The sequence below is a fragment of the Leuciscus leuciscus genome (genome assembly GCF_965113295.1).
Source record: "Leuciscus leuciscus genome assembly, chromosome: 4".
Classification (NCBI taxonomy): Eukaryota; Metazoa; Chordata; class Actinopteri; order Cypriniformes; family Leuciscidae; genus Leuciscus; species Leuciscus leuciscus.
The window spans coordinates 52,064,530-52,136,618 of NC_138728.1; the positions used below are offsets into that span (position 1 = coordinate 52,064,530).

Here is a 72,089-nt window from a genome sequence, read left to right on the forward strand (position 1 = left end):
GAAGATGGGCTTAACCCTCTGAGGTCGGAAAACGCGCCCACGCGTTTTGCTGGATTTTTTTCAGTTCAGTTCAAAAGAAATTAATTTTGCTCTGTTGACTTTGATATTACAAGCAAGTTTCATACATCAATCGATTCTGTTAAATGTGTATTATTTTTGTGTATACTCACAATAAAAACAAACTGTTGTGCTTTTTGCCAAATAAAGAAAAATAAACGTGATGCTAGTTCTGCCTTCTCTCTGTCAGTGAAGACCATTCTGAAACGCGTCCGAAAATGAACAATAACTCAGCGAATACTGAGTCAAACAGACATACAGGCATGAAGCTTGAATTCTCTTCTTTAAAATTAGGTAATTTATATAAAAAACAAATATTCTCATCTTGTGAAATCTGTATTAAAATAGAGCGATTCCAGTCGAGCTAATTAGAGCTCATTCAAATGTAATGTGACTCCGCCCACGGAGAGCGCGTGCTATTCAAACGCAAATTACTGAGGCAAACCTGTGAACGCCCCCATATCAGCTCGAGAAAACACAAGTTTATTCAGATCATTGTAACCTACGTGTTTACACCATCTGGCAGCGCTGTGAGGAATAATAATAACGGAAAATCTACCTCAGAGTGCGGGTATTGCAGGAGAGAGGATCCGAATATGTAGTAAGTTTTTTTTCCTTCTCAAGTTAATCGCGTTTCTGTGAATGAATGAACGGCAGCCGCAGAGATGCGCGCTGTTTACCACAGCTCGCAAAAAGACAGTTTAAATTTAAATTGTGTCTCTGTGTGAATGAATGATGATGTTTTAGCAAACTGTATTGCTATACTGAGCTGAGTAAAAATCGACAGAAATATGTTGAAATAAAATGTAGGCTATTTGTATAAGCAACGTATTAAACTGAAAATTAACATTTATATCCCCTAATATTTCATAAAAACAACGTTACAGTCAGGCGTTTCTGTTTGTGAATGAATGTTTCGGTTTTAGCAAACTGTATTGCTATACTGAGTAAAAATCGACTGAAATATGTTGAAATAAAATGTATTTGTATAAGCAACGTATTAAACTGCAAATTAACATTTATATTTCTTATAATAAAAATGAAAGACCTATGTTACAGACATATAAGACATAAAATATCTGCCAACTCAAATAAGCTTTTGTTTGCCAATATTTGCTCATGTTAAATATAGTATGTTTTGTCAAAAATAAAGTAATCAAATAATCAATCAAATCCTTAACTTTGAAATATGTATGATAAAATGTATACTTTAGTTTTTACAAAGAAAGATTACACTTGAATTGTTGTTGTAATTGTAACCTTTTTAATAAAAAAATATATTTACAAGGTAGATATAAACAAACTATTAAAAGGTAAATATAAGCCTTTTCTTTAAATAATTTTTATTGTGTTTTATTAGTGACAAATTTGGGGAGAGGATAAATATTCCAAAACTGAAAATACAGTATGAGAATTAACTGCACAATTACTAGACATGTTTTCCTTGGATATTATAGGCCAAATTGCAAGCACACTATGTGGAAAAATAAAAAAGAATTGAGATGCTTCCAACTGTTGCTCTTGCATTCTTGTGGCTCAGTGACTCACCTGAATGAATGGCTAATTAAGTATGCGGGCCCCATTGTCTCCTAAGGTGTGAACCACTAAATATGCATGATCTGTGACGCCCACTCCGCATATTGCCTTTCCAAACAGAAAGTGCTTTGCAAAATTCAAATCAATGTATTGTGTTATGTGAATGATAAGGGCAGGGTGATTTTCACATCATTTTGAAGAAAAAACACTAGGCAATGACATCTATTAGACAAAAGTCTTATTGGCACATATTTAGTATGTGTTTTATGGCCTTATTTCAGAAACTTTAGTTTTTAGTTTTTTCAATAACCACGCATAAACATTATTCTCTCAAAAATGCAGACATGTACATTCTTGTTGCTCACATATTATGGTAGCCCTGTTTGTGCTAAATAGTGTGTAATTTTTTTTTGCCATTAATATGTTTATAAGCAACTGAAAAAAGCACAAATGTCAGGGCATGTCAGAACATCTCAAGGACCCCAAAAACACCTTAGACCCCAGAGGGTTAACTACGAGGGATATTTCAGACTTGTGCCTTCTCACGTTTGCTGGATCCATTAAATATTATGACTTATACATGAGAGGGACATGAGCATTTGTCGGCCCAATTTAAATGACTTAAGATGATTAACCCTGTTTGATTCTCACAGTAAGTTCCCTTGGGGGTGCTTTTGCTAATTACTGGGAGGCTGGGCCAACCAAGTCTCCTCTAGTAATTCTTGGAGTGCAGTGTTCACTATGTGTATGACTGTTATCTCTGATAACGCCAATAAAATTAGCCTGTCAAATTAATAGTCTATATGCATGCTATTTGTCACCCAATTATTTGGTTGTTATCAGACAAAAGGCAGAATGGAGAGAAGGCCCTTCTTATAGTTTATATTGCATTCCTTCACAATATAGGTTACTTTTGCCTTCCCTTGCCAATAGATTTTGCTATCCCTTATATCTTGCCGATATACTCCTGCCAGCGTTTTGAGGATGCCTTTCAAGACAACCATTGGCATACACTTATTCCACTTTTGAATCATGAATGAATCATCTCATAGTAGGCCTATTCATGGGTTTCATCCGGTCCCTTTCCATAGGTGTATTAATCAAGCACAATGCAGTCTGCATTCATAATCTAGGTGCTTGATTTTATTCACCTGTGGAAAGGGACCTGATGAAACCCATGAATTACAAATTATCCACATTTGTCATCTGAAATGTAGCTTTCACTAAGATGGTATTGAAATTGCATTTCCAATATGCATGGAAACACTTCCAGAAATTTTAGCTTGTTACATGCATTTATTTTGAGTACGTGAATCATTAAAACATCAGATTATATTGATCAATAAAACATGAACACAATTTTTTGGCAAATCTTTTTGTTGAATTTATTAGACACATCAAGGCATTTTTGAAAGGTGTGCCATTGTAGTTCACTGCCTCATCCAATATAAGAGAAATGTCAGGCCACTGTTCTGTGAAGTGCTGTTCCACACTGGCTCGGTCCTCTGCTGATGTGATGGGATCACTGCCAAACATTGACCCAACTTCTTGGTGATACATATCTGCTGCAACAGAGGCATTTGGCAGAAACACTTCGTCAATCTTGGCTCTGCATCCACCCTCAGCCAGGTGATTTGGTACTCCTCTGCCTGAAATAACATGTGGGCAAAGTGGAGACATCATCTGTAAGCAGTCCCTGGTTGATTTAACAGTACTATAGCTACACATGCAGTAAGGGGTTGTAGTTGGGTTGTGGGTGTTGACATTTATAGGTTTAGTCAAATTGCACATAAAATGGGATTAACAAATAGAATTGTCTGATGATTAGCTCAATATATTTTGTTTTACTATGGAGTACTATGGATAGTTCACTTTGAAATTAAATTTTGCTACGGCAGTTCATTGGAACGAAACCGTAGCCAAGGCGACATCTAGTGTATATATCTATACCCGCCCGCGCTCTCAGATCACTTGGACGTGGCTGTGTACAAGAGGTAAAAACGATATAAATACTGTTCGTTTTCTCACACATACCGCTCGTTTCGTGTCTTAGGCCATCAATGTATACTTACGATGGGGAATTGTTTAATTTGGACGATGTGGAATTGTTTTAATTTGGACTCTGTGCATGCTCTTTGAGGTGATGACCATCGACCTGCATTATATGACTGACAGACAAGAACGGTTTGACCTAAAAATATCAAAATTGAAACTACTGCGGAAAAAAAGACACCTACATCTTGGATGCCCTTGAGGTAAGCTAAAACATACCAAAATTTAATTTAAAAGTGAACTATCCCTTTAATGGTATTGCCAGTTTTAATTGTTAAACGTGGGACAATAAAGAGGCAGTTTTCTGTGTGAGGGAGTGCTTTTGGGCTGGGCTCTGAAAAACAAAGGGGGCAATCTAAGAGACTATAATTATATAGCTATGACGCAGATTTGGTGAGTGTTCCCTCAGAGCATTTTTAAACACCTGGATCATTTACAGAAAAGGCAATGTAAGACAAAGACAATTATATTGCTTTCTGTACCAGCGATCCTGTGTCCTTTCCAAGCCTGTACGACACAGCTTACACCTATTTTACTGGTCTGGCAGGTCAAGTTGGAGACGCAATATTTCACAACGTCATCATTCATGTCCAGAATTTCCTGGTCCACCATCTGCACTAGAACTTCTGAGAGGGTAGTTAACCCTGTTGTTCATTTCGGGCCACATTCGTTCAACAGTATGCTTCTGTGGATGACAAAGGTTTGATATAAAGGCTTTCAAAGTTTGCATAAAAACAAGGTGGACATATGGTGTTTATATGACGACAAACTGCGGGAATGATCAAAGTATAATACTGAGGTTGATGGTGTTTGAAGGTCTATGGTCTCCTTTCTTGGTTGTGTCGGTGACCAGAGAGCATCTCTTGCATGAACAAGGTGAGGTAGAACTCCTTTCCGTGGTCCACCCTCACCTGATCCCACATGCCATTGCCCAGAACAGCTGATCTATAGAGATGTCACAGGGTCATTATGCATGCTTGATTAGGCTAAAACAAAGTTAATGCTTTTGCAATTTCCATTGAACTATAAAAGCAATAGAAACCAGTGATTGAGAACTTGGGATTTGTTACAAAAAGAAAAAATGTCTGATGTTAACACAATAAATATATTCTGCAGTTGAGGCTCTATTCTACTGACCTATACACTTGTTCATATATAGTCAGGTTGTTTTTGACTGGCATGGTAGCATGGCCAACAACCTTCTTGCTGAACTGCCAGGACATGCGTGACTCCAAACATGACCAGTTTTTCATTTTGGTCCATGTGCAATTTGTGGCCAGTGTATTCAGCTTCATATGGGACCGGGTTAAGGTTACGTGCTCCCTAAAGATGAAAAAGTATGTGTGAAAAAGGCTGTTAATATATTGAGCACCCCCATTTTGTCATAAGGTGCGCGTTCTAGTCGAGCCGAGCAGTGGTGCGCTGTTTGCATGTTCATAAACTAGTTGCCTAATGCCTACCATTGACAATTAATCAGCAGTTTATAATTGGAAACCCAGTTACTATAAGGTAAGGTATGACAAACCCGAAGTCTTCCTGCACTGTACGGCTGCCATGAAGTAGCCATGACCAATCATCACACTCGATGCTCTTCTGATTATTGGCGCCTAAAGTTTCTGTGCCCGCCGCTAGCAAAATTACGAATCCCACTATGGCCACGGCAAGACCCGCCCAATGAAGCAGCTCGATTGGTTGGGGTTAGGCATTTTACCTCGAGTGGTTAAGGTTAGGACAGCAGATTGGTCAGGGGATAGGACCTGAACAAATGGGGTTACGTTACCTTTTTTTAATATAAATTGTCGGTTAAAAATATATTATACATGTGTATCTCATTATAATGGCTAATGGTGCGTTCACACCGGACGCGAATTGCGCGTCAGGCGCGAGTGATTTCAATGTTAAGTCAATGCAAAGACGCGTTACGCGCGTAAAAAATTCCTGCGGCGCGAATGAGGCGTAGAGCGCGGCGCGGTAGACGCGAATCACTTTTGGAGGCTGGCTCCATTTATTATCAAAACAAAAATAAATGACAGATTAGGTGGGTGCGGGCGAGGGTGAACCTCGCGCCGGGCTGTACAGCGCGGGCTCGTCAGGCAGCGACCACTCGAGGCCGAGGCCTTATACGGCCTACGCTGTCCTCGTCAGCGTCCTCACCGTTAGGTCCACCAAACCTAGGTCCTGGAGCAAATTGTGAAACTCCTGAAACCCTCCGGAGAGTCTGGTGGACCCGAGTACAGCGACGATGTCCCCTACACAGCTGTTTCTGCTCTCCAGAGCATATACGAGCGGTGACTCTCTCGATTAATGCTAATGCTAATGCTCGATAAACATCTAAAAAAGATGGCCGTCAACGGGTTTCGAAACTTTCGCCTCTGACGCGCGTAAATTTCGCTTCAAACTTTTGTTTTTACGCGCGTCAATCTCGCTCTTGACACGCGAATGTACACATGTGGTCAAGCGTCAAACTAGACGCGGTAGACGCGAATTTGACGCGCTATTCGCGTCCGGTGTGAACGCACATTAAGGGAGCGTTTCAGGCGGAGTGAGGTACTGCATGTTGGCGACTGCAGAGCCATCACTGCATGTATTCAAATCCGTTTTTGACAAAAGCTATGGCTGTCGTCACGGAGGGTTTGTTCATTTATACAGTCCGATAAAACTAGCTTGAATAATGTTTCGAAGGGATAGGATCATGGATAAAGGCCATTTGACGTCAGCAAGCAGCACATAACTCACAAATGAAGACCGAAACATACCTTAAATGTATAGCAAAAGCTACATTTATTTGCACTGAAAAAACACAGCTGTGCAACCAATGTTAAAGCAGAGTTATGCATTTTAGAATAGACATTAGATAAACATGACAATAAAAACAAATGAGACTTCTTTTGGTCAAGTCTTTCAAACCACATGTAGTCTTAGCTGAATTTACTACATCAAAGATTCCATCAGAACAGTGTGCATGAAAAAAATGTTTTGTTAATGTAAGGTACAGTAGCATTAGGGAACAAACAATGCAGAACCATCAAATAAAATAAAATATGTGACCCTGGATCACAAAACCAGTCTTAAGTTGCAAGGGTATATTTGTGGCAATAGCCAACAAAACATTGTATGGGTCAAAATGATCGATTTTTCTTTTATGCCAAAAATTATTAGGACATTGAAGGTGCCATTGCATGGATTATTTTATTATTTTAGAATGTTTCCTGGGGTGCCCTTATAATGTTAGTATGTTTTTTAGATCAAAATTTGTTATAATTTAGAAATAAAAGGCATTTTTCCCAGCCTCATTTTAGCCTCTGATTTGAACACTCTGTTTGAAGGGGCGTGTCTGTGTGAGACTTCAGTGTAAACGCCCACTGCTGTGATTGGCTGCTGTGAGACTTCAGTGTAAGCCTGTTGATAACGTGAATGAAGATCGTATCATTGCAACGTAGTTTCTGCACTCTCACTAATGATTTCACCAATGCAAACATGATGTACGTACAGTAAGAGCTTCGTTGTGCAGTGTAACAGCGTCATTGATTTCATAACGAGTTTTGGCAAGTGTCCAGATAAACTCTCCTGTGTGATTGCGTGATTGACAGCTTGGGCGACTGTAAAGGGATTGTTCTTTGATCGCTATCAGTTTAAGTAAGATTATTTTCATCCTACTAAGAGAAACGACGTGAAGTTGATCGTTTAGTCACTGGCTTGATTTACTGATGCATAAACAGTATTGAACGACTTTGAGAGAAAGCTTATCTGTCTGAACTTGAACAATTACACATTAGAAATTCACATAACCCACTGGTTCTTCAGAGGCTCAGATGAAGGAACTAAATAATACCTTAGTGTTCATTTGTACATCCAAACACTGAGCAACTGCCATGCTTCGCTCGTTTGCAAGCCATGATGTCTCTCGAAGAAAAATGATTCGGACTATGATTCGGCTGCGCAGTTCCGCCTGGCCTTGAACATGGGCTGGCATATGCAAATTTTTGGAGGCGTACATATTAATGATCCCGTCTGTTGCGTCACAGTCGGTGTTATGTGGAGATTCGCCTATTTTTCAGGGGTGTTTTTCGAAAACGAGATTTAAATAAGGAGAAGAAAACAATGGTGTTTGAGACTCACTGTATGTCATGTCCATGTACTGAACTCTTGTTATTTAACTATGCCAAGATAAATTCAATTTCAAATTCTAGGGCACCTTTAAGTAAAGATCATGGTCCATGAAGATATTTAGTAAATTTCCCACCTTAAATATATATATAAAAAAATATATATATATACATACACACACACACACACACACACACACACACACTACCGGCCAAAAGTTTTAGATCGGTAAGATTTTTTATGTTTTAAAAAGAAGTATCTTCTGCTCACCAAGACTGCATTTATACCATAAACATACCATTTTGTTTTTGCAAATGGCTAAACAACACACTGATAATGGAGCATATACAGTATTTTCATTACCAGTAGTCCCCTCTGATTCCAACACTTGACTTCCATGTGCATCAGTCAGGACATAAATCTCATTGTTCCCCATGGCCAACTTCACCTTATCCAGGATTGAAGGGAGAGTTGCTTCAGACTCCGAAAATCTCACCACAACTACTTTTGTAAAGAAGAGTTTTCCATCCCTTGGTTCTGAGATGTGAATTGATCTGAAATGAACAGTTATGTAAAACATTACTGTACATAGACTACTGTATACAATTTGGATTAGAGCCATTTATGTTATGTATAATCTATTTTGCCTCAATTGCAAATGCACAGTAATTAAATGTAATGTGGTACCTTTGGAATGATCTCGGTGTGCCCGCATGTGGTGGCAAGGTTTGAAGAGGGCACACTAGTTGGTTGAAGAAATCCAAATGAATGCCGGTGGTCTGCAACGGTTGGCACTCGACCAAGATGGCTTTGAGCGCCTCCACCATGAACTTCATAATGTGCCCGCTCATTTAAATCAAAACTGCTGAAGTGACCATCTTCCAAAGGGGAAATAACTACGTTGGTAGCATCGGTCAAATAAATACTGCCCACATCGATCTGAAATAAAGAGGTTTGAAGCATAAATGACCCATTTACTGTCATTAAACCTACCAAACCCTGCACACAGCCATGCAATATCACTAAATTTGCTCTGCAAGAAAACCAAAAAAATTTCAATTAGCAAGAATCAAGCTAACTCATTAATTTGTCGATCGACGTAGCAGCTAACCTTTAGCAGCCATGTGTTAAAATTTTGTAATTTAACTAGGCTAATTGAGAAATCAACAGTTTCTGGACACACCTGAAAAATCCGAGATATTCTCTCTGCTCGCATGTCGTCCAGTTTTAGAGAGACCCGTCTGTTGCCCCTGAAAACAATATACGTGTCCATTTTTCTAATGACCCAGGTGGGAAGATTAATCAATTTGTCTCCTCAGGGAAAGTAAAACAGGCTAACCTCTATCGCCCCCTGTCTGTGGTTTCCGGTAATGCATCTCAGTTCAGAATATCCTACCGCAGGGGTTTTCAAAGTGCAAGACAGTGAGCCTCCCTTCAAAGACCATCAAGTCACCGGGGCCTCCCCATTTGAATAAAAGACATGATATTAATATCATAAAAAATTATAATAATAACAAAAATAATAACAACAACAAGAAGAAGAACAACACTGTGTTAAAAATAAATAGTTGCAACCATAAAGGGTTTGAAAAAGTTTATTTTGACCACAAGTCCTTAATACGATCTCTCTCGTTTTAACCCTCTGGGGACGGATTGGGCGGTACTGCCCAAAATGGCATTCTTTTACAAATGTGTAATTATCTTAAAAACTATTAATGATAGAGAGATGCGGTCTTTTTTGCCGTCTTCCTCAGACTACGCTGAAAACAGTGGTATATGGTGTACACACTTCCTTGTTGCGCAATACCACTGCGTATAAGGCCAATGAAATCGATGTTGTTAGGAATATTCCACGCGCAAAGACCAATGGAAAAATTGCCGCTGGGAGGAATATTTTTCTTGCCCAATCAGAGGAAGGTTACCATGACGTATTCTAGCTAATCAGAGGACTCTGTAGCCTTGCAAGGGGTGGTACTATAGTAAGTGATATGACGCAAACAGCGTCGAGTGGAGAAGGAGACAGAGAGCGAACGGAGCGTAGAATTACACACACAGATTTATATGAGAGAGACAGAACAATTATAATGTTTATATATATAGCATATTAGCAATTATAGCATTATTATTTTATTGTTTTAGCACTTTTATGATGGCAAGCAGTAAAAGATTTACCTCAGAACAAGCTCTGGAACAATTAACAGTTACTGGAAAGTGACGAGGAGAAATTCGAATCACTGGCATGCCTGAGAAAAAACGCCTGGGACTGTTTGTATATAAAGTTCATTATTTAATTGTTCTTTACACTTTTGATTGAACAATTACAAATGTCTGTCAAGTAAAGGGTTTGAAAAATATATATTTTGTACAAAAACTGTTCACTATTGTTGTGTAAGGTGTGATTTTCAGTAATAAATTACTAAAATAAAATTTTCGTTTTTGAAATTATCTAGTTTATTTTATTTTTTTTTACTCATACTTCCTTTATAAACACATTACATGCATTCTTATGTATCTAATCCATAGATACCAAACACATGGTGTTCCATCTCCATTACATGGTTTATAAGCCCAAATGTAAAAATAGTAGGGGTGGGAATCGATTAAAAAAAATTAACTAATTAATTGCACAATTTCTGTAATTAATTGCAATTAATTGCGTTTCCCCCAAGCTTGTAATCATCAATATTTAAAGGAATAGTTCACTTTAAAATGAAAATTCTGTCATCATATACTCACCCTCATGTTGTTTCAAACCTGTATGAATTTCTTTCTTCTGCTGAACAGAAAGGAATATATTTAGAAGAATGTCAGTAACCAGACAGTTTCTGGTACCATTGACTTCCATAGTATATATTTTTCCTAAAGACAATGGGACCCAGAAACTGTCTGGTTACTGACATTCTTCTAAATATCTTCCTTTGTGTTCAGTAGAAGAAAGAAATTCATACAGGTTTGAAAACAACATGAGGGTGAGTATGATGACAGAATTTTCATTTTAAAGTGAACTATTCCTTTTAACTTAGAATCACCTAATTAAACAACACAGGGGGGAAAAGGAACAGAAAATAGCCCTATATTAAAATATAATCAATTTAACAGATTATAATTTTTTTTTTTTTTTTAACTAATTATCAAAATAAAATATAGTCCTACTATTATTAGCAGAGCATGTGATCAAAGCAGGTCATAATTTTACCATTGTTGCCCAGCATGGCTATACCAGCTCAGCAAACAGAAGTCTACTGAGAAATTTCACGTTATTTGAGCGGACTTTACTTTTCCAGTGCTCGGTACATGATTGAAGCGTTTGGGCCGTTAACGACAGAGCCGCCGACACACACACACACACACACACGGAACTGAGAGCGCGCCGCTGGGCCGTTAACGACAGAGCCGCCGACACACACACACACACACACACACACATACACGGAACTGAGAGCGCGCCGCTGGGCCGTTAACGACAGAGCCGCCGACACACACACACATACACACACACACACACACACATACACGGAACTGAGAGCGCGCCGCTGGGCCGTTAACGACAGAGCCGCCGACACACACACACACACACACACACACACACATACACGGAACTGAGAGCGCGCCGCTGGGCCGTTAACGACAGAGCGCGCTGACACACACACACACACACGCGGAGCGGAAAAGACCCGCTCATGAAAGCTGCGCGAGAATGAAACCTGATCGCCGAACACGGAGAGGCGGGAGGGCATATTTCGGTCTTTTCAATAGCAGCCGCAACAGGAAATCATAAAAAAAAAAAATAAGTGCTGCGTTAATTGCGTTATTTTTTTTTTACGCGTTAAACATTTCAAATTAATCGCAAAGATTAACGCGTTAATTCCCCCAGCCCTAAAAAATTGAGAAAACTGACCAAAAAGGGCTTAGTCCCCAGAGGGTTAATAAAAATCAATAATATGGCTGATGGTTAATTTGCATGTAGGTCAATGCTTATTTGTGCGTGTTTCTGAAGAAAAAAAAAACAACCAAAAAGAAAATGTAACTCATATCCATCACTTTAAACAAAACTGAACAGAGAACATGTTAATGTTAATCTCTACCTTAATGGGAGCAGTGAGTCTGCGTCCTCGCTGCCCACAGACGGTGGATGCGGGGCTGTAGTGATGACAGGAACAAGCGCAGGTCGCCCTCCACATGCAGCCTCGACCGGTACTTGCTTTTAATCAGGGTCAAGGCAGAAAACCCGCACTCACACAAGTAAGTGGAGATGAATGGGATAAGTACTTTTATAGCCCTTATGGAGAGGGACGGGAACTATGTCTCCACAGACAGCCAAAAGTGTGCAAGCAACACTTCACGCATCTTCTGTTGCAACTCCATATTAGAGCTCAGGCCAAGTAAGGCCTCCTCCTCTTGGATGCTTAATCCATCATAGAGCTCTGCTGGGAAACTGAATGGATTTATAACCCATTGATTCGCCATGGTGTCCTCTCCAAATAATCCCGAAACCGCTCGCGCAACCCCTTCAAATGCGCAGTGGCAGGGCCGGATGAACCATTAGGGGACATCTAAGGGACCCTAGGCACATATTACGGTATGTTACAGTATGTTAGATCACGTTATAAACGCAGTCCTCACTTTCCTAATTATATGCAGAAGCGATATGCGATATCTGAGCCCTGTTCCACGCGAGGCCAACACAGGTCCAACTTTTTCCTGAATGCAGATACTTTATCATGTACCAAAAAGACATGGCACTCCTTTCCATAGATCATTTTTATTATTTTTGCTGCTTTTTTCATGCCTACTACTACACAAACATTTTCAACAGTCTCTCTCTTTTTCCAAAGTGACAGATAAAATCTCTCACTTTTGACCCAAACAAGTGTTACTTTATGTTAATGTGGGCTATACATTTTTAAATGGTTTCCAAACAAATGTCCTTGGTAACTTTGGCCCAAAGTAATCTGTGATAAACAGTATACTATGTTTTATCTGCTTATTTATTATAGTCAAAATAATCCAGCAATTATGTTTTTTAGTACTCGATCGAATTCAAGATGTATAAGCTCAGATCAATAATAAGGCATACAGGCCATAAATAACAAATAGACATTACAAAAATGTTATTATTCATAAGAATTTAAGTTAATAAAAACATCTAAAACAAAGAGTAAATGTAGGCTATTTTTTTTATTTATTTTTTTTATTAATGGAATGCTCATTTTTGACCGGGATCAAAAAATTGCTTAACATGACATTGAAGACAACAAGGTTAACAGATGAGATGGGTCTTCCCCTCTCCTACGAAAACAGATCGTGCCTTTTGTCTGACAACTGTCAATGCATGAACATGTTTACATTTAGGCTATTTCAATAGATTTTTTCAGTCAGTTAAGCCAAATAATTGGGTGACAAATAGCATGCATATAGACTATTAATTTTACAGGCTAACAAATACAGTGTGGGTAAACTCTTAACTTGAAAAATAATGAATGCATACCGGTCCATGTATCTTTTGGTCATTTGATTTTCCTTTCAGAAACGGGTATTAAAAAACAAAAAACAAGTGGCTATTTGATTTTTGTTTTAAAATACAAAAATTAAAAGTAAAATTCAAAGTATTTCTCTTTTTCAGTGTCAAAAAGGGATAAGCGAAATTTTAAAAATGATTTTGAGTTTCATTTTCTATTTCATTTCTACTCCTAGTCTCCTGATTGGAGATAGCTCGTCAAGGGGCCGTTCACATGTCATGTCTTATGCGCGCTCAAGTTCGTTATTTCAAATGTAGGCACGCGGCAAGCGCGCTCATTTTATCCAGGCGGAGCGAGATGAAAACACTTCAACTTTTCAGAACGCCGCAAGCGCACCGCAGGTCATGTGACAAGAACCAACCAATCAGCTTCACCCTTTCCATAACAACATTGAAAGCTCAGTCAACAGGAAGGATGGGGGTGCACCCAAACACTACGGGTGTTTTTTTCTTCTCCGTAAATAAATCTGTTAGCAGAACTACAGCAAGCGTTTTTCGGCGGTGGAAATCCATTAGCCACTAAAACTTCTTTGTCGTTGTTGTGGAGAGCGCAGTGCATGGTTGCATAGCAACGACAGATGCCACAGGAAAATCTAAAATATAATTAGATATAATTGCAAAACACATTTGATGATATTATCAACTCCAGTTGTCATTCTTTGTCTCCTTTGTAGTTGTAGTGTAATAGTTAATACTACTTGTTATACATTTCATTTACATTTTTATGCACATTTTACCATTCCCCCCTGACTTTCATAACCTCTGCCAAGAAAGTGGTGGAGGTTATGTTTTTGCAGTGTCTGTCAGCAAGCTTATGCAAAACGTTATGAAAGTATTTACATGGAACTTTGTGTATTGTTTGGTCCTGAGCCAAGGAAAAGATGATTACATTCTCACACCAGTCAACCCAAAGATACTATAAGAGCAAACTGAGCGCATTTTATAGTTATTGATATACAAAATACATAAGACTATTAACGTTAACTAGGATTCTGAATGCCTTGTGTCCTAACGATTATTTTAATATGATATTCTTCCAGATCGGTTTTTCTTGCTGAGGTGGTTGGTGGGAGGTTGAGTCCCAGCAGAATGGTGGTGGTCCGGTTTTTGGAATGTGAGGCTACCCTTCAGGGGATCATTGGAAAAGTGCAAGATGCCATTGGAAGTCATTAAGGTTGTACACACACACACACACACACACACACACACACACACACACACACACGTTTTTCTCATTTTGTCTTTTAGAGTTCATTGAGGAGCCAGTCTTCAAACAGTGTTGCTGGAGCATTATTGGCTGCAAAACGTGTGGAACAGTGGCAGGAGACCTCTGTGCACTGTGCAAACTGTAGAGGGAACACTGCAGACAACAACATATTTGAAATTAATGGTCTGTCAGAGGCATTTTCTGTTCTGAGATCCCTTTTTGAAGAGGAGTAACATTTTTCATTTTTACACCCACAAATTTTAAGTTAAAGTTAAATTTAAAGTTAACAGTCTTCAAGTTAAATAGAGCTAATGGCTTTTCACACATTGCACTGAGTTGTGGTTATAAGACCTGTTTGTATGATGCAAAGTCATTGTTCACTGCTCAAGAGTACAAGTCTGAAATGTCTGAATATTGCTCGGCAAACTGGTTCTCAACTGTAATCTTGTCCTGTTCAGTTGAAAATGGATCAACTCCAAAAGTTGAATGTCTGGTCAGTGAGGATCCCAGCTGTTGGCTGTAAAGGTCTGCTGCTTCAGCTGAATGAGGCAACAGCTCCTGTTTGATTTTTTTCGGACACCCACGGCCAGCCAAGTCATTTGGTATTCCTCTACCTGTAAAATAAAGAACATACTGTTGGTATTGAAACTAATGAACGCCTCTTGTAATTATTGTAATCTTCGAAACTGTTTTATTTCACCTGGAATTCGATGAGCATTCCATGACTCCACCAGCCTTGTAAGACCAATCTCACACAAGCAGCCAGTCAGGTTGGACACACAGTATCTCACAAGGCTGTCATTCATACATATTTCCTCTTGATCCACCAACCCCAGAAGAGCGGTCTTCAGTGGATAGTTGACACGATTGTTGACTTCAGGCCAGATTTGTTCAACTATATGATTCTGAATTTGCAACAAAGATGTGTAATCAGTCAATTTGTTCTGGTGGGTAAATTAAACATAGTCTATTCAGGAAAAATGGTCATGCAGAATTCCCAGTAAATCTGTAAATTTATCAACTCAGTAGTCATTATGCACATTAACCGCTGAACTAGTAAATGTATAGTTTTACCATGAATTCTGTTTAAGGACAAATAGGCTGTAACATAAAAATCACAATATGCTCATCACGTAACTAGAATATAAAGGTTGAATTAAGTCCAGTGTGGTTGCTTCTGCAGTTGTTTATTGTTAAGCTGTAACCAGACTTAAAAAAGAAACCTGTTTTCGGCCATGGTTAATTTTATGTTTAATTACCCTAAAATTTGGAAAGTATAGTAATAGTAACGACAATTTGTCTCACGCATGCAAGACAACAGTATGCTGCTGAAGCAAAAAGAATAATAGTAATAATAATAAAAGCAGGCATACAAGTGTATTGCTGAAGCAACCAAACAAACTATTGAGCTGTACCCTTGTGGATGAAGTCTGTAAATAAGGCCTTCGCTCCTGATTATGGCTATAACGGGGCGAACAAGACGTGAGACGTGCGGATTCATATGCAAGGCTTTATTCCAAAACATGGTCATCATACAGGCAGGGTCAATAAACAGCAAACCGGTATGGCAGGGGCATAACACAGAGTAATCCTTAGGGCAAGCGTGGGTAGACGATCGGCAAAGAATATCCAACAGGGGCAAGGCAAGGAGAGGTAATCCAGGTAAACAGCAATAATCCAAACGAGGTGCAAATAGAGTCCAAAGGGCTAAGATAAGGGTGAATCCAGGAAACACAGGCAAGAATCAGAACAGTGGAGAACACTGGAGAGTAGCTAACACTAGGAGAGTAGCTAACACAATTTAATACTCAGCAACAGGGAGAGAAAGTCCAAGGCTTATAAAGAGTGTGAGATAGTGTGTGATAGTTCTCAGGTGTGAGCGTGATTAGTGGAATCAGCTGTGTGTGTCATCAATGCAATGAATGATGGGGATTGTAGTGAAGTGCAAGAGTCCATGCCGTGAGTGGGCGACCTCTGGTGGTGACCAACCGGAAGTGCAGTGACCAGATTCGTGACAATGGCGGTGAGATGACAGCAGCTCCTGCATGAAGAGCGTCAAATAAAACTCCTTGCCATGATCTACTCGCATCTGGTCACACATACCATAGGCAAGTACTGCAGGCCTATTGGATGAAAAAGTCTGTTTTATTTTGTGCAAAACTTAACTGTTATTAGTTATTCTCAGTATAATATGCTTCATAACAATGTAGATGTTCAACAGTTATTATATAGTTATATATTCTCTCATGAATGGTAGCCATGTGTATGCACTCCATTTAGTGTCCACAAAAATAATAATTGGCTATTACCTGAAAACATTTTCATAGATGGCAAGGTTGTTTTTTATAGGCATTGTAGAATGAGCAACAACCTTTTTGCTGAAGACATCAATGACTAAAACATGGGTGACCCCAAACATATCCAGTTTTTTGTTTTGGTCCATATGTACCCTGTGACCCATGTAATCAGCTTGATATGGTATGGGGTTGAGATTGCGGGCAAAAAAGGCCCTTTCACACCGGACGCGTAACGAAAAAGCGTAACGAAAAAGCGAATAGTTTGCGTGCGAATAGTCACGATCAGCCGCAACGCGAATTTGCGACGTCTGTGACGTTCAGAGCTTCAACATTCCAACACTTTTGCGCCGACAGCTGAGAAAACATGGACACTTCATCATCATCCAGTGAAGACGAAGACAGAAAAAAAGGTTTTGGGTGCACCCAATCTTAAAGAACAGAGAGTCTGAAGGGGAGTATGCTAATCTTGTACAGGAGCTAAAACTTTATCATGGCCGGTTCCGCACTTACTTTCGGATGTCTGTGGGACAATTTGAGGAGCTCCTTCAGACAGTGGCACCGCATCTGATGAGACAAACCACAAACTTCAGGGAACCAATTGATCCGGAGCAGCATCTGGCAGTCTGCTTAAGGTGAGCTGTCCTCTTAAAATCATCAGCCCAGGCTAAAATAAATAGAACTACTGCTAAAATCCGTGCTCTGCAGCGTCTGCGAACACAAAGCCCGCCTACTTTGATTTGATTGGTCATCTCAAATATTCTGACATTGACTGGCAATGACAGACCAATGAGACTCAGATGAACACACACACACACTTCCCTCTGTTTCTGACATGCTGCCTGTTTCAAGCAAACCTGTGATGTCCTCTGGGAGACCTTAAAAGACACCTACAGTACATGCCAGTCCCCAATGAGGAGCTCTGGAAGACAACTGCCCTGAGATTCTCTGAAAAATGGAACTTCCCCAATTGTATCGGTGCTTTGGATGGGAAGCACATTGTGATTCAGGCACCAGCTAATTCTGGCTCCCAGTTTTTCAATTATAAGGGCACCTTTTCTGTGGTTTTGCTTGCCTTGGTTGATACCGACTACCGCTTCCTAGTGGTGGATGTAGGGGCATCAGGCAGCAACAGCGATGGTGGAATATTTTCCAATTCTTTATTGGGACAGGCCCTAAATACTGGGAGTTTAAACGTTCCAGAGCCTTCTCATCTGCCATCTGCACCAGAACCGGGGGCGTTACCATTTGTTATTGTTGCAGATGAGGCATTTCCTTCTCCGTCCCTACCCTGGAAGACGCCTGCCAGATGACCAGCACGTGTTCAACTACTGGCTCTCCAGGGCTCAACGTATAGTTGAGAATGCTTTTGGCATTCTCAACCAGTGCTGGAGAGTCTACCAGCGCCGTCTGCAAGTGGCTCCAGAGACAGCCGACAGCATTGTGAAGGCAACTCGCATCCTGCACAACTTCCTGCGAAGGGCCAATGGGAACCACGGTGCAGAGCCTGACAGCTCTGATGGCGCAGAGGGCAGTGAGCTGGGTGACATTAGAGGTCTTCGAGGGAACAGGGCCTCAGCTGAGGCACTGAGGGTGCGGGACACATTCAGACGTTATTTTATTTTCTACTCTTTAAATGCTTATTTCACTTTAAAATGTTTTGTAATTCTTGGTCTTGGGTAATATTAATCAACTTTAATTACACGATAAAAAGCAATAAAAGGGAGATGTTTCATTTAAAGGGGTTGCATTATTAATTAGTCCAATTGAGATGTTCAAAAATCCCTCAATTTTAATTTCTTCCTGGTGGTGCAGGTGGCCCTGAAAAAGTGAACATAACATGATTTATTTTTATTGTTCAAAAAGTAAATCATTTAAGTTTGCCTCTTAAATGTATTGTATTGTAAATGTATTTCATGAAAGTAAATCTTGTATTTGTATATTTGTTAATAGTTTGATAATTTAAGAAAACCAGTGAAAAAACACCAATGTCTTGATTATTATTAATTTGTTGAGATGAATACAGTAACTAAACAAGAACAGACAGAACTTAAAGGACACAAAATAATAATAACTGACAACACAATATTAAAAAATAAACTTATAGGACAGTGTACGTTGACCTAGACGGAAGGCTTAACTCCACCCCATGAATCATCTCCTGAATTTTTTTCCCAGGACTGCCGCTCTGAAGGCAGCCTTCTCATGGCTGGGGCCAGGCTCATCTTTCTCCTCCCGCTGCCTGACTTTCTGGTCCTCCCTGGCCTCTTTCCTCGATAAATAATCCTCAAAAAAGTCCTTAGACTTCCTTTTCTGAGGAGGTGGACAGAAAGGCTCTCCCTCGCTCTCGGATGTGCCCTGACCTGCATCATCTACCACCTGCTGCTCCTCCTCAAGATTGCTGCAGACCCTGTTCAAAAGCTTTCTGTAAACTTTCCTGTGCCACCTCATTATACAAACTCTGCATTATTTTTCAACTTCATCACTGTATTTCAGAGAACTTAAAAAAAAAAAGCTTCTGAATCTGAATAACTGAACAGGCCACAGCTACCTTCTGAAAGAAGTAGAAGCCCCAAGGAAGCTCATGCAATCCATATACTTCCACCTCTTCCTCTGTTTTCTAGCCTGTCCACTTTTTAGTTTCCTTTTCCACTCTCCTTTTTCTCACATAGGTGTCCCTGAGGTTTTTCCAGTTTTTTTGTGTCTTCAACTAAACACAGTGTGTTTTGTAATGTCAATACACGTTAAATGTAACACACGAAGTAACAAGTTAAAATCATTCGACTAGAAACTGTGGATATCACACAAAGAATGTATAGTATACCAAAAGCAGCCCTAAATAGTCTCACTACATTTTGTTACATTTTAAAATACCCTTTCTATCGAAAGAAAGCTTTCTATCCCCTGTAGTTTAGCCTGCTAGCCTACACAGCACAGGACTATACAACGACTAAAACTATCACACAACATACTCACAATCGTGATAACCGAGTTGGTTGGTAATTGTACTTGGAAATCTACAACCTAAATATCGCTCCTCTCTTCATACCATTAAGCTTGCTCTACTTTGCAAGGTCAGCAGTCTCAAAGACCATGGTTATGGGGAAATTCTCTGCCCACTCATTCAGGACCTTGTTTTTCTTGAGCAACAGGGTGTATATGATGAACAGTTAGGAGCCAGCATAAAAGGCACAGTATTATTTGTTGCAGCAGATAATTTAGCTTCCCATTCTTTGGGAGGGTTCTTTGAAAGCTTCACAGTAAGTCAGATGTGCCGATTCTGTATGGCCAAACGGGAAGAAATACAACACAAGGAAGTGCGGACAGGCTCATTTCAACCAAGAACAAAAGAAAATCATGGTGTGAAAAGAAGCTGCCCACACACTGGAACATTCTCATGTTGTCAATGGTTATCCTCCAGATCTTTTGCATGATCTTTTGGAGGGTGTTGTTCCGGCTGAACTGGCCTTGTGCTTGAAGGCACTAATATCAAAGGGATACTTCTCACTTGAAATCCTGAATGTGGCTATTAAACAGTTTCCATATACATTTTCAAACAGAACAAACCAACCCCAGCTCATCGCAAAGAACTTTGCTTCCAAAGCAACAATTGGAGGAAATGGTCATGAAAATTTGACACTCCTCTGCCTTCTGCCACTACTGATAGGTCATCACATTCCTGAGGGGGATGAAACCTGGGAGGTTTTAATGAACTTAAAAGATGTAGTGGAATTGTCAGTGTCTGCAAGCTTCTCAGAGGAGTCAGTGTGCTTTCTTGACTGCAAGATTGCAGAACATAGATATATTTCAGAAAGTTTTCCCGAACGAGAAGCTACGACCGAAGCACCACTACATTGAGCACTACCCTCAACTAATTCAAACTTTTGGTATATTGTGTAATGTGTGGACAATGCGTTTTGAAGGCAAACACAAGTTCTTCAAGAAAGTTGTGCGTGACTTTCACAACTTCAAGAACATATCCCTTACTTTAGCTCTCAGACACCAGCATATGATAGCCTTCCATTTAGCTGCTACCTCCTTTTTCAAGCCATCTGTTGAAATTAATAAAGTGAAGTCTGTAATGGTTGCTTCATTTCCTGAAAATGTGAAGAACTGTCTCTATCTCAGGAATAACTACCAGAACACAGTTCTTGTAGCAGCTTCTGTTTGCATAGATGGCATTAAGTACAGTGCTAATATGGTCATTTCCGTTGGATCGTGCTCAGGGCTCCCAGATTTCAGACAAATAGTAAAGATTGTGGTGAAAAATACAGACATAATATTTGTCTGCAGACTCATGAAATCATGGTACATTGAGCGTCTTAGAGCATACGAGCTCTGTAGTAGCCATTTGTCCACGTTCCCTGTCACTCAGTTGTCTGAAATAAAATTTTTTTTCCCGATTTCACTTTACAGAGTTGGAGACAAGCAGAGCTTGTCACACTTAAACAGCACACATTATGCTGAGTGAGTCAAACAGTTATCAAAATGGACCAGAGGTTGTTGCTGAGTCATCATCGCTGAAGATGATATAAGGAAGTTGACTTTAAATAAGAGACCACAGTCCATTGAAGAATTCAAAGTGCAACTGGTGGATAAACTGTCACAGCAGTATGACTTTAAACTGCAGTATGAAGATCAAGACTTCCATAATGCCCTCTGCAATTTGACTGATATAACTGATTTACCTGAAAGAGCTACAGTCAAAATCATCCCTCTTGTGACTCTCCATTTAACAGCATTGTCATCACCCACCACAACATCAGACACTGAGGGCAGCACAGCAGACACTGAGATCCTATCGACTGTAGGAGCATCACCATCGCTAAGACAACAGTGGCCAGAGTTCTTTGACACACCCAATTTCTCAGTAGATGTTGAATATAGGCTCAGACAGGCAGATCTTGCCTTTATGAAAGATGAAACACGTATGACTCCACCACGAGATATGAAGCATGACATACTAGAAAAGCTTACTGAGACAATGTACAGTTTCAAGGCTTACCCTGAAGATGATGACTTCAGCAGTGTTGCAAAAAGCACTGATTAGCAAACACCCCTGCCTCACTGAGCCTAGACCACACAGATGGTATGGCTAGAAAAACAGCCTTAAATTTAAGATGGCCAATTATTGCACAAAGCTTCGAAAAGCTGGATGTGAGTATGTAGCAATCAATGGAGGCAAAAGAAGTAAAGGCAACCCAGAGGGAGAATCCTCAAGCAAGAATATCAAACGGCCAAAAAGAGGTGAAGCAAACTACCTGCCTAACTTACCTGAAGGACATGATGAAACAAGTCTAGAAAATGCCAGAATGGTTCTAGTGGAAGAAATGAAGAAAAAACAACCAAATGCACTCTCATTTCACAAATGAAGGACCAATCATTCCCACTACGCAGACAAGAAATTGTAAAAAAGGAGCCTGCTGTACAGAACATGGTTGAACGATGGCCAGCACTCTTCACAGAGAGACAGGTAAGCTATTTTTGTTCTCAACCAATAAAATAATGCAAATCAAAAATAAATTCAAGGTGTGTGGCTAGAAATCCAAACACTTGTTGGAATGTTAATACCTCTGCCACCTCTCCATCCCTACCCACCCCTCTCTCTACTTTTTCAGGTGTTTGCTGAGTTTAATAGAATCGCCAGTAAGAATCTTGAGGGAGACTTCTTTGAGGCTCTGGACCAGTACGCCCCACGTTTCATTGAACTTTTCAAAACAAAAAAGGGAACTGTTGGCCAGAAACTCAGGGAGCTGATGCAGCACATGAGCTGGATGGTAAGTAGGTTCATTTTGCTTTTGATCTGTATGATAGTTCATCAATCAAGTTCTAAATGAGACGATCCAGACCAACCTATTTTATTTCCTGTCTGCTTGTGCCTTGCAAATTACTCTGTTAACTGTTTTTTTCGCTCTCTCTGTAACATTAGACACCAGAGGTGACAGTACTTCGCTCTGTTGTCCTCAAAGGCATTGCCATTTTACCCAGTGACGACTCCAGTGAATTCTACAAGACCTGCTCTGTAAGTACTTGCACATAAGAAAAAGTTTGGTCTTATAGAGACCCTTTCACACAGAGATTCCGGAAAATACACGGATAAAGTGACACGGGATTTGACCCGGGTTCGTTTGATTTTGGTTCATTCACACTGCCAGAGATTTTCCGGAATCAGAGGAAAATGATTTTTCATTTTGCATCAGAGTGCGTTCACACACAACCCGTAAAGACACGTGACATCGACGTGACATAATGTCTCAGCAGCGTCTTAAGTTTGCTTATGAGCTGCGATTTCTTTCTCGAGAAACCACGCTTGTGCATTTTTTTCTCTGATTCGATCATAAACTTGTGCATTACGTACCGTTTCACCGCTAGCGAACGATCCCGGCTTCAGCGTCATCACTACGACACGGCATTATTACGGCTTTTGTTCACACAGCACGCATTCCGGGACTGAACACGGCAATGTTACTAGGTCCCCAACCCGGCATCGATGCCGGCATCAATCCCGGGACGTGTTTGCGTTCACACAGAAGGCGTTCTGGCAATTTGCCGGGATCATTGCGCTGTGTGAAAGGGGCTTAGGAAACTCAGAATTGAAGACCAGGAGACTTGGTTCTTTCTTCAGCAGGATTCTTTATTGAGAACACTGATAAACAACACATGGTCACAAGAACTAAGACTGTGTAAACATTCATACATACCCATACAGAAATGTAATATATGTCAATATATGTCAATTACATATATAGGGCCCTATTTTAACGATCTGAAACGCAAGTGTCAAGCGCAAAGCGCAAGTAACTTTGTGGGCGGGTCTCGGCGCTGTTGCTATTTTCCCGGCGGGATAAATGACTCTTGCGCCAGGCACAAATCTAAAATGGGTTGGTCTGAAGTAGCTTTATTATTCATGGGTGTGGTTTGGGCGTAGCGTGAAATAAACCAATCAGAGCGTCATCTCACATTCCCTTTAAGAGCAGAGGCGCTTTTTCCATAGCGGATTGCTATTGTAACGGCGGATTTGCCAGGCACGCGCCAGAAGCGGTTCACAGCCAAGGAGAGCAACGCTCTCGTCACGGCCGTAAAAGAGAGAAGTTACATTGAAATGGAGAAACCCACCCAAATTAACTTCGGTTAAACAGGCGTATGATAATTTGGGTAAATGTGTAAGCTAGATGTATGCTTTTATAATAAACTGTCTATCTATCTATCTATCTATCTATCTATCTATCTATCTATCTATCTATCTATCTATCTGTGTAGATGAGAGAATCAAAGTGTATGCGCGTTGTGCACACGCTACATTGATTATGGCCAAGCATGCGCCCTTAAAATAGCATATGAATAACATGCGCAACGCGCCACTGACTTTAAACTATATTTTCCTGGTTAGTGGCGCAATTGTTTTCTAAACCTGCAAAATAGCATGAAGGAACGTTTGCGCCGGAACACGCCTCCTCTTTGCGCTGAACCGCCCCCGGGAGCGCAAGTGTATTTCCTAACTTACCGACGTGCTTCTGTGGAGGGAAAAGCGCGCTTTGCGCGGGTGCAAAATAGGAATGATACATGCGTCGGTGTTCAAAGTCACTTGCGCTGGGTGCAAGATAGGGCCCATAATGTTAGTGCCCATGTATGTCTGCTGCATATATGAGAATATATGCAAAATTCATATATGTAAAACACATAGACATATATGAAACATTTATTTCAAAATATAGCAAAAATGGCCGTTTTCATGTAAGTGCCATATATTTTCCCGTATATGCACATAAATGTGAAATATATGTAAGACGCATATATGTATCCATGCATATATGACGCATATATCTATCCATGCATATATGACGCATATATGTATACATGCATATATGATGCATATATGTATACATGCATATATGTATGTACTTATTTCTATAGTACATACTTTCACATATATTAGGGATACAAATCTTATATCCTAATGCCTTGAAATTAAATGCCTATAGTTGGAGATTTTGTCTATTGTGTGAATACCAAATATAGTATTTTAATACAATAATGCAGTGTTTTCTTTGTCATTTTTGACAAATACATCCACAAAGTACCATAACCATATGCCACAGCTTTAAAAATGTATCACATGCATGTACACTGTAAAACTTTTCACTGTAAATTTACAGTAAAATACTGGCAGCTGGGTTGCCATCCACATACTGTATTTTTACAACACTACTACAGTAAACAGCATTTACAGTACTCCACTGTAATTACCAAATACAGTATATACAACATTTTACATTATTAAACTTGTCGACAGCAATAAATTGTATTTTTACAGGGAATACTGCTTTTATTATTACATAATTAAAATATTATACTTTAAGGTTTCATAAGAGTAGTCACACTAGGAAAAAGAAAACAACATTTTCTGGGTTTTAAAACATTTATTTAGTTAAAATGCCATCTGTGAACATGTTGGCTGAATTACTTTTTAAACATAAAATGCAATTTTAACACTTAACCCTTTAGGCGCCAGAGGTTTTTTCCTAAAACGTTCGATTTTGACATCTTAATTTCAAAAGGCTATATCTTAAAAGTGATAAAAGATAGAGACTTTCTGTAAATTAGAGAAATATTAAGGATGACCCAAAGTTTATGTAGGGATTACATTTTCCCATCTAATTTGCATATTATGACGTCATATGGTGGCGGTCATCTTGGATTATAGAATTTTTATGGTTTTTGTTGATGTTTATTTTTTTTTATTTTTTTTTTTAGCTGACAAAGAGGCACACATCACAAGGACATGAACACACAAAAAAGAACACATATTGTACACTACTAAATGGTCAGGGAAATAGATAGTAAATCAACAGTGTAATAAATGGCAGACAAAAACAATTGTTGCAGGGCTTTTGCTGTAGAGATAATGACTCCCTATTCATCCAGGTGACATTTCTTGTAGTGTTTCATGGTGTGGTCTTGCGATAGACTATGCATAATAGCCCCTCTGCCCCGTGTCACATCGCCTCTTCGCCTGCTACGAGCAGCAGCGCGGGCGCGGCCAGATCTGCCTCGCGCGCGCGCCGAGTGTGCACAGCTCGGACTACTGTCATTGTCATTGCGACTCCCCACCCTGCCTCCACGTTGCCCCCTAACTGTCCTATGAATACTTCGACCTCGTCTAACATACCCAGTGGCATTAGACAAAGTCTCCACCACAATACTGTCGCCGCGATTGCAGAGAGGCACACGGTCACCATGGCAAAAATCTCCCGCGGCCGCCTCGTTCCCCACAACACTAACACGCCTGCTAACTTCGCGATGAACACTCCGACCCCGGGAAACATTGTTCCCATCACTGACATTGGGCAAAGGACCATCTAACGTTATATTGGGCAAAGGATTCACCGTTTGTGCTTGGTGTAGGGATATACTTTCACTTTCAGAATCACCGTCATTTTCTGAAGGCAGATATTCCCCTTCAGAATCAGGGTCCGCGAATAGAAGACCCAACACTTCATTGCGGGTAAGCTTTATTGATGCCATTAGATAATAATAATAATAATAATCTAATGCAAATACTCGCTGACGTTGACAATATTGCTCTGATAAAATGGCTCACTCGCACACTAGCTCCGCTTTTGTTCGCACTGATTCAATGCGCTCTAGCTCGAATATTTTGTATAGAAGCATGACTTTTTTTTGAGTCGGGGATGAAGTATGACATGTCTGCCAACTAGTGGAGGGGAGGTCGAACGAAATTTGACACCCTATTTGACAAAATCGGCCGTTTTTTTCAGTGCCGCATCTTGTCGAGTAAACTCGACCGTGGCGCCCAGAGGGTTAACAACAAACAGGTAACAGTTAGCACTTAAAGGAATAGTTCACCCAAAAATTTAAATTAGCCCATGATTTACATTTACATTTAGTCATTTAGCAGACGCCCTTATCCAAAGCGACTTACAAATTAGGACTAAGTTCAGCGAGTCATCATAAAGAGGCAAAAGCAACAACAACGCAGGAAGTGCTCAAAATACGAAGTTCAGGTATTATTCAGAGTAGCATAAGCCTGATAAGTGATGTTTCAAAGGGAAAGGATTTTTTTTTTTTTTTTTTTTTTTTTCTATAAGGTTAAGTGCTCGCGGAAGAGATTGGTTTTCAGCTGTTTTTTGAATGTTGTCAGGGATTCTGCATTCCGGATGAGGGTGGGGAGAGCGTTCCACCAGCATGGAACTGTAAATGAGAATGTTCTGGAAAGTGATTTTGTGGCTTTCTGTGATGGAACCACGAGACGTCGCTCGTTGACCGATCGTAGGTGTCTGGTAGGGATGTAGACTCGTAGGAGTGAGTGAAAGTAGGAGGGAGCTGAGCCTGTGATAGTTCTGTAAGCAAGCGTCAGTGCCTTGAACTTGATGCGAGCAGCTAGAGGTAGCCAGTGCAGAGAGATGAACAGAGGAGTGACGTGGGCCCTCTTGGGCTCGTTGAAGACAAGACGAGCTGCAGCATTCTGGATCATCTGTATGGGTTTGGTCGCACATGCTGGGAGTCCAGCCAGAAGGGCATTGCAGTAGTCGAGCCTAGAGATGACCAGGGCCTGGACGATAAGTTGTGTTGCATGCTCAGTTAGGAAAGGCCTGATCTTCCTGATGTTGTGCAGTGCAAACCTGCATGATCGAGCTGTCTTTGAAATGTGATCTGTGAAGGTCAGCTGGTCATCAAACGTTACTCCAAGATTTCTGACCGATCTTGATGGGGTGATTAATGATGACTCTAGCTGGATGGTGAAGTCGTGCTGTAGAGACGGATTGGCAGGGAGGACGAGAAGCTCAGTCTTTGCCAGGTTGAGCTGCAGGTGGTGTTCCTTCATCCATGTGGAGATGTCCGCCAGACAGCTTGAGACCCGTGCAGCTACTGTGGGATCATCTGGTTGAAAGGAGAGGAAGAGCTGTGTGTCATCAGCATAGCAGTGGTAGGAAAAACCGTGTGCCTGTATGATGTGTCCCAGTGATGTGGTGTAGATGGAGAAGAGGAGGGGACCAAGAACTGAACCCTGGGGAACCCCTGTGGTCAGCTGATGTGCTCTGGATACCTCGCCTCTCCATGCGACCTTGAAGGACCTACCTGTGAGATAGGACTCAAACCAGTGGAGTGAAGTTCCTGTGATGCCCAGTGATGAGAGGGTGGACAGAAGGATCTGATGATTCACTGTGTCGAAGGCAGCAGACAGATCCAGGAGAATGAGGACTGAAGATTTGGAAGCAGCTTTTGCGATCCGTAGGGCTTCTGTGACTGACAGTAATGCAGTCTCAGTTGAATGTCCTTTCTTGAAGCCAGATTGGTTGACATCCAGCTGGTTGTTTAGAGACAAGAAGGATGTTAGTTGGTTGAAGACAGCTCTTTCAAGTGTCTTCGCAATGAATGGTAGGAGAGAGATAGGTCTGTAATTCTCTACCAATGATGTGTTTAGCGTTGGTTTTTTGAGCAGTGGAGTAACCCGAGCCTGCTTGAATGCTGTAGGGAAGGTGCCAGTGTGGAGGGATGAGTTGATGATGTGTGTGAGTGATGGTAGAAGTGTGGGAGAGATGGCTTGTAGAAGGTGTGAGGGGATGGGGTCAAGCGGGCAGGTGGTAGGGTGACTGGAGAGGAGAAGTGTAGATACTTCTTCCTCGGTTAGCGAAGAAAAGGAGGACAGAGGGGTATTGGCTGTGGAAGGGGTCGGTCTGGGTTCCTGTGTGTGTGGAGCTGAGAACTGACTGCTGATAGCTGTTGTTTTGTTGGTGAAGAAGGTCGCAAAATCGTCAGCAGTTAAGGAGGAGGCGGGAGGTGGTGGAGGTGGACAGAGGAGAGAGTTGAATGTCTTGAAGAGTAATCGTGTGTTGGAGGAGCTGTTGATCTTGTTGTGGAAGTATGAAGATTTTGCAGCATGAACATCCACAGAAAAGGAGGAGAGGAGAGATTGATACATACTCAGGTCAGATGCGTCTTTTGATTTGTGCCATTTCCTCTCCGCTGCCCTGAGTTTGGTCCGGTGTTCCCGAAGAACCTCAGATAACCAGGGGTTAGAGGGAGTAGTGCGTGCTGGCCTGGAGGAGAGAGGGCAGATAATGTCTAGAGAAGAGATTAGAGTGGAGCATAAGGTGTCCGTTGCGGTATTCACATCCAGAGATGAGAATTGTGAGGGTGGGGGAAGAGAGGATGACACGGCAGAGGAGAGATGGGAGGGGGAAAGTGAGCGCAGGTTTCGTCTGAAAGTGACTGGTGGTGGGGGTGGTGGTGCAGGGGTAGAGAGTTGTAGACTGAAAGTAATGAGGAAATGATCTGAAACTTGGAGAGGTGTCACCAGGATGTTTTCTGTGGTGCAGTTGCGTGTGTAAACCAGGTCCAGTTGGTTGCCTGATTTGTGAGTAGCTGTGGTGATGAGTCGTTTGAGATCGAAAGAGGCTAGGAGAGAGGTGAAGTCTGTTGCATGTGGCTTTTCGAGATGAATGTTGAAGTCACAGAAGACTAGAAGTGGGGTGCCGTCCTCAGGGAAAGTGGACAGCAGCACATCCAGCTCATCTACAAAGTTACCCAGCTGACCTGGGGGGCGATAAATGACTACAATATGGATTTTAATGGGGGTTGTAAGTGTAATAGCATGATATTCAAATGAGTTGTTGTTGCATAGAGAAGAGAGCGTGGAGTATTTGCAATTGTTAGAAACGAGAAGCCCTGTACCCCCACCTCTCCCAGACTGGCGAGGGGAGTGGGAGAAGGAGAAATTGCTAGAGAGAGCAGCAGGGGTTGCTGAGTCTTCTGGACGAATCCAGGTCTCAGTCAGCCCCAAGATACTAAGAGTAGAATGAGATGCAAAGGCTGGAATGAAGTCAGCTTTATTGACTGCTGACTGACAATTCCATAGACCCACGGAAAGAGAGAGAGGAGTATGTGAGGATGTGAGGATGGGACGCAGATTGGCAGTATTGCGCTGCCTATTGCGCGTGATGAAAGGACGGTGCCGAGAGATAACAGGAATGTATTGAAAGCACATGTTGATTAAGGTGAACAATAAGGTAAGTAGAGGGAAGAGAAAGGGAAGAGGAGATACTTAAGTGCCTTTCTGGTGTCCTTGCTCGGTGGAGTCGCGCAGGTAGAGTCGCTGGTCTTTTCCCGAGTCGGTCTTCACAAGAGGAGGCTGAACACGAGAGCTGAACGCTTCCGCTGACGCTTCCGCGACAGCGCGCAAATTACACAGATATACAGATAATGCTTTCACCGCTTGAGTGAGTACAGCTGTTTCGGTCGGGCAATTAAGTGTAAATAACGCGAAAATGTGGCAATTCCAACCTGCTAGGAGCAAAGGCTTAAGTGCAAATGTAACAATAATTTTAATTTTCACTCGCGGCTGTTGTTAATTGTGCCAACGCGTCTCTCTAAAATACAGAATTATGTGAAGTTAAAAATACAAAGTAACAAAAGGATCGAAGATAGGCTTACCTTGACTAAAAACAACAATGAAATAACAGGGTGAACACAGTATTCTGGCAAAAGCACTTGCGCGTTCTAGCTGTGCCTCTAGTATGCTTGTCGCTGGTCCTGCTCACCCTTCCATTTACTCACCCTCAAGTCATCCTAGGTGTATATGACATTCTGCTTTCAGACGAATACAATCAGAGTTCTATTAAAAAATGTCCTGGCTCTTCCAAGCTTTATAACGACAGTGAAATGCTGTTTCTTTTTTGAAGTCCATAAAAGTGCAAATGAAATCCCATTCAAAGTCTGCAAGTTTTCACAGAAGTGAGGACACCTGTAGGCTTACAGTGGTGGTCTTGTTTTGCACAACTTGGCCAGTTTTCTTTGAAGTTACTTGTCCTTTCTTTGTTTTTGATCCACGTTCAGGATTGATGTCAAGAAAGCGTCTAAAAGGCAGAAAAAAACAACAATTAAATATTATTAACTGAGTGTATATATTTTGACAAGGAGAGACAGCACAAAAGCTGTCTAAAACTGAACAACATAAAAAAAAAATGCAATGTTGGATGTTGTGATCAATAACTGATATTTTTTCTGCCCTGGTAAAATACATCAACTCAATGTGTCTGTTTACATGCACACTGTCAACTAACTAAATTTTTGGAAGTGGGGTTGCCAGATTTAAAGTTTTATTCTACAACTTTTGTCTACTCATCACCCAGCTCATTAACAATATCATCCCCTCATCCGGTGCCATCAGAGTATCAGTGGAAAGGCAGTCTTTAGACTCTCCGTTTATATAGAGCACACATTGCCAGAATCCAGCCCAAACCTTTGTGACAGAAATAATTTAACTTAATTGCAAGCCTTGCAATGTTTATTGCATATATGACAACATGATTTACCAGACTAAAATGCATGTTTGCACCCAAAAATTTATATTCTGTCATTATTACTCACCCTCAAGACTTTTGTTCATCTTCGGGACACAAATGAAGATATTTTTGATGAAATCTGATAGTTTTGTCCTTCCATTGATATCAATATCATTGCAACTGTCAAAGCCCAGAAAAGTGGTAAAAATATTGGTAAATATATAGCTACAGTGGTTCAACCTAAATATTATGAAGCAGGGTTTCTGCACATTTTTTAAAGTCAAATTTAAGGCTTTTTAAGACCTTTTTAAGACCCGAAGAAATCAAAATTAATACCGTGCATTAGGGGTGTGCAATATTGACAAAATATGTCTCGATCGATATTTTCAAAGTTTTCTTGATAATAATTAGATAACATTTTACTGATTGTGTTTCTGTGCTTGGTGCCATGGCTTGTTTAGGCCTGTTGACAGCTGATTGACAAAGATATTCATATTTTTCATATTCTATGCAGTGGTCAGTTTACAGCAGTGACAGAAATTAACATTTTTTATTAAGGGGTAATATTTGCCACCTTAAATTGATTTCAAGGGGCATTTTCACCTATATATGGACATTTGTAGATGTTTCAACAAGATATCTTTCACATCTACTGCAGTCAGATTCACCCGTGTTCACTCTGAAGGAATCACTCACATGGCTGGGCACTTGTATGACACATCAAGGATATTAAGAGGCTAAAAGCAGGTTTAAAACTTGCCCCATTGAAGTCAACAGGGTGCAAATTTTAAAAAGAGGATAACACGGTGTAGGCAACACCGATTTTTGTCGTTGTTCTCTGTATTGACAGCACTCCAAATTTACAAAAAAATTGTTATTTAAATAAAAAGATTATTTAAACAATGTTTTTACTAGCTTTCTGGGCCTTAAAAGTTGCAAAGACGTTGCTGTCTATGGGTGGTTCAGAAACCTCTCAGATTTCATCAAAAATATCTTAATTTGTGTTCTGAAGATGAACGAAGGTCTTACAGGTTTGGAACGACATGAGGGTGAGTAATTAATGACAGAATTTTCACTAATCCTTCAACTGAAAACAACTTGCACTGACATATCTTAAAATATATGACTGCCACTGTTTTATCTCAAGATGCACACCAGTAATGTTTTTATTTTATTTTTTATGATACATTATTATAAAAGCTGCTTAAATACCCTAATTTTATTAAGGCCTAGACCTGGCTTAAGCTAAGCCCTGTATGGAAACCAGGGCCATATTGTTCATACCAGTAGTCAACATAATAAATACTGTCAAGTCAAGGTTAGTGACACAATTCAGTCTATTATATATATATTAATATCCAGCACTGGTTGCTTAGAGATTGACCTGTAATGGAATAAAAAAAAGGAATAAATAAATAATATTAATAATTAAAATAACTACTGTGGGTTCCACTGTGGTTCGATGTAGTTGTCTATTCATAGTTCTATGAATTACATTTTTCAACTAAAAATTTAAATTGGTTAGAATGCTAAAATGCACTGGCATATAATTTTGTTTGTTTTAAGCATAAACTCACTTAATTTTGACTTATTCTTTCAGAAAACAAGACAATTTTTACGTGTCTATTAAATGCTTCTTCATGTAAGAATTGTAGATATCTGGACTGGAAACAAAATAAAAACACTAATTAAGAAAAACATATTTTGCAGTGGGGTGAGTAAATGATGGCTTTTCATTTTAGGTTTCATCTACCCCTTTAATGTTTACATACCAGGAAATAAGTCGTGGACTTTCTGGCAAATGTAGATTGCTGGACATCAGCGATGCAAATTCCTGAAACAATTTTTAAAAAGGACAGCACAACCTTGATCAACAGAACCAAAACATAAAACATATTACAAATTAATGAGATTTGCTGAATAATCTCTATTATCTGCTTGAAGGATAACACCGTCTAACTTCTTTGAATTAGGGAGTAACGTTAGTTGTAGGACCATGGGATGGCAATCAGGAATAACGTTAGGCCTACTACATTTGAAAACAGCATTAGGAACATGGATTTTCATGTGCTAGCAAAATTCTGACAACGATTCAAAAGCACGATCACAGAACTGACAGAATTTTTTTTTGGACCACATAGACTATAACTGTAACACTACTTAAAAGCACTTACATTAACAATGGCCATCAGATTACAAAGCCTAAAACGAAAAAAAATATATATCAAATGCACGTCATGCAAATAGCATGGTAAAGGTTGCCTATTACATTTACATTTACATTTTACATTTAGTCATTTAGCAGACGCCCTTATCCAAAGCGACTTACAAATTAGGACTAAGTTCAGCGAGTCATCATAAAGAGGCAAAAGCAACAACAACGCAGGAAGTGCTCAAAATACGAAGTTCAGGTATTATTCAGAGTAGCCTAAGCCTGATAAGTGATGTTTCAAAGGGAAAGGATTATTTTTATTTATTTTTTTTTTTAATTTTTTTTTTATACCATCATATGAATATTTATATGAAATGTCGAAGTTAACGTTACTTGATAAACAGGTGGAACAGAGTCAGTGAATTGCTTGCGCGGCCACGGTAGTAAACCGCGTTCATCAAACCAAATACGTGAAAACAATGTAGAAATGCAAACGCAAAAAATAATAATAACTTATATATTGGCTTACCGTATCACTCAGTTGAACAATTCTCCATCTTCTCAAACTCTAAATCCCACTTATTGTCACACGCAGGTTAGATTATTCAATGACAAATTCTTCCATCCGTCTTCAGGTAGCTGCCTGCTACCGTTAACGTCGTCCAAAGCTTTAAAATTGCTCACAGATTCGCAGACATTGTTTATCTTGATAACAAGAATGATTATTTGTTCAGTTGAATCCCGCTGACAAAACAAGTTTGTCTGCTCGCATGTCGCGTCACATTTGAACTGAATTGAGCGCGAAAGAAATCAATCCCACAATGCAATGCCTTTTCAGTCAGTATGATGGTATGATCCTATATAACGAATTTATCAGGACGAAAACAGAAATGTGCTGTATATTTACAGCTGTTCTGTAAAAGATACAGCTTAATACTGTATTATGGAAATACAGTACAATTCTGTAAGAAATTCGTTGTAAATTTACAGTAAAGGGTTACAGTGTATGTTTACATACATTTATTAAATATGTGGAAAACAAATATGTATGTCACATATTTATAATTAATGTTGTCCATATATGCGAGAAACCAATACTGTAATATATGCAGATATATGGTATCATATATGGATGAACTCAAATATTTTCTTCACATGTTTGGACACATAAATGTTCATATATGTTGCAGGCATATATTGTGTTCTCAGATAAGTCAAATATATGTATAGATATATGTTGCAGTCATATATTGTGTTCTCAGATAAGTCAAATATATGTATAGATATATGTTGCAGTCATATATTGTGTTCTCAGATAAGTCAAATATATGTATAGATATATGTTGCAGTCATATATTGTGTTCTCAGATAAGTCAAATATATGTATAGATATATGTCATGCTATTTAAAATATAAGTACATATTTGGCCATATATTACATTTTTGTATGGGTAGTTTAACTCTCAGTAGGAAGATCAAAGACTAACAAATCCCCTTCAATGGAAACTATATTGAATCTAATCAGTAAATGGATACCATCATATTAACCTTGAATGCCAAATACAGTGTAGTTCACCTTAGTTTTTCATGTGATGTTATGTAAGGAAGTAGGATCAGCAGATCTTAAACATATTCTTAAATTTGTAATCCTACAGTCTGCATGAATATAAAACTATACCTGTGTTGACATAGAAGATGTAATTCTATCTGCTCGATATACAATATACATTTTGTACAGTGATTGATGTACTTTGTATAGCAATACCTCCACAACTAATCTGAGAGATATGTAAACAGCCAGTAAATAAAAATAAAATGTTCCACATAAATGTATAGACCTTGTTGTATCTCCATAGCTTTAGTTTAACCATACCAAATATATTTAGTTTGCTTTATTGTAACAATCCAGTGTGAAAACATATTTAAAGCCATATTTTCTGATAACATTACAACACTAAAAATTAACCCTCTAAGCGCCAAAGTCGCAAAATTGCGACAAGACGTCATACTTAATAAAACAGGCTGTAGATCCTAATATGGTGTGATATCTCATTTGTATTCCCTACCACTAGATGGCAGACATGTAATACTTCAATTCAAGACCAAAATGACATCATGTTCCTATTCAAAGTGTTGGAGGAAACAGAAGAGCAAGTGAGCGATCGTGTCATTGATGCGGTTCAGTTCAGTTCAGAGCGTCTGAGTAAATTGTGAGATTTGTGAGAGAAAATTGTCAAATGGCTAATAAAAACTTGTACCGTGAGGATGTGTTGCTAATGTTATTCGCCGATTCTGACTCTGAAGGGGAATATTTGCCTTTTGGAAATGACGATCGTCCGTCTAATGATCGCGCTTCTCCTGGTACAGTACATCTTTGCCGTGCAATGGTGCCGCCCGCGCTTCTCCCGGTACAACTTTGCCGTCGCGCAAGGCGCGAGTGCTCACGAAGCACAAACAGATCATTTTGACCATTTGCCCAACGGGGATGGGGGTGGCAGGGGTGGACGTGGTCTTAGTGTACATAGGAGAGCTGTTGCTAGAGGTAAAAAAAAAAAACACTCCATATATATTTTTCCCTGAATATTACTGATGAACTGATCAAAAAGCAGGCTACTGTTCACATGTGTTTTACTACTAAAGTATTGTAATATAGTAATAATTTAGTACTTTCTCATATTTTATTGTTGGTTTCCTCTTTTCCGATCATTTGGAATGAGGATAAAAAGACAAAAAATTTATAAATTCAATATCTACTATTTCCTGAATATTAGGCTACTGATGAACTGATCAAAAAGTAGGCTGTTGTTCACATGCATTTTGTTATATAGTATAGTAATAATTTAGTACTTTCTCCTGTTATTGTTGGTTTCCTCTTTTCTCATCATTTGGAATGAGGATAAAAAATATAAATAAAACATGCTATAAAACATAAATAAAACTATTTCCTGAATATTATGAAATTCAAGAGGGCCGCCCCATGATGACATCATAATATGCAAATTAGATGAGTATATTTACACCCAACATAAACTTTCAGTCATCCCCAACATTTTTCTAATTTACAGTAGATCTCTATCTTTAAGCCCTTTCAAGCCACAAGCTTTTGAAATTTTGATGTCAAAATCCAGCATTTTTTCAAAAAAAACCTTGGCGCTTAAAGGGTTAATGTTTTAGAATAGCATAAATTGCAATGCTGAAGAATGTGTGTCTTTGTAGGACACAGCAAGAGACGAGGCCCTAGAATGCATCACTGTTGGTGTGCTGACAGTTGTCAGTGAAGATAGTCCTCACGAGGGTCAAAGCTCAGTGGACCTCCAGCCCATCTCCATTCTGGAGGTAGGTATTGTCATGGATCATATTAAAAACTTGCCTCAGGCAGTTTGTCTGTTGTTTGGGCATACATATGCATTGCATTTGGATTACCCTAAATGCATGGCAAATACATTCAACTTCATTCAGACTGTGATGCTTGGACTGGGAAAGAAAAACCTCCCACCAAAACTGTTAACTCTGAAGAACAGTCTTCTGGGTTAGAACAGTAAAGAGCCGTCGGCTGTCAGATAGCACTTTGTAAGCTTTGCAGCCATTAATGTTCTCCTGTTATCAGAGAAAGTTTGATGCTTTCATGCAACTGTTCTCGCTTATTTACGATCTCAATGAAAAAAATGAAAAATTCCATTAAAGTCTGTACCATGTTATGCAGGTATGCTAATGGTGGAAATAGCGCCACGTTGTGTTGCAAAGAGTTGTTAGTTGTTATTAGATGATAATGTCAGAAAAGAACCTAGCAAGGTTGTCCTGTTTACATTTGTGTTTTGGGAAAACTTTTAATAGTTGTAATGTAGTACAAATACAAACCCCAAGGAGTGATGTTTTTCTTTGTGTTGGTTTAATCCTTGGACTGCTCACTTTGGGACACAAAAGCATTTGTTGTACTTTCAGTTTTGATCAGAAATGCACTGATTTAAGTCCTGTAGTTATCAGGTGTTTACCTGTTTAATATTGGGAGACTGTTACATGCATAGAATTAGCTCACAGGAGAATTCTTTGATAAATGGTCAAGATGGTCGCATAGAGAGAGAGCTCCCGGTTGAGCCAGAGCAATTAGAGAAATTCCCCCATATAAGACAAATAAATTATTTCATAAAAAACACAGACAAGGGGGCAAGAATCATAACACCACTTAGAGCAATAAAAATCGTCCGAAGACAGGAGGTGAGAAAGACGGGGCGCAGCAACATTAGCAGCTAACAGGTTTAAGCTAGCAAACAACGTGGAAAAATGGCCGACTTGGAGCTGATTCTGTGAGAATTAAAGGAGTTTCGCCAAGAAAATAAAGAACAATTAGAGACAATAAAAGAAGAAATTGTGAAGGTGAATACCAGACTGGACGAGGCAGAAGGACGAATTGAGAAAGCAGAGGAGAGAATCCAAAACACAGAGGAAGTCATTACTGCTATGCTAAAGATACACACCAAGCTGGAGGACAAGCTGCTGGATCTGGAAAGTCGCTCCAGACGCGATAACATACGGATTTATGGGGTGCCGGAGGGAACCGAAAAAGAATCAACAACGATGGTCTCATTTGTGGAAAATTTACTCCATGAGGGTCTCGAGTTAACTGATGACATGCCCGACCTGCAGATTGAAAGAGCTCATCGGTCGGTGGGACCGCAGCCGCCGGCGGATGCGCCGCCACGCTCCATAATAATTAAGTTTTTAAGTTTCAAAACAAAAGAGTCATTACTCCGCAAGGCATGGCAGAGGAAGGGGTTTACCTGGCAAGAAAACCATATAAACCTGGATCACGACTATCCACCTCTGATACTCAAAAAACGAAGAGAATATTCAGAGATCCGCAAAGTGCTGAAGGAAAATAAAGTTCCGTTCCAGACCCTCTTCCCAGTCAGGCTGCGCGTGAAACACGACGACGGAACCAAAACCTACGATACTATAGAGGAGGCATCAGAAGACCTGCGGAGAAGAGGCTACACTGTAACAACAACCACCAGACCTCCGGAGACGCTCATGGAGCAGGTGCAGCGATTATCCTGGAAGAGAGTAGACAGACGAGCGAGGAAGGATACACTCAAAGCCGGACCGGAATCACGCTACAGGGAGAAACTCCGAGCCTTCAGGAGATCATCACCGGCCCCCTCCGGGACCTAAAGGATTTAACCCAAGTTCGAGGACGAAGGAGTTAATTGTGAAATTTCTTGAACCGTATTGTAAACAGTGGTGGAGTTTTATGGCAGGATGGACTGGATCGTTCGGGACTAACTTTTCATCTTTGAACCTCTTTTTTTAATTTTATTATTATTTTAATTTTATTTATTTATTTTTCTCCATGCGACTGTTGCAGGTAAGGGCCTCTCCCTCCAGAATGAGGAGGGGGAATTTTCCCTTCGAGCCATCTTGGGAGGCTCAACAGGGTCAGGTTAACAGACCCCTACATAGGGAGTCACACGGACAAATTGTTTTCGGTTTTATGTTTATTAATATGTTAGTCGTTCATTCCCTGCCGGTTCTTGCAGGGAGGGGGAAGCGCACTAGATTTCTGAGCGAGATGAAGGGGGGAATCACATAGATGCAAAACAGGTCTTTAAAGATAGCATCATTTAAAAGAAATGGGGTACTCAATCCAGTTAAGAGGGGGAAAATCTTATCAAAATTAAAGAAGGATAGAATTCAGGTAGCTTTCTTGCAGGAGACACACCTTAATGACACTGAACATGCCAAATTGAATAAATCAGGATTTAAACATGTTTACTTTTCTTCCCATGGATCGGGAGGGAGGAGAGGAGTGGCGACTCTGATATCCGGTGCTGTAAATTACGAACACTTATCAGAACATAAGGATAATGAAGGCAGATTTGTTATGGTTACGGGCAAAATAGAAGGAATTGTGATGAGTCTCCTTAACGTGTATGTTCCTCCGGGCAGCGACTGGTCCTTTTATAAACATATAGTTGATCTAATGACAACAAAAAGTCAAGGGATTTTAATATGTGGCGGAGATTTTAATATTCGATTAAATCCTAAAATTGATTCATCAAACGGGAAATTTGGCGCCAAAAACATTAGCAGAAGATTAAATACTTGGATGCGTGAAGTGGGGATTGTGGATGTGTGGAGAGAGATAAACCCAACGAGCCGAGACTACTCGCATTACTCACCCGCTCACAATGTCTACTCGCGCATAGATTACTTTTTTATGCTTAAAGGGGATCTTTGTAAGGTGGATAATTGTGAAATAAAAGCTAGCACTATTTCAGACCATGGTCCCATTTATATGTCAGTCCATCTGAATAATAAGAAGAAATCCACTCTCTGGAGACTGAACTCAAACATTCTGAATAACCCAGTTATTAAAGATAAATTGAAAAATGAAATTCAGTTGTACTTGGATATTAATGATAATGAATAAGTGACCCCACCTATTCTCTGGGATGCATTAAAAGCGGTGATTAGGGGCAAAATAATAGCCATATCCTCATATGAGAAGAAAATTAAGGGAACAAAACTAAAAAAATTGGAGGAAGTTTTGAAGAGACTACAGAAAGAACATGCCAAGTCTCTCAAAAATGAGAACAAACATAAGATTAAAGAACTAAAAAAAGAAATAGATGAAATAAATACTCAGGAAATTGAAAAAAAGCTCCTTTTCACAAAACAACAATACTATGAGGTAGGTGGGAAATCACTGAAACTTTTATCATATAGGTTAAGAAAACAACAAGCGGATAGAACTATTCACAAAATAAGAAACTCCGCAACAAATGAAATAGAAACTAGTCTGGAAAAAATACAGCAGTGCTTCCTAAAATACTATAAAACATTATATTCCCAGCCACAGACAAGCAACGACAATCAGATCGATGCCTTTCTGGCCCAAATTAATCTCCCACAGATCACTGATGAACAAAATGAAAAATGTATATCTAAAATAACAAAAGAAGAAATTCAATCAGCAATCAGGAGAATGAAAGGGGGTAAGTCTCCAGGGACTGATGGTTTTACCACAGAATGGTACAAAACAATGCAAGATCAACTAATTCCAACATTATTAAAATGTTTAATTGGGTTTTAGAAAACAAAAATATCCCCCCCTCATGGAGGGAGGCAATGATCTCGGTCATACCTAAAGAGGGGAAAGACCAATTGGATTGTGGGAATTATCGTCCTGTAAGTCTTTTAAATAATGACTACAAACTATTCACCTCCATATTATCTAAAAGAATAGAACTGATATTACCAATATTAATACACAAGGACCAAACTGGCTGTGTCAGACAAAGACAGACCCAAGATAACATCAGGAAAACGCTGCACGTTATAAGACAAATCACACAACAAAAACTGGAGACACTGATATTAAGTTTGGATGCAGAGAAAGCATTCGACTCAGTGAGGTGGTCATTTTTATATAAAGTACTTTCAAAATTTGGTTTCCATACGATTATAATTGACACATTTGCAGCTCTATACAACAAACCAACGGCTAGAATCAAAATCAATGGAGATCTAACCAGTTCATTTGTTCTGGAAAGAGGAACGAGACAAGGGTGTTGTGCGTCGCCGCTCCTCTTTGCCTTGTTTATAGAACCCATGAGTCAACTGATTAGGCAGAGGTCGGATATAAAGGGGGTAACAATGAAATCTGGGGAGCAAAAACTGGCCCTATTTGCTGACGATTTATTGATAAATATAACACAACCTACTCAGACACACCCAAAATTGATGAAATTACTAGAGGAATTTGGTTTCATTTTGGGTTATACAATTAATATCAATAAAACTCAAATATTAAAATTTAACTATGACCCACCATCCTCAATTAAGACCATGTACAATTGGAAATGGGATGCTGAATCCATTAAATATCTGGGTGTTTTATTACCTAGGGACTTCTCAAGATTGTACGACATCAATTATGGCCCATTAAATTCAAAGATAAAATCTGATATACATAGATGGAATGTTATTCCCTTTTTAAGTTTAAGCTCCCGAATAGAATCAATCAGGATGAATATTCTTCCACGGTTACTATACCTTTTTCAGTGTCTGCCAGTCAAAATAGCATCTAAACAATTCTTAGAATGGGACAGACTGATAGCAAGCTATGTGTAGCAAGGGAAAAGGGCCAGAATTAAATTTAAGACACTGCAGTTAAGGAAAGAGAAGGGTGGAATGGGCCTTCCTTGCCTACAGGATTACTACCATGCAGCCCAACTGAGACCTTTAGTCTGCCTGTGTTCGCCAACATACACTGCAGCATGGAAAGAAATAGAAAGTACGATGTTAAACAGAATCCCAATAACAGCCCTACTAAGTGATAACAAATTACTAGAAGAACAGGAAATCCCGGACGACTCTATAACAGGCAGCTCTCTGAAGTCCTGGCAGACAATAGTCAAAATTTGCAGATTAGGAGAAGCATCTAAAATTATGAGATGGTGTGCCTATGATTCAGACTTTGCACCAAACAGGATCGATGGCAGATTTAAGATATGGATCTCAAAAGGTTTTAACAACTAATTATTATTTATTTATCCACAAAGGGGCATTCCGGAGTTTTGAAACCCTACAGAAAGATTACGGACTGGGAAAAGATGATTTTTTTAGGTACCTGCAAGTGAGACATCATTTTAACGAAAATCTTAAAGGGGTTTTAGGAACAGATGAGTCAGGGTTCCTGGAAGTATTTTTATCATTAAGTAAACCCAGATCAAGCAACAAAATTATCTCCAAATTATACAATACCATACAATTATCTAAACAAGAGAATACAGAATACATAAAGAAGAAATGGGAAAGGGAAGTGAAAGTGATGATCACACAGGAGAGCTAGGGGAAAATATGTCAATTACAATGGTTATCAACCGGGTCAAACACATGGCGGGAGTTCTGCTGGAAAAACATTGCAAGATTCTTTATCAGCGGAGATGCCTGTTGGAGACTTTGTGGGTCTAATGGAGCCAACCACTTCCATATTTTTGGGGACTGCCAGACAATTAGACCTTACTGGGAAGAGATCCACAAACATATAAACAATGTATTTAATGTAAACATTCCATTCAAATGTGAAACTGTATATTTGGGCAATCTAGGGTTCGAAACATGGAATATCAACGATAAAAAATTGCTGGCGATACTAATGGCAGCCAGTAAGAAATCTGTTATGAGGAAATGGTTAAAAGTAGATCCACCCACCATTGATGAATGGATTGAAATTGTCTATGAGATTTATATTATGGAAAATATATCCTTTTCCCTCAAAGTTGAAAAAGAAAAATTCTATAAGATTTGGACCAAATGGACTGAGTATGTAAAACCAATCAGATCTGATTTCATTTGACTGTACTTGTGCTTTGTGTAGACCTGCGCTCTTTTTAAGTGATGTTTTATTTACCTGAGGTGGTGCGCATTCCGGTTCCGTTCTGCTTTGTTATTGTTCCCAACTGAAATAAGTAGTGGTCCGTAAAAGGAAAACTCAGAAGGGCAATATGGACAACTCATCTAAACTTTCTGAATTCATCCCTACCTATGTACTTGAATGACTAAAATTGTAATTAATGTATGTGATGGGATTTTGCCTTTCCAAATAAAAAGATAATATCAAAAAAAGAAAGAAAGAAAAAGAATTAGCTCACAGAAATGTGGTTTTATTTTTTATTTATTTTAATATTTTTTCCATGTCATTTTCTACAGTAAAATCAAACCACAAGTTTGTTGTTTAGCTGCTGTTTTGTACTTGAATGTGCATTGAATAAATGTTGTAATGGAGCTGAATCAACCCAGTGAATGTTCTTTTAAAGTATATGTTTGTGGTGTGTTTGCCTTTATTAGATAGTAACAGCAAAAATAGATAAGAAAAGGCCACATGTTGGACCCAAACCTGGGCAGCTGCAACAAGGACCCATTCAAGGAAATTGGTTTCTTTCATTTAAGTGAACTTGAAAAATGAGTGAGCAGAACTAAAAGTGTTAAGTTGTAGGTATTTAGTAATTCTAAGTGAGGTTAAATTTATATCAAGCAATCCACACAAAATGAAAAAAATAAGTTAACACTAAGCATGGCTATTAAGTTACATGAACATAAAAAAAATGTGCTAGTGGTACTACTTGATTTAGTACTGCACACTTAAAATAAACAAGCTTTTCTAACTCACTAATCTTAAGATTACTTTGCTTAATTTTTTTGAGGCATACTTTTTTTTAAGTAAGGTCAACTAATTACATTTTACAGTGTGTGACGTCACCTTTGTTTCCTTGTATGTGATTGGCTGAAGCCTTTTCTGTCGCCGTTACTTAGCTTGTAACCTAATGTCTATTTGTGTCTCTGTCAAAAAAGTAAAATGAAAATTAGGGCAGTTTGTTCTGATTATAGGCTTATAAATATAAATATCTGTAAGTTTTTAATCTTATACAAGCTAAGTAACTGCAGCTAAACAAACACACACATTAGCTCATAGTTACACATAGTTTCCACATGTTTGATTATGTAAAATATTAGAGAGGAGACAGTAACAGACCTGACGTCTTGCTTCATGGTAAGGCTGATGCATAGTTCTGAGCGCTGATCCTATCGTGTCTCTGCAGCATGCACTCCTTTCATGGCGAGATACCCCTTCATCATCCTTCTTCCATCATCCTTCTTCCATCATCCTTCTTCCATATGTAGGTCCAGTCTAGAAAATAACAAATAAACATGATTTCCATGTTCCAAAATCATACCAGCTGATGTATGTGTGTATCATGAAATAAGACAGTGCAGTTTGCGTTTTTGTGTTATGAAATTTATCAGTGTTGTGAGGATTATGTTGACTGTGAATATTTATAAATAATGGAAGGCTGAGGCTATTTATTGGGATTTATTTACTTTTCGTAATAAACGGGCATAAAAGATGCCAGTCAAATTTGATAAGACATATAAATGCGGGACATACTGTGTAGATGACCACTAGCAGTGTTTTATTATGACTATTCTGTTTCATACTTTTATTTCATGTGACTTTTATTTTGACATCATGCTATCTGCAGGGGGGACTAATTTCTCCACGCTCACGCTCGTTCAATAAAAACACAAGAAGTCACGAGAAGACACGTTACAAGACGATGTATGTTTAGAGTCAGAGATTGGAAAATATTACTGTAACCTTCAACTAAAGTGTTCTTTGAAGTGTTATACTACTTTGTGCTTGATTTGTTTGGCAGTAATAATTTGAGAATAATTTATGAAGTTGCTAGCTAGCTCTCCAACGTCCAAGTTAAGTTAATGGCGGCAGCCTTCCCTGGATCACCACTTTCTAGCACCCTTTGATATGCGGAGCGAGGTATGTGGTTCATTGTAATGTACTATTTCATATTAATTCATTTCATACGTTCATGTAAATGGTAATGAGATTCATTTCATGATGGCTGTTGCCTGCTATGCTGTTATCAATGTGATGCTAGCTTGCTAAAGTGCATTTGTTAAAGGATTATTTTGTATCTGGCTAAATTGCCTTTGTTATTTTCCTTTTAAGTTTTCACGGTGTTGGTGCTATGCACACTCGTCTGAATTAAAGTACACCCGTATGGAAACACTCCCAAGCCTGTTTATTCCAAGTTGAAGGGCTGCTACATACTGTGCATATCACATGTTCGTTCTCACACTCTCTCTCTTTCTCTCTCACACACATACCCTGTAGCAAAAGGTAAAAAAAGCAGGATCATACCTTTTGCCACTTCCAACTCCAAATGTGCGTCAGGGAGTCCCATCAAACTTAATCCATTTTCATTGCAAAATCTCCTCACGTTTCTTGCGGAACATCCTCTTGCTCCCCCATTTACTTGTGATATCTGCGCTGAGATTTCTGTGGATGACAGGCCTTGTTTTGCCATGTCTAAAATCATAACTGAGTACGGTTCTAAAGACATTTTATTCTGGGCTAAAGCAACAATGGCACTGTGTCAAATTGGGCACTTTTGTCTCATAAGTAACCACATCCGGTCTCGGAATATGAACAAACGGGCCTTTTTTCGTTTCTGTTTTAAAGTAATTTTATTTTTTGTTATCCGAAATAGAAAATGAAACTCAAATCATTTTAAAAATTTCGCACATCCCTTTTTGACACTGAAAAAGAGAAACGCTTTGTATTTTAATTAAAATTTTTGTATTTTAAAACAAAAATCAAATAGCCACTTGCTTTTTGTTTTTTAATACCTGTTTCCGAAAGGAAAATCAAATGACCAAAAGATACACGGACCCATTAGGCAGTTTTGATTTATATACTGTTTATGTCTGATGATGATCATGAACTTCTATCCGCTCCTTCTGGTTTACGCAGATCTTCTTCTTTGCTTGTGTTTGGATCTGGAGATTCTCTTCCCTTTCTTATTCATACGCTCACTCTCTCTAGTCATTATTTGCCTTCCTGACGCTGGCCACAAGCGACAGACTGAACCTCTTACTTCTGGTTGTAAACATCCGACTTTAGTAGCAGAAACTTCCTGCAGTGCAAGTACTGAGAAACAGATGCAACACGTGGACATGAATGCGCTTCCTGCGATCTGATAATGCTGTGTGAACTTCCTGATCCTGTAAAGCTTCAGTGGATTACAGCAGCAAATCAAGTCATGCTTTGAAGACGCGCCGCTGACTGGGAGCATATAATAGTGTGTTGATGGATGTCTCTTTCTGAAAAACTATTTTCTCTATAACTCCTGTATGAAAGTGAAAAATGTCAGTTCAACACGACAGCTCAGAGGAAAAAAAGTTCTACAACATTATCTGAGGTGAGTGTTTCATCTTTCTTTAATTGTTTTCATGTATGTGTGTCGTCTTATGATGTGTCATTGATAACTTTGTGCTTCTGAGACTAATGCTGTCATATTGATGATTTTATTTTAACTTCCTCATGTCATGATCGAACAGATGAACAGAAGTGTGTGTTAGTGAATGAATCACAGAAAGCCGATATTGTTGTCACATACTGTGAAATCACTGTTTCGGTGTTCATTAGTGAGATTTCTCTTTGAAGCAGACACTATCACTCAACAGCTTCATGTCCTTTGCAGACAGTTTTGATATAATACTGCCGCCTCCTGTCTATATGATGAACTCTATAACAAGAGTCATTCAGTGAAACCAGCAGCACTTTAACTGTAAGTGTTGAACACAAGACAGTTGTAGAAATATAGAAGTACCTCTCAAATATCATTGCGAAAATAAAGCAACATAAATACATACAATTTGTTTGCTTTTGAATGCAAAATGTGTGATTGGAAATGTATAGCACAAAAAAAAAGCATAATCTGTGTTTTTACACATGTGCTGAAAACCTATGCAGTTTAGAGGCATTTATCTGAAGTTAACTAAAACTGACAATTATGAGATAAATCAACTACTTTGATTAAGAAAAAAAAACAGCAAACATTTTGATCGTGTGAACTTTCTCAATGCCTAATAAACAATACTCTGCCATCTTAAAGGGATAGTTCACCCAAAAAGGAAAAGTTGCTGTTTATTTACCCACCCTCCGCTCATCCAAGACGTAGGAAGGGTTGCCAACTTCAGAAAAGTAAAATAAGGGACAATCGTGGATCATTATAGGAAAATAAGGGACACTCAGCCACACAGTGTATGTCTTTTCAGTGTCTGCAGTTAAGTGTGTGTACAAAAGATTATCAGGTATAAACACCATTTGTTTTGCTTAACCTATTTATGGACACTTTAATTCTAAAATGTCATTAAAAAAATGTCACATTACACACAAACCATCCTTAAAAACAGCATTTATCTGAAATAGAAAGCTTTTGTAACATTATACACTACTGTTCAAAAGTTTGGGGTCAGCAAGATCTTTTTTTTTTTTTTTTTTTAAGAAAGTAAAAGTACTTTTAAGCAAGGATGCATTACATTGATCAAAAGTGGCAGTAAAGACATTTATAACTTACAAAAGCTTTCTTTTTCAGATAAATCTGTTTTGAGCTTTCAATTCATCAAAGAATCCTGAAAAAAAAACATTGATTTTCAACATTGGTAATAACCAGAAATGTTTCTTGAGCAGCAAACTTAGGGTGACCACCTGTCCCGCTTTACGTTGTACTGTACAGCAATTTCACCCTTTGTCCCGCCTCACGCAAACTGAGCATCTGTCCCGCTTTTTCATTCGACCCTGCCTAATAAATACACGGATACGTCCATAGGCGTACTGTTAACTTATGTCCAATAGTTCAGAGGAGAGCAATAAAAGCGGTAGTCGATAGGCTGAGTCGTACGTCAATCAAACTGTTGTGCACGAACGCCTCCTCAACATTGTCAACAATCTCAAATTGGAGAGCGCGCTGTTCGGTCAGGTTAAGCAGCCATGGCCAGTGTGGCCACGAAAAAGAGAAGATGCACTTTTAATAGCGAATGGATCGCAACATACTCTTGGTTAAGACCTGTAGATGGCGAAGCAGCCAGATTACTAACAAACTGAAAGAGAATGGCCTAAGACTGGAGATGATCTCTGCTTACACTGCTGATAACGCTAGTGTGAATTATGGAAAGTTCAAATCTGTTTATCAGAAGCTGAAGGCAGATAATGCTGGCATTATCAAGGCTAACTGTATGGCTCATGTCGTGCATTATTGTGCGAAATATGCTGGAGACAAACTAGACATAGACATCGAATGTACAACTAACAAGATTTACAATCACTTCTCATCATCTGCAAAGCGCACTGAAGAACTGAATTCATTGTTTGAATTTGTGGATCAAGACTATCATGCTGTACTGAGGCATGTACCTACAAGATGGCTAAGTATATGGCCTGCTGTCTCAAGGCTTCATGTCAGCTGGCCTGCAGTGAAGGCCTACTTTCTGTCATTAGGAGAGGAACACTGTCCAAAGGTGTTATGGAAGCTTTTTAAAAAGGATCAACACGGTGATGGGCTCCCTCTTCAGTTACAGGCCTATCTGTCCTTCCTCCATAATGCACTGAAGACATTCCATGATGTTATACTGCTGTTGGAGGGAGACAATATAACTGTCTGTGAGTTATATGACATTCTCTCCACTCTTCAGAGAAAGCTCCAGCAGCGGCAGGCAGACTCTTTTTTTGGAGCTGAAACCAGTGCACTTCTCCAAAAGTTTCCAGACTGTGAAGCAACAGCAATCAAGCAGGACTTCTCTAATTTCTACAGTTCTTCACTCAGCTACCTTGACAAATGGTATAACTTCTCAGACAGCAACTTTCACAAGCATGTGGCATTGTTAGGACTTTCTCTCATCTCTGTGATGTGGTGGAGATCCTCCAGATGAGAGATAAACTAAACATGGATGAACTCTATGAAGAATACTGTGTGATTTTGCCACGCCAGCAGGAGGTTGTAAAGAGAACAGTTCCTGTTGTGGAGAAGTGGTCAACTTTGCTCCAAGGCACAAACACACCAAATTTGACTGTACTTGGATCCTTTCTCTTTAGCATCCCTGTGACGAATGCACATGTGGAAAGAGTGTTTTCACTGATGACTGCAGCATGGACTGACCAACGAAACCAGTGCTCTGTGGATCTTATCAAGAGTGAGATTCAAGTCAAGAGCAACTTTGGATATAGCTGCACAGAGTTCTACAGCTATGCATTGAAAGAAAAAACTCTCCTGGATGCAGTACGGACAGACAAAAAGTATAAATTCAAGAAGAAGAACAATTAAGGCAAAATGAACATTCGTTGTGTAAAATTTAGAATATATATTTGTGGTCCTCTTGCTACACTATGTTGGTTTTTATTTGGTTGGTTTGCTGCTACCCATGTGTTTCAGAAAAGGGCTATCCATGGTGCTGTTGGCCTGCTACCATTAGGATTGTGTTGACACATAGGCAAAATATGTGTCTGCTTGATGGGAGAATTTTTTCTTTTTTTATCCCATATAGCCATTCTTATCAAAAAAGATTTTGGTTTACCTTATTTGCACTGAAATAGTTAAACTTTTTATAGGCAAGCCCTAAATATTTTGCACTGTATAGGCTAGGCCTTATACTTTGTTGAACTTAAATAGGCTAGGCCTAATATTTTTTTGTGTCTTGTATTTTAAGGTGTATTTGATTCACTGAGAGCATTTTTATTTTTAATTTTTTGTAATGCCTGGTCCTTTGGACAGTTGACTAATTTGATAGTCCCAATAAAGACGAGATGTTGCACAATTAGTGTTTTATCTTTTATAGGCCTAGGCCTATGCCTTAAGCTGTTGAAACTTTGGGTGATATTTTGGGTCAGGTAGTGTCTTAATCTTTTAGTCGGTGGGTTTAAAAAATGTTTCTTGGTAAATAAGATAGACAATATATCTTAAGTTTAAAGTTATTATGTCTGTCCCACATTGTCCCACTTTACCATGCTACTTGTCCCACATTTTGTCTGACCCTAAGCAAAACACATCAGCATATTATTCCCTAAGGTAGACTGCATGTTTTCTTGAGTGGCTGGATGTTGGACTTATGAACAATAAAGGGTTTAAACTAGGGGTTTCACAACTACTGATTTTTGCTAGTCGACTAGTTTTGCATAACAGTCGACGACTAGTCGACTAGTCGTTAAATTATTTATTCATTAAATTGACGCATCAACGCATTGAGCATTGTTAAGGAAGACAGAGGAAGGAGTTCTGGTGAATTATTGGAAATGTATGTTTGAAATTCAGAAATAACATAATAAATAAATTCATCAGTTATTCTTGTGCTAATAAAAAAACAGCAGCATTCATTTAAAACATTCTTGTAATTAAAACATTCTTGTTATGAACTGCCACACCACGCGCATCAGCGAACGTTGCAGATAAACATTGCCACATGGCTATAGCCTCAGACAATAACATTGTCAACATCACGACATATTTTTTGCATATAGTTTTAACTGTGCATTTTTCATTGCATCTTTAAGCAAATATCATTTAAGCATATAGGCCGATACAAGTTTGATGTAGGTTATACTGAACCACTATATTTTTGTATCACCTGCGACACACTGGCTGCGTGGCGTGAGCGTCTCAGCTTAACAGGTCGGAGTTTGCACACTGCCTGCGTGAGACACGCGATTCAGGTGCGGCTCGAACCGCTAGAGCGCAGAACAGCGGAGTTTGTATGGACCGAAGTGCATGCCTGAGCTTGTGTTTTCGGTTAAGCTGCGTTGCTTTGACATTGTGGAAAATAGAATGATAGAAACAAAATGTATTAGTCTTTTTACCCGTTATTATCAATCTAAATTAATCTCGTTTTTAATTTAACTTAATTTCGTTTTTCTTTTTTAAATTTCGTTTTTTCTTTATTTAAATTTCGTTTTTTCTTTATTTAAATTTTGTTTTTTCTTTATTTAAATTTCGTTTATCTTTTTTTAAATCTACCCTTTAGCCTACTGTGTCAGTAATTTGTTAGTCAGAAAAATATTAGACAACCTTAAAAGTATGGCTTAAGTTAACAGACCTGTGTGTGTGCGTTTTATATCACCAGTGCAGTGTCCGTTCTCGTAGCCCCGCCCGTGTGAGGTGCGCCATTTCCCACTCGCGCTGTTCTGTAGTTTACTAAATGTTTATTAATTCTGAATGTGTCCCGTTTTGCGTGTCCATCTATATTGCACCAAATGCGACACTGGACTCCATGACCTTGACCGTTTTGGACGCATAGGTACCTCAGCGCCTGACGCCATTTTGTTTTCCGACTAGTCGATTAGGGCCGACAGCGCCGACTAGTGGTTGTGACAGTCGACTAGTCGGCTAGTCGACTAGTTGATGAAACCCCTAGTTTAAACAGGCTGAGACTGACAAGGTAATGAGACACAGGTGGATGCAATCAGGGATCAGGCAGCGACTACAGAAAATATTGGATAAAATATGTTTTTTGTCAACTTATTTTCTTACAATTACAACCGATTTTGTATTTCTTTTTCAAACTGATTAATCGTAGGCCTCATTGATCTGAGATTATGCACCTCAGTTTTTGAGTAAAAAAAAAAGCATTATTTGTAAATAAATTTGCAAATATTAATTAAAATCTGGGGGTAAAAATACTCTGTTTATCACACTAGTCTACATGAATGTTTAATCAGGAAGTCTGAATTGAAATTATTTTGTTTTGCTTGTGGTGTGCTGGTCAAAAATGACCAGCCATTAAAAATGAGACCGAAAATAAGAGAAAAATGTAGTTTTTCAGGAGCATGTTCATCATGTTCACTTTACATATTTACATGTGTGCATGCAAACATACAGCCCTTGGTCCTGTGCATGTGTGGATACATGCATACACACACACATACTACCATACACACACACTACCAAACACACACACACACACACACACACACACACACACACACACAACAGGGGCGGACTTTACCATTAGGCAAAGGTCGGCAATTGCCTTGGGCCCCGAGCTACCTTGGGGCCCCCAAAATGCCCTATTAAATGCTTAATAAAAAATAAATAAAAAAAAATTATATATTTCTAAAACACCATTTGCGAAAAATGTTATCAAAGCATTAGTGTCGCAGGAGGGGGCCCCCCGCCTCACTACATTGGACTATTCCATTATCTCACTTACTGCGCATCTGCGAAAGTGACAAGGCTGTGCCAAAAAACTGACGGAGAAAAAGAAGTGAGTGACAGAGTAAAAATGATGCGAAGCTAGCTACCCAAGCGGTGCTGAAAAAAGGAGGAAGCGGGAGGAAAGCAAAAAGTCTGTAAAGGTGCGCGGCGCAAAAGATAAACAACACGCAGTAACAGGAGGACTGGGAAATACACAAACAGAGCAAGACGATTCTAAACGCGAAAATGTAAAGTTTCGAAGTTACCCAAGCGGCTCAAATAAAAGAAATAAGTGAAAAGACGCTGATAAGTATTTGGGAACGCTGCCAAAGATGACAAACTTTTTTACGGCTTCTGTTAGATACAGATCAGGAACAACAACGTCCAACCCCGCGTCCAACGCACAGAAAAATCGTGCAGAGGACACGGAGATCGACAGACAAAACTGAGCAGTTTAACGTTACTTATGAATCATGATATTGAAAAAAATCTCAGCTCTCTCAGATTCTGTCAATTCTATTACGAAATTCAAACAATAAATACCGTTTTGTCGTTTTAATGTGACATTCCTATAGCGATACAGTAAAGATACAGTATAACTTACCGAAATGTATATTCCTCATTCATAATATCGATCAATAAGTGTTTTTTAACGAGGTAAAACAGCTGGAGAACAATCGTCACATAACATTTACCTCAGGAAAGCCATTTAATTGGCTAGAAAAAAAAAGAGCTATAGAGAGTATTTGGCTAAATATGTGTACTATATTACTTATTTTAACCTTAAATTATACCATCTGATAGGGCTATTTTTCTTGAGAAAAAGTAATGCATATCTTGTGAAACTTTACCTAATATTTATCCAAATGAGTCAATATTGAATCAAATCACAAGAATTGAATCGAAATGGTGAAATTTGTCAAGCAAAAAAAAAAAAAAGAAAGAAAAAAAAAGAAAAGAAAACATAGCTTACCAGAAATTGTACCATGTAAACATTGTAACATGTTTCTGTTTAGGAGTAAAGAAGTGTAGCCTATGCAGGGTTTAAAGGGGATGTTTTTTTTCTCCTCTCTAACCTTTACTTCCCCGTAGATTAGCTTTACCTGCCTATCCACCATTCAGTCGGTAGGCCTACATATTTTTTCGTTCTCTTTTAAAGATTGGATGTGGAGGGGCCCATAGCCTACCTTCGCCTTGGGCCCCCGATTTGCTAAATCCGCCACTGCACACACACACACACACACACACACACACACACACACACACACACACACACACACACACACACACACACACACACACACACACACACACTACCAAACACACACAAACTGCAGTTTGACTAAAAGTAATGACTAAAAGTTGACCAAAATGTGACTAAGAATAATAAGCCATTATCGTCTGAAGATGAAGACTAAAGGTCCTTGCACACTGAGTCTGAAATTTTCGTATGTGTTTTTTCGTATTCGTCATTCGATGGCTCTGAATTGTCAAAACACCATTCAAACTGCTTGCTACAGATGCGAAAAACGCAGAAAATCGAACATGATCCGATTTTTTTATGACATACGAAAGTTTCGGAGTCAGTGTGTAAACGTGATCGACAAAACGTGAGGTCGTATTTATTTTTTAACGTGCTCAAATTTCGGACATGAATTTCAGACTCCTTAAGAGGTCCTTAAGACTAAATTAAAAATGGCTGTCAAAATTTACACTGATAGTGAAGGATGCCTTAAAGGGACAGTTCACCCAAAAATGAAATATTTGTCATAATTTACTCATCATTTCCTGTATGAGTTTCTTTCTTCTGTTAAGTTATTTGGTTATTTTGCATTTGATATTTTTATTATTATATATATTTTCATACAATAATAAAAATTTAAAATGCAAAGGCAAATTGACCAAATAAATATTATAATTATATAATGATACTAAAATGTACAGAGCCCGTTAGATTACATACAGTAAGGAACATGGTTTCAATGCTTTTGCCTTTGTGTTCTTTGTGAACGGCCACACATTTTCTCTGGGGAACTTTTGCGAGAGATCATAAAAGCATTGACATAATTTTTCCTCCAATCTCATATTTTTTTCCTTCCCTCATGACTCTTTAGCGGCTCTGTAAATGTAATGAACACTACTTTTGTTCTGGTGGAAAGTGAGCAGTCACAAGACGTCTGGTCAGAGACGTAGACCTCTTTAATAGGTGGTAATTTGTAGCCACATTTAAACAGTAGTGGTTCTAAATGAAATAGAAAAAAACAATATTCAAATTATAACATATTCAAGATAACATTGTTCATATGGTTATATGCACAGAAGAACATAAGCATTGTAGTTCTATGGTCATGTTATCCATACATTGTAACATCTAGAGTCATCAAATTTGGCTGATAGTACTCGCTAAATACTACTATTAGTGATATTATGCATGCAATGACTCAACATTTCACAGATATACAAGCATCACCACTTAACATAATGACTGAAGCCCCTTTCACACAGCACGATGATCCCTGCAAATTGCCGGGAAATTGCCAGAACGCCTTCTGTGTGAAGGCAACTAGACCCGGGATTGATGCCGGGTTGGGGACCTCGTAACATTGCCGTGTTCAGTCCCGGAACGCGCGCTGTGTGAACAAAAGCCGTAATAATGCTGTGTCGTAGTGATGACGCTGAAGCCGGGATCGTTCGCCAGCTGTGAAACGGTACATAATGCGCAAATTTATGATCGAATCAGAGAAAAAAATGCGCAAGCGTGAGAGAGAGAGAGAGAGAGAGATCGCAGCTCATAAGCAAACTGAAGACGCTGCTGAGACATTACAAGTCACATCGATGTCACGTCACGTTTTTTTTTCGGGATTTTTACGGGTTGTGTGTAAACGCACTCTCTGATTCTGGAAAATCACTGGCAGTGTGAATGAACCCAAATCAAACGAACCCGGGTCAAATCCCTGTTCACTTTATCCGTGTATTTTCCGGAATCTCTGTGTGAAAGGGGCTTGAGTGAAATAACACAGATAAAATAGTGTCACGTTCTCTGACACGTGATCTCAATCGAAGCGATCGTACAGAGATGGTGGTATAATCATTATATATCCCTATTCTATCATAAATAATCCTATATACATACACAACTTTACTTAGAAATTGAGATTATATGCTTACATATAGATATTGAACTTTCTTTTACATGTATTTACTTCAGATAAACTCAGCGATGCAATAAACAAATGCATGTGTCGTAACATCAAAATAGTAATACTTGAAATACAACTCGTATGAGGTAATCAATAACTGAACAAAGATTACTCACTGGTATATGAACGCACTCTGTCAAATCGATCAAAACAAGCAGCAAAACTCCATCAAACTTTCTGTTTATGCGCTAAAGACCACGCCCAACTAGACTGTCCCGTTAATGCACGTCTTCTATCTCTTAACATAATATTTATCTAGCCACAAGGGGGCATTAGTGTCTCTTTTATAAATATAATACAAATTGGAGAGCCTTTTCAACAGTAAAAATGTGTATAGTAAATATTTCACAATTAAAGTGTCATCAGCTGCCGACTTCTGTCTGAAATGCTGGCGTTTGACAGGTTCGTGACAGCAGAAATCTTCCTCTAAACACACATGAACATAGACTTGATTATCAAAGACATAACTAAACGATACTGTGACATTACGGATTGATAATGTGAACACATGATTATGTGTTATTACGATTCAGTCAATTTTCAATTAATGTAATTTGTAACTTTAAGTGTTTTGCATATAATCAATTATTTCTTGTTTGGAAATCCTGCGTTCCTTGGCTTTGACTGCTTGGTTCCTCACAGAGAGTATTTGTTTTTGAATGGGTTGGTTTAAAGTAGACATTTCAAGCTTTATAAATCACAGCTGTAGATGTATTTAGTCAGTAGAGTTAGAAGAAACCAAAAGAACCATTACAGGGGGACCCATAATCTTGTTAATCACTGCAAAGTACACAGAGGTTTCTATTGTGATAGCCATGGTGTGAATAAAGGCTTTTTAACTTTTTGGACCAGAAGAAGGGCCTTGGATTCCTTTCCATAGTATATGTTTTAAACCCAACCAAGGAGCACCTTCTGGGATTATTTCACAGGATCCTTCCAGCAAGTAGCGTTCCTAGATGCTTTCTTTGATCTGCTAATGAACTGATCCATATTAAGGCGAGACACGGCAGGCAAAAACATCGTTTTTTTTTTTTACTGGTCAATTTTGAGATTTTTGGATATTTGTCTTCAATAACATGTCTTCTTTCAGACTTGTGGTGAAAAAAAGTCCTAAATACACATTTAGGTCTTTATTTTAATACACTTTGTCTGTTCGCGTCTGTAGATTTCTCATAAATTCAACAAAAGTTGGCTTTCTTAATCATCCCGCTGCTCCGCGATCTCTGTCTGCTCCCTGTCATCACACGCACGGCTGGATAGCTCTCTCTCTCCTGTACAATCCTGTCGGATCCAAATATGGTCATTTCCTTTTTATCAGCAACCAATCGTGAAAGTAAAAGGGCTGAATGCGCAATCTCATTGGCTGACGATAAATCTTTAAAGCCCGTTTTCTCAAAATGACCTTTCTCTCATTCTCCAAGTCCGAAATCTCCAGTTCAGTAGCACCTATATACACCAAACTTTCCAGTCTTGTACCTAGTTATATTATGAAGACATTTACAGAGGGATTTGTAAATATATTATTCCTAGCCTTATTTATATAACATTTTATTCCAAAAAACATGGCGAAAATCATTTTTTTAAGGCTATTGACAGTATTTTCTGATTTTCAGGATAACAAAAGTAGATATCCATAAATCCCTCTGTCATTTTTTTCCCAACTAATATGTGAACACAATGAAAAAATAATTTTTAACCTGGCTTTATCCAATACTCAGATTTCAGTTCAGATAATCAGTTTTACAAATATATGCAAATTAACACATATTTAATTAGATAATGCCTAATTTGCATATTTAAACATTAAATTACAGAAAACGTGTAATACATTTTTTTGTCATCTTAATGTAGGTAATCAACTGGGAAAGTTTCATGGTGATATCTGCTAGTTAAAAATGTTACCCTATTCACATGTAGTGTCTCGCCTTAAAGATACAAAAGTCATTCAGTCAAAAGCAGTAAGTGATATTCTGTTGTTGTTGTTTTGGATTAACATTAACTAATAAGTCTTTAATAAGACTCCCTTTAAGAATGAATGCACAGCTCTAATATACTGTTACACATCTGATAACAGACTGTGTTTATGTGAATACTCCACACAATGTGCATTTTGACAACTGTGTGTGTATTTGACCATTCAAGTGCAGTAATAAGCTGTGTAAGAGAACTGAAGAGGCGGCATCTGTTCTCGTGCTTCAGTGTCTGTCAACGCAAGTCCTTTTCATAGCTTTTTATTATGGTATTTATTATTACCAACACTTTGATCCACTTGGTATAGTTTTATCAACCTAAAAAACATCAAGAGCATTCAGGTAAACAAATACGCTTGCAACAGAGTTACTTCTTTGCTCTCTTATTGTTTTCTTAACATGGCTTGCTCAGTCACATTTCAGCATTCATACTACACTTGTTCAAGAAAACCAGCATGTCCACATTGCTTGGTTTCAGAGATGTGTGTCGACATGTAACTACATTGCCTGAGGTGTTGTGAAGTCTTACAGAGTGTGTGCTAGTGCCAGGCACACACAGATACTTTTACGCCAGCTTGCTAAAGTGGGGAACATTGGCCGTATGAATTCCCCACAACAAATGTAGCTGTTAAATTCTGCTTCAATGATTGCTTGGTCAGAGGATTCAGAGGTTCATCTGTAATCTCCTAAAGAGGGTTCATTCAATGCCATCACCTGGAACCCATTATAGTTTCATCAAATTAAAATTGTGCTATAAATAAAAATTCATTTTAATAAAACTGTTACATCTATAATTTAACTTATCAATAATGCTTTATTAATTTGAATAGTGTCAACACTAGAAAAGGTGTGACAGAATATACAATAAAACATGTGTAATGTAAAATTGTGTTAAAATAACTAATTAAAACTACTGAAATAACTTCACACTTACCAATAGCAAGGTGTAGTCTGTGGCCGAAGCACTGAAGTCGGGGTCAACCATTTATTACCACAGCTTTGATCATATTAGTTGTATTGTCTGTGGTAAAACACGTGCCTGACTCAAATTCCCAGCAGAAAAAGCCTCTCGCAGTCCCAGAACTGTGTTTTCCTGCTGTGCTCACTGGGAAAATATGCCGTCTGTAAACACCAACTTCTCATTTTAAAGTCTTGGTCAATAAAAAGAACTGTTAAACTAATGTACGGCTCTGTTGTCCTACTGGACCAGAGGTCTGTCGTACACGCTAAATGTTCAACATCTCTCAGTTCCAACATGAAAGTCGCGAGTATACTCGTATATTTAGGTAAAGCAGTGTGGGAAACATAGGACAGAGAGGGAATGTTGTACCGTTTGTCTATAGTATTGATCAGGTGCACAAAACCTGGTTTCCCGACTGTGGCGATCGGAAGCATACACTTTGCCAGATAGCGTGTTATGGCCTCTGTTATCTCTCTATGACACCGGGAGCTTGCAGGATATGGTGTTAGGCTTTCAAAGCTTGATGCTATTGTTGCTTAGGTTTGGGAATGAGGATTGATTCACCTGTGCTTGAAGATTTTTCTGGCAAGTATAGCTGATACAAATTGTTGTGCTTTGAGGTGACTGTAAAGATTTGTAGTGTTTCCCTTTTGCTTTGCCACTCGAGATTTACATGTTTTACATATAACTTCAGTATGCATGTGTTCATCTCTTTTAAAACCAAAATGCTGCCATATCTTTGATGTGCTTCTTCGTTTTGGCACTAAATCATTGGGCCGGCTCATCTTATCAGATTAGCTTGCCATGAGAGCATCACAGGATTGTTGATTGTCTTGTTTCAGATCACGCTCACGCTATCATTCACACTTACATCCCAACCAGTGCTGGAAAGAGTGCTAAAGAATTGTACTCAAGTAAAAGTATTGCTACTTAAGAAATCATTTACTTGAGTTTAAGTAGAAGTAATGGAAAATAATGACTATGAATATGAATATGAGTAAATAAGTAGTTTGCTGAAAAACGACTCAAGTTACTATGTTACAAAGTACTTTAGTATATGTTTCTATTTTTATCCAGAAAGAGGCGCGTTAAACACTCTCATGTAATTTCGGTTTCATTCATACTGGAGGAATATTTCTTTATAGGAAACCCCTTATATGGACATCAGAAATCTACAGCTGAATAACATGCAGATAGAGACGCTTTGACTAATGAAACATGAAGACAGTAAAACAAGATTGCAATGTGTTCTTCAAGCCATCTCAGGTATTTTCGTCAGAATGATGTATATAATGCAGTGCTAACCGACAGCTCGTATCAGAGTATAGACTTTTTTATAAAATTATATAATTTTGCTACTTAAAAATGTTACCCTATTCACCTGTAGTGTCTCGCCTTAAAGATACAAAAGTGATTCAGTCAAAAGCAGTAAGTGATATTCTGTTGTTGTTGTTGTTTTGGATCAACATTAACTAATAAGGCTTTGATAAGACTCCCTTTAAGAATGAATGCACAGCTCTAATATACTGTTCCACATCTGATAACAGACTGTGTTTATGTGAATACTCCATTTTCTTTCTCACTCTGTGTTAAGAAGTAACATGGAACAACAAAAGCAAGTTATTTCAAACACGACTGATGTGTATATATAGTGATTTTGGAGCAAAACATGATATTAATCTCACTATGCTAAGCAACCATACTGACAACAGGGATAGTCCAAGAGCGATATGGACATCAACTCATACTGTGTGTGAAGAGAATTTTTATTTAGTGCAAGTGAATGCAACAGTAACGCATTAACAGTTAAACAGATTAACGGACTCGTCTTGGTTGTCTAGCGAGTCTCATTTTAAAAATTCACTTTCCACTTTCTTCTCTAATTTTACAACGGTCAGCGTAGATAATACTTTGAAATGATTCATGTCTATGAGCTCTTTCACATGCTCTTTGACCCTTTGCCTAATGAGGTTCTAAACATGTACTTCACATGCTTATGTCCTGCTATTACCGTAATTATTAACGTTTCCTTAGCTACTGGGCATGTCCCTTCTGGCTAAGGTCCTCGAACGGGTCGTTGTTGGCCAGCTACAGCAATATCTGTACAAATATTTATGTATTTATGTTGTTTCTACATTATTTTGGAGATTTAATGTGAAAGTATCACAATATCAAAATATATTAAAAACTTTATTGTTTATCGTGATTACCAAAAAATGACCAAAAATCCCCCCAAAAATTATTAGTTTATTTTTAAATCGATTGACAGCACTTATTGTCAGATACTTTTTTGTATTTTTGGAAAGTGTCTGATAACATATGATTCATTTTAGACATGTGTGTTCTTGTCCAACAGCTGTAAGTCAGTAAAGGACAATGGCATCTGTTGAACAGCATGATAACACACTAGATGAGCCTGAAAACAAAAAACTAAAAGAAGGTAATAGTGCTAAAAGAAAAAATAATAGCAGAAATGTTAAAGTTGTGATTTAAGTGATGTAATTAATCTCTCTATCTCTATTCCAGTCCAGATGAGCAGCAATGCTAACACTGGAGTCAGTGTTGATGTGAAAGCTGGAACAGGAGCAACTGTAAATGTTCCTGTAGTAAAAGATAACACCATCACAGGCTCAATGTTCTTCAACTGCATCTTAAACACTGTAAAAGGTAATATAGTGTATATATATATTAGGGATGTTACAATTAGCCCACGGTTCATTATATACCTAATTTTTTTAACCACGGTTTTCGGTTCGGTTCGGTTCTGATGGCTTGACACATAAGTGTTTTTTTGTTATATAACAGTAAGAGGTTAAGGAGAAAAAAATAAAAACGATTTATTGCAATTAGGGCTGAACGATATTCTGTTTTAACATCGACATCGCAATGTGCGCATGAGCGATAGTCACATTGCCGGAACATGCGATGTGAAGGGTAGTAGCACTCATGGTGTATTAAGAGAATGGTAGCACACAGTAAACACGAGTTTGTTGTATGGCTTGTTGCTGCGGTGACATTTGCATGTTCCGCGTTCCTGCACAGTGATTGATTCGCTGTGCCGCTGCTCACTGCTCACAGCCAACATTCACTGGCAATCCGATAGCTAAAAATGGGCGACGAAGAGGATCCGCCGCAAAAAAATGATGATTTTGTAGCAAAAAAATGATGATTTCGTACCAAAAAAAAGTCAAAATCAGCTATTTGGAACTATTTCGGCTACAAAAAGGAGGATGTTGACCAAAAAGAGGTGTGTTATAAGTTGTGGATGGTTGTCTTTTTTAAAAAGTCTTTTGTCTTTTATTTTTCGTGTTCGCATTTATGAAGAAAAAACAATGTTACGCGACAGTTCTCCATTACGGACGCGAGCGCTCTGAAAGCGGCACTAAAAGACTGCTTTAAAACTTTCACAGAGACCTCAAACAGAAAGCACAAAGCCTTTCTTTAAAGCGAATTTCGTTTAGTATTAATTGTATCTTCATTTTAATCAGTGTTTCATTATCCAATTTCCTGGATTTAATAAATAAAAAGTAAATATAGCAGACAATAAATAATCACGACACGGAGGCGCCGGCGCGTGAACTGGAGCTTAAGCTATCATCCATGAACCGAAACTCAGCGTATAAGGTAGGCTAGCTTATATATATCTATCTAAATGTATCTATTATCTACAGAAATCTCTACTTTTAAACATAACCATTCAAAACAAAATAAAACTGTATGAAATGTGCATTTCTCTCCGGCGTGTTCACTACTGCGAAGATCGCGAGTCAGTATCATCAGTATCGAGAGAGAATACATTTTTTTTTTACTTATTTTGAGGAATTATAGCCTAATGAACAAACAAAAATCTGTTAAGAGCGCCGCCATGTTGGATTGCGTAGAACGGTCACCGAATTCTGACAGAAATATGTTCTAATTTTGGAATAAAATGTTAAGTGACCTTTTTGTCACTTGTAATGAAGCTTGTTTATTAGTGAAATTATTAATATCATGGAATGGTAATTATTGACTTGGCTCGCAATATCGCGATATATATCGTTGGGAAAAACATATCGCAATGTATTTTTTTTTTTCAATATCGTGCAGCCCTAATAGCAATACTCCTTTATTTTACTTAAAAGCTAAGAAAAGTCCACTAGTTCCTAGTGTATTGTATAATTAAAATTAACATCTCACAGCTGCTGGTAGCCCATGTACAAACTGGGGAACACATAAATTCCTAAATTTTGAAAATAAACATACATGTGAAGTTAGTAAACATAAATTGACCATTTCAAATAAACATATGTGCCTTCAGACAGTGATATTGCTGGGTGATGAAACTATTAAAACTATTGGATCTGCCCAGAGTCACTCTGGATCTGCCATAACCAATCGCTAACCTTTGGTCATGACGTAACCCTACAACTCAAACTAGCGCACAACCTCAACGTCATCGTTCTCAGCCACTCCTTCTGTTCACTGATTGGACCGCCAAAAAAATTATCGGAGAAAACCAAAGAATACACCACAATCCCAGACGTAGTACTGAAGGGAAATAAAATTGAGGGGAAGTACGCAGGAGGGCGGAGCCAGGCTAGAGTTTCCTCATCTCAGCTCGTAGACTTACAGACACACACAAACAGTCAATTCGGAGAGAAATAAAACGCACATAAATTATTTAAACGTAAACCCCCCCCCCAAAAAAACGCAATTCACAAGCGCGTATTGAACCGTGGATGTTGTACAGAACGGTTCAATATTATATTGAGAATTGTGGCATCCCTAATATAAATATATAAATATATATATATAATACAATTCATTTAATACAATATAATATAATAAATTGTAATGTTTAAAAAGACACAATAACTGTGCTTTCTGAGACACACGGCTTATTAACAATCATGCTCAGTAGTTGTGAGCCGTAGCCATATGGTTCAGAAATGCTTTAGGTACTTGTCACTTTATTCTTCTGTGTAATTGTATCTATTGTCTCTTTCCTTTGTACAAATTTAATCATTCTCTCTTTCCTCACAGAGCCACAACAAACCCTAGTGACGGAGACACTAGAGAAACAGTTAGAAGGTGCAACAATCATTTCTTCATTATAGAGGTATTAAAGTGTAAGTTGCAGGTTAACCACCACAGCCAATTAATGTGTAAATTAAAGTGCTCTATATGTATATATTTAATTATTTCTGTCCTAAAATGCGTTAAAATAACATTTATTGGGGTTTCTTCAAAGGTAGCGTGTTTTTTCAGTAACTGGTGATGACGTCATGAGAGGAACTCGCAACCCATACTCTGCTAGATTCTTACTGTATTATGGCTATTTGGAGAACAACTGAGGATGTGGGAAACCATCAAATTCTTTATGGACCACAGCCCTACAATTTTTAACCGGTCAGGCGTGAGAGAGGGGAGGAAATTGCCAGGAGCCATGGCACTCAAAGAGTTATTAATGCTTGGTGTGAGGAGAATGAGTGGAGGGATGGCCAGGTGTCCTGGTGAGTAACGTTAGCTACGTTAGAGCTAGTCTAGCCTGGTGCAAACTTAACCCGGACAATATAACGGAACAAGCAAGTCTTTTCAAAATATTGCCGTCATGTAGAATAGCAAGGAGGGACAACGACTGAAGACATTATTTACTTACAGTAAGTCCGTCCAAATCAGAGCTGTAACGTTAGAGATGCACACACTGCACAGGCATCAACCGCTAGTCTCATCGACGCCTCAAACGTCATGTAATACCCTTCCTCAATCCACGCTTTATCAATTTCTCACAATTGAATTAGCGATGTTTATTGTCAGAAAAGAAAAAGAGAGATCGATGTCCCCATCACTGTGTTTGTGTGGGCTATGCCACCCAATTGAATCAGCAGTGGAGAGTATGTGCTGCCGTGAGGTGAACGTGTTTTGGAGTTTAGTGGAACATCTCGACCTGCGACCGGCTGATCTGACGTGCCTGAACCCGGTGCCTGAACTCGTTTGTTTTGCGAATAGCTTATTCTCATTTCAGGCAGGATCACGGTCCTCTTGAAGTCAGCACACACGAGTATGTTTACAAATAAAACATACAACCAACTTTTCTGAAGTTATGTAAGGCATCTATAGCTGCTAGCGTACGGTAACTCTGCTAGTGAGTTCCTCTTATGACGTCACGCCCCATCTAGTGGAAGGGAGTGGGAGCGGTTAAAACCACTGTTAAAAGTGCCAACTTTTCATATTATATCAGCATTTTGGTATAAAAAACAATGGTGGGCGGTTCTTATCTTTATGTTTAATAAACACATTGCATTATCTTCGTGAAAAATGTAACCTGCAATTTACACTTTAAACAATTTAGACATGTTGGATGTATTTTGAATTCAGAGAAATGTCATATAGCTTTTCAGTTGCAAAACTATTTTTGATAAAGTTGTGGGGCACAGCTGTTTGTGAATGTTTGTGTGTGTGTGTGTGTCTAGACCTGCCTGGAACTATTTTAGCTGTGCATTTCCTGGAAAATAATTGCACACCTTATAAAGTTTGTCAGCCAATCAGAATCAAGCATTTAACAGCCTCCGTAGTATAATTACAGTATGAAAACTGCAGTTTCAGAAACTAATTTTGTCAATGACTTCACACATTTTTTTCACGTTTTCACTCAACAGTACTGTAAATGTGTACTATGGGGTGACATTTAAAAAGTACTAAGAAATTATATTAAATAACATAAAAAAATACTTGAGACAGAATTGTTCACATTATTAAAACATTCTTTTCTTAAAGTGATATTTATTTTACATGAAAGTACTAATTAGAATCATTTTCACCATGAATAGATGAACTTGATAAACTTTTCCCTACGAATGTCAATAAAACTTTTTCGCCAACCTTACAAAACTGTTTGAAATTGTACCTATTTAAGAGGAGATATTATTGTAACTCCCCTAATGCCAAACTTGACTCTTTTTTTTTTAAAAGATATTTTAAAATAAGTATATTTTTCAGTTGTTTTATGTTTGTCATACCATAGGACAAAACGTCACACCAAAGGACAAAGATAGTCATTGCATAAAAAGAGTCAGAATATATAGTGTTTATTGTAACAATTATAAAGGAGGAAAGCATTTGTTTTTTGTTGAAACTTTATCTATTTGTTTTAATAGCTTCTTAAGGAGGTCTTGTCCTATTGTGTGACATCTGTGTCCTATGGCGTGACAGGCCAAAGTGTCACACCAAAGGACATTTCCTGTCACACCAAAGGACATTTGAGCTTTCGTGGCAGTTAATAACCATGCTAATACTAGCTGAACTGTCATTAGCAATTGGCATGATACATTTGCATAATATTACATAGTCCTGCTGTTAAATACAAATTTGAAATATAGCTGCAAGCAGCAATTAACGGGGTTCAAGCATTTAAGACCTTTATGCCAACTATGCTGTTGGGGTCTAGGCATAACCGAAATGTAGGCCTGAAATCATAAAATATCCATGATGGAGAATACGCAAATTATATAAATTTATAGTACCAGTGCACCCTAATTCTAGTTAAAACCCTAGTTAAAATTGGGCAATTCGAGCATTATGTGCGTGACATTTGCAGTCAAAACTTGAAATATAAATTCTCAGAAAATGCATTTAATACCAATATATTGAAACTTCATCCATACTCCCTTAATAAAGGATCCGGACATACGAAAAATATAAGTGTACACATGCATTTTATATTTAATATGAGGGGAATACACATGCGCTACGGATGTGACACACTGCGCAAACCAAAAGTAATATTACCCACCGGATAAAGAGAAGGGTTGGCTCTCCACAGAACATAATATATTTATTTTATTTTATTTTTCCTGTTCACACTTATGAGGAAAAAACAATGTTATGGACGTGTCAGTTCCCGGTTACGGACGTGAGCGCTCTGAAAGCGGCACTAAAAGACTGCTTTAAAACTTTCACAGAGACCTCAAACAGAAAGCACAAAGCCTTTCTTTAAAGTGAATTTCATTTTGTATTAATTGTGTGTTAATTTTAACCAATGTTTCATCAACCATTTACCTGGATTTAATAAATAAGAAGTAAATATAGCAGACAATAGATAAACAAGACACGGAGGCGCCGGCGAGTGAACTGAAGCGCGTCTCATAAATGAACCGAAACTCAGCGTATAAGGTAAATATATCTATTGTCTACAGAAAGTTTCATCTCTACTTTTAAACAGAACAATTCAAAACGAAACAAAACTATGTAGTCCGTATGAAATGTGCATTTCTCTCTGGCGCGTTCACTACTGCGAAGATCGCGAGTCAGCATCGTCAACTTCATCTTTGCAGCCGACACTGACACAGAAAAAACTTGTTTATTAATAAACAATTAAAATGTCTCCTTGCTATATTTTACATACTCATAATCATTACTTTTGCCGGTTCTTTGTGACAGCTTTTAGTTGCTTTATTGGCAGTGCCACCCACATGTTACATGAATGTTAGCCTAAAGCGTTGGCTATTTATTTATTTTACTTAGGTATTAATATCTCAGAACTAAAGATATTCCTCATGGAGTTCTAACACAAAAAAGATTGTTAAAGGGGTCATATAATGCCATTTTTGTACAAGCTAATATGATTCTTTAGGGTTTCAATTAAAAGTTTGTAATATACTTTAATTAAAAATTCTCATTAGTATTGTAAGAAAACACTCATTTTACATGGTCAAAAACAGCTCTGTTTTCAGCACGCCGTTTAAGTGCATGTGTCTTTAAATGATAATGAGCTTTGCTCACCCCGCCCCTCTGTTCTGTGCATACACCGTTCGTAACACAATAACACAATAACCATAACGCGTTGTTCATTATAAACTTGGGATTATGAATTATATTGAGAACGTCGTACATAGAAAACATGCCGTCAGTTACCCTGAGTGTAAACCTTAGATACATTCATCATGAAGCGTGCTAACGATTTGCAAAGATTCATATAAAGATTAATATAAAGGTTAATAAAACGTTACACTCACTTCAGTTATTCTGGAGGTGCAGCAGGAACATGAATAGTTGGTACCGATCCTTTTTTCAGGAGCAGCTTCTTAGCAAAACCAGCTTTATACTGACCCTTGTTTATAAAGCAGTCTGGTGAGAAATGATTCACGCAAACATGAAAGCATTGACGTTGATCGTGGGAAACATTCCCTTCGAAAACAAAACTCAGCCACTGCGTTTTCAGCGGTTCGGATTTAGGAACATCAAAATGACTGCTGTGTTCCTTATTACACCCAAGAACAGAACATCACAATCTCTTAGCCGTCATTCTGCTCATAGACAGTGCTCCAGCGTATCAACAATGACGCGCGGACTATGATTGACAGCTCGCTCACGAGCGAGGGCGGGTCTGTGTTGAAACGCTGCTTTCAATCAACAATCGTGGGAGGGGCGTCAATTTTGTGACGTCATAAAATCGAACGGCTTGATTTGAGAGAGGGTGAAACATATAAGGAGATAAAAATAAAAAAACACTGGATGGATTTTTAACATTTTATGATGGTTGTGTACAGGCACTGCCAACACACATTTCTGTACAATCAACTTGTAAAAGTGCATGTACCATTATATGAACCCTTTAAGATTAAAAAGAGCCCAAACTCACCATAATCCATCACTCAGATCTAAAGATATGAAGAAACACATGAAGTAGCACAGGGGCCAGTGAAGTAGCAGTAGCAGCGATGCTATGTTGTTTTGATGTGACGTTTCATATTTCCATGAAACATGCATGGATTGTGAAAAATCTTTATTTACAGCAGATACTCCCGATTACAAAGAGCCCAACATAATCCATTGCATTGATCACAAGATATTCCTCACGAAATGATGCATACTTAGCTAAAAAACATCTTTCCGGGGTGCACTTCGATCAACTCTGAACGAGAGCTGACTAGTCCCTCTAAACCGGCCGCAGGCGCCACCTAGCTGTGAAAATATTCATTATAATTTTTTTCAAAAATATTGCCTTAAAACAAAATTGGTGTCATTTGAAAGTGTAGAGTCTGTACTTTACAGTGAATGTAGCCAATTTGAAAAACTCCTAAGTATTGCTGAGTTATTTGCTGATAAATATAAAAAAAAAAATTCATAATCTATAAAATATTTTTTTGTAGTATGTACTGCAATGTGTCAAAAACCTTACACAGCTCATGAAACATTCACAGATCATTGAAAATGGCACTTCATTTTTTACACCATATTATTACAATTAAAATGAGCCCAAAATGAACATAATCTATTGCTGTTATGACAAGGTATTCTTCCTGGAGAAACAATTTAAAAAAATGCCCATGGGGGCATGAAGGACTGAACAAAAATGCTATCTTGGTTCCAAATGCTGTAACTTTTGATTCCTTTATCCAATCACCACAATATTTTATCCAAATGCAGCTAACATGTAGCTTCACCAAAAAAGAATTTTCCTCCTACCATATTTCCTTCCTGAGTCATTCCATGTCAAATAAGAAAGATTTTATTTTATTAAGGAATAATAATAATAATAATAAAAATCCTAACAGTTACAATAGGTGTTCAGCACTTCGTGCTTGAACCCCTATTAAAAAATGAAATTTAGGGGTGTCACACCAAAGGACAAAAAAAAACTTAACAACTTCAGTGGTCTGAAAACATAGTTAAATATTTGAACAATTCTGAGAGAAATACTTACCATGTGCACTGCTCATGGGCTTCATAGGGGTCTCTTCAGTCACATGACCTTGAATAGGGTCTTTCAACTAAATGTAGTTGTCCATGATATTGCCCAACTTAATATCAGGTTATTGCAAAACACCAAAGGACATTTTTTTCTGTGACAAACTTTATGAAATTCCTACACTTTTAGAAATGTATGTATAGGAAAAGTGAAGGCCACTTAGTGAAATAGACTAGATTATGAATGCACATAATAGAAATGCACAATTATGCCAGGAGTGTTAATTAAGGTTTTTAAACATTATTTTCTTTATTTATAAAATGTAATATTTATATAGGACAATTTTGAGATTTGGCTCAAAGTTGTAAAAAAAGAAAAATAACTTGGGTATTAAAACAACAAATTCATGTAAAAAAAGAAAATGATTAACCATTTACAATATTCTAAATGATGAAAATGTGAACTAAATGATGAAAATGTGAAATCAATTACTTTTTATCTTCTGTGACGGTAAAAAAACCACGTCACATCAACTACCCAGTTACAGTTAACTTTAGCCTTAACTGTAGCCCAACCCTTGACCCAAAAGCTAACTCTGACCCCAATAATCCTAACCCTTAACCAAACCCATAACTCAGCTCATTAGCAGAAATGTGGGAATCATCCAGAACAAAGTGTAGTCACACAGTAAATCCATAGTCTTGTATTAAATGTTAGTACAGAGTAAAGGCACCTAATAAAGTGTGACCTAAAAATAAAATCTTTTTGCATGTAATTTAATTTGCTTACACTATTTTTAATACAGAGGATTTGCAGAAGTTTTTGGAAAACCACAAAGCCAACATGCAGAAGAAAGCAGAATGTATATTTGAGGGCAAAGAGGAAAATGAAGCAGATCTCAAAGCTGTTTACACAGAACTGTTCATCACAGAGGGAGATATGGCAGATGTCAATCAGGAACATGAGTTTCGGAAGATGGATGATGCTTTCAAGAACAAACAAACACTGGACAAACCAATCAAATGCAATGATATTTTTACTGAATTGAAGAAAAAGGAAAAGATTGTGCTGACAAAGGGCATTGCTGGCGTTGGAAAAACTGTCTCTGTGCAGAAGTTCATCCTGGACTGGGCAGAAGGAAAAGCCAATCAGAATATAGACTGTGTGTTCCTGCTTCCATTCAGACAGATTAACTTGATGGAAAATAAAGAGTTTAGTCTCCATAAGCTTCTGCTGGAATTTTATCCTGAACTGGAGGACCTGGAGAAATCAAAGTTATATACGGAATCCAAGCTAGCATTTATATTTGATGGACTTGACGAGAGTCGGTTGCCTTTGAATTTTAAAAATATATCATTAACCACTGTTGAGAAAGAATCATCAGTAGACGTGCTGTTTACAAGTCTGGTCAAAGGGACTCTGCTTCCGCCAGCTCTCGTCTGGGTGACCTCACGACCAGCAGCAGCCAATCAGATCCCTCCTCAGCATGTGGGTTTGATCACAGAGGTGCGAGGATTCACTGACAAGCAGAAGGAGGAATACTTCAGAAAGAGAATCACAGATGAGACTGTGGCCTCCAGAATCATCTCACACATTAAGACGTCTCGTAGTCTCTACATCATGTGCCACATTCCCGTGTTCTGCTGGATCACGGCCACAGTCCTTCAGGATATTCTCATCAAGAACAATACCGAGAACATCAGCACAACACTCACTGAAATGTACATTCACTTCCTGCTGATACAGATGAACATGAAGAGCCAGAAGTACGATGAAGAAGAAGAGAGAGATTTTAAAACACTCTTACAATCAAATAGAGATATGATATTAAAGTTGGCCAAGCTAGCGTTTGAACAGCTGAAGAAAGAAAGCGTTGTGTTCTATGAGAAAGATCTGAAATCATGTGGTATTAAGGTGAGTAAAAAGACAGAGCGGAAACAAACAGAGTTCACAGGAATGATCGCTGAGATCTTTAAGAAGGAAGACGTTCTTCATGAGTCAAAGATCTTCTGCTTTGTGCATCTGAGTGTTCAAGAGTTTCTTGCTGCAGTGCATGTGTTCCTCTGTTACCTGAACAAGAACAAGAAGGGGCTTCGGTTTTTCTTTGATGAGCCCAATGAAGATATCACATTACATGAGCTACTGGAAGAGGCTGTTGATAAAGCCATGGAGAGCAAGAGAGGTCATCTGGACCTCTTCCTGCGGTTTCTGATGGGCATTTCACTGGAATCCAGTCAGAAACGGCTCAAAGGCCTGCTCAAAGACACTGAAGACACCACAGACTCTGAAGACACCACAGACTCTGACACTGAAGACACCACAGACACTGAAGACACCACAGACACTGACGACACCACAGAGAGCATCAGACAAACAACTGAATACATTAAAGAACAACTACACCGGGACATCTCAGATGAAGCTTCAGTCAACCTATTTTACTGCTTTTGAGCTCAAAGATAATTCATTATATGAGGAAATCCAGAGATACCTCGGTCCAGATGATCATCCAGGAAGAGAACTCTCCTCTTCGATGTGCACAGTGCTGGCCTACACACTGCTGACGTCAGAGAAGGTACTGGACGAGCTCAACCCAAAGAGGTTCACTTCATCACAAGCAGGCTACGAGAGTCTCGTTCCAGCTGTGAGATGCTGCAGAAAAGCCCTGTGAGTAATTACACAATTTCACAACAAATAAAAGTTAAAATACAGTTGGAAATATCTTGTTGTTCACACTGTCAACTCAACATACTCAGGTTTTACTTTCACATTTGCTGATTCACTGTGTTCAAACGTGAATGAAAAGGTGTCTCATAACTATGGCTTGCAGATTCTTTCCCCTGTGTGAACTGTAGTATGAATGTAGTATGAAGTTTTCTCTAAACAGACGAGGTAGACAGTGCCTCCTAAAGAAATATAATGAAAAAATAATCAACAGCAAAAAAATCAGGGTTCCCAGAAACCACCTTCCTTTGTGTATTAGTTATCCCTAAACTCTAAAAAACGTCTCAGGTTACGACTGTAACCTATGTTCCCTGAGAACAGGGAACGAGACACTACGTCAGAATGACGCTATGGGGAACGCCTCAGGCGTGACAGGTGTCTGAAATCAAGTATCAACTCAAGTCAATCATGTTGACCGGCGACAGCCCGTGAATCATCAGCTTGAATGATTAACGCGACCTGGATGTATAAAGGGGAGCCTTGCACACATGACAACATCCTATCGTCTGAAGGGACTGTTGCAGGCAGGCCCCGAGCCATGGCAGGGAGACGTAGTGTCTCGTTCCCTGTTCTCAGGGAACATAGGTTACAGTCATAACCTGAGATGTTCCCTTTCGAAAGGGAACTCTAGACTACGTCAGAATGACGCTATGGGGAACGATATACCAACTCCACCATGCTGAGGGGAGTGCATGCCCAAAGGGAGTGACAACTGTCCGAACCAGTAATTCAAAAAACACTGGAACCACTCACCCCTAGGTCACATCGGGCTGTCAGTGACAGCACTCCCTACC

At 38.7% G+C, this 72,089-nt stretch overlaps 2 long non-coding RNA genes and 1 pseudogene across 5 annotated transcripts in view; 1 reads left to right on the forward strand and 2 right to left on the reverse strand.

Moving 5' to 3' along the window:
- Positions 1-14,483: 14,483 nt before the first annotated feature.
- LOC309497068 lies at positions 14,484-43,878 on the reverse strand. Of its 3 annotated transcripts, XR_014205346.1 has the most exons (5): positions 43,764-43,872; positions 43,491-43,570; positions 15,893-16,600; positions 15,178-15,382; positions 14,484-15,091 (listed from the first exon to the last, which is right to left on the reverse strand). It is a non-coding gene; the product is annotated as an uncharacterized lncRNA (long non-coding RNA). The 3 variants fall into 3 exon arrangements; XR_014205345.1 differs by lacking the exon at positions 43,491-43,570 and having other exon boundaries at positions 43,764-43,878; XR_014205347.1 differs by having other exon boundaries at positions 43,491-43,872.
- LOC309497065 lies at positions 32,468-33,886 on the reverse strand. Its single transcript, XR_014205342.1, has 3 exons — positions 33,759-33,886; positions 33,252-33,279; positions 32,468-32,911 (listed from the first exon to the last, which is right to left on the reverse strand). It is a non-coding gene; the product is annotated as an uncharacterized lncRNA (long non-coding RNA).
- A 16,374-nt stretch (positions 43,879-60,252) lies between the features above and the next one.
- The window catches only part of LOC309496973 (NACHT, LRR and PYD domains-containing protein 3-like), a 25,620-nt pseudogene continuing 13,783 nt past the window's right edge, over positions 60,253-72,089 (forward strand). Inside the window, exons 1-4 of the transcript XR_014211788.1 lie at positions 60,253-60,342; positions 60,429-60,569; positions 62,925-62,972; positions 69,377-71,238. The product of XR_014211788.1 is annotated as an NACHT, LRR and PYD domains-containing protein 3-like (transcript). The remainder of the gene's footprint in view (positions 60,343-60,428; positions 60,570-62,924; positions 62,973-69,376; positions 71,239-72,089) is intronic.